Source organism: Rhea americana, unplaced genomic scaffold (assembly GCF_003343005.1).
Source record: "Rhea americana isolate MKP2758 unplaced genomic scaffold, rheAme1 scaffold_278, whole genome shotgun sequence".
NCBI classification, from domain to species: domain Eukaryota; kingdom Metazoa; phylum Chordata; class Aves; order Rheiformes; family Rheidae; genus Rhea; species Rhea americana.
Window position 1 is genome coordinate 443,834 of NW_028186399.1, and position 65,691 is coordinate 509,524.

General features: G+C 50.6%; 2 protein-coding genes across 4 annotated transcripts in view; one reads left to right on the forward strand and one right to left on the reverse strand.

Annotated features, from left to right (window-relative positions):
• FBN3 (fibrillin 3) overlaps nt 1-25,886 on the forward strand; it is a 109,824-nt gene extending 83,938 nt beyond the window's left edge. The window contains exons 28-65 of one of the 2 annotated variants that reach the window (XM_085308501.1): nt 118-243; nt 606-728; nt 1,038-1,163; nt 1,310-1,435; nt 1,880-2,002; nt 2,578-2,700; nt 3,116-3,241; nt 3,816-3,935; nt 4,517-4,642; nt 5,310-5,471; nt 5,873-5,941; nt 6,248-6,373; nt 6,715-6,840; nt 7,370-7,519; nt 8,205-8,276; nt 8,419-8,544; nt 9,007-9,132; nt 9,879-10,004; nt 10,239-10,355; nt 10,639-10,767; nt 11,444-11,563; nt 11,947-12,072; nt 12,487-12,639; nt 13,096-13,161; nt 13,468-13,593; nt 13,862-13,981; nt 14,719-14,841; nt 15,105-15,236; nt 15,812-15,937; nt 16,769-16,975; nt 17,236-17,361; nt 17,790-17,912; nt 18,740-18,856; nt 19,139-19,267; nt 19,914-20,033; nt 20,587-20,818; nt 22,349-22,517; nt 23,287-25,886. In XM_085308501.1, the coding sequence (XP_085164627.1) occupies nt 118-243; nt 606-728; nt 1,038-1,163; nt 1,310-1,435; nt 1,880-2,002; nt 2,578-2,700; nt 3,116-3,241; nt 3,816-3,935; nt 4,517-4,642; nt 5,310-5,471; nt 5,873-5,941; nt 6,248-6,373; nt 6,715-6,840; nt 7,370-7,519; nt 8,205-8,276; nt 8,419-8,544; nt 9,007-9,132; nt 9,879-10,004; nt 10,239-10,355; nt 10,639-10,767; nt 11,444-11,563; nt 11,947-12,072; nt 12,487-12,639; nt 13,096-13,161; nt 13,468-13,593; nt 13,862-13,981; nt 14,719-14,841; nt 15,105-15,236; nt 15,812-15,937; nt 16,769-16,975; nt 17,236-17,361; nt 17,790-17,912; nt 18,740-18,856; nt 19,139-19,267; nt 19,914-20,033; nt 20,587-20,818; nt 22,349-22,517; nt 23,287-23,661 (5,138 nt within the window). In that variant the 3' untranslated portion in view covers nt 23,662-25,886. The remainder of the gene's footprint in view (nt 1-117; nt 244-605; nt 729-1,037; nt 1,164-1,309; nt 1,436-1,879; nt 2,003-2,577; nt 2,701-3,115; nt 3,242-3,815; nt 3,936-4,516; nt 4,643-5,309; nt 5,472-5,872; nt 5,942-6,247; nt 6,374-6,714; nt 6,841-7,369; nt 7,520-8,204; nt 8,277-8,418; nt 8,545-9,006; nt 9,133-9,878; nt 10,005-10,238; nt 10,356-10,638; nt 10,768-11,443; nt 11,564-11,946; nt 12,073-12,486; nt 12,640-13,095; nt 13,162-13,467; nt 13,594-13,861; nt 13,982-14,718; nt 14,842-15,104; nt 15,237-15,811; nt 15,938-16,768; nt 16,976-17,235; nt 17,362-17,789; nt 17,913-18,739; nt 18,857-19,138; nt 19,268-19,913; nt 20,034-20,586; nt 20,819-22,348; nt 22,518-23,286) is intronic. The other variant, XM_085308502.1, reaches the window with a different exon arrangement.
• A 2,489-nt stretch (nt 25,887-28,375) lies between these two features.
• On the reverse strand, nt 28,376-50,552 carry CTXN1 (cortexin 1). 2 transcript variants are annotated; one of them, XM_085308558.1, is made up of 3 exons: nt 50,529-50,552; nt 30,436-30,555; nt 28,376-29,859 (listed from the first exon to the last, which is right to left on the reverse strand). In XM_085308558.1, exon 3 carries the CDS (start codon nt 29,635-29,637, stop codon nt 29,383-29,385), a length of 255 nt encoding a protein of 84 aa, XP_085164684.1. In that variant the 5' UTR covers nt 29,638-29,859; nt 30,436-30,555; nt 50,529-50,552; the 3' UTR covers nt 28,376-29,382. The 2 variants fall into 2 exon arrangements, with proteins under 2 accessions (XP_085164684.1, XP_085164685.1); XM_085308559.1 differs by lacking the exon at nt 50,529-50,552 and adding an exon at nt 36,399-36,453.
• Nucleotides 50,553-65,691: the final 15,139 nt, after the last annotated feature.

A 65,691-nucleotide genomic window follows, 5' to 3' on the forward strand; every position in this document is an offset into this window, starting at 1 on the left:
AAGGACAAAGCTAAGTTTGGAGACAGCAGTAGATGTGGGTACTCAGGAATGGGTACCGAAGGATGCTCAACATGACATCAGCATGACTAACTGCTCAAAATGCTCTCTCCACTACAGATATCAATGAATGCTCCCTTAGTGATAACCTGTGTCGCAACGGACGCTGTGTCAACGTCATTGGTACCTACCAGTGTGCATGTGACTCAGGCTTCCAGGCCACACCGGACAGACAGGGCTGTGTTGGTGAGTGTTTTCTTTTGCCAACTAGCCGTGCCAAGATTCAAGTATGCATCCAGGACCCTCTTAGTCTCATACCTCTTATAAAGCTCAGTGGGGTGCCTGAGTGTAGGCAAGGGTGGAGTCTCCTCAGGAGTGAGCTGCAGCTAGACCTGCACTGCTGGTCACCAGGGGTCACCAGCTGTGAATCTGCTGTAAGCTGTGAAGTGGCTGGCAGAGAAGGCAAAAGGTGCTTCCTTCTATCGGGRGGAGCTGTGATCCCTCTTCAGTGAGGCCACCACAAAAGCATATCTGCCACTTTCTCTCTGTGCTGGCATCCACTGTGTCCACAACTCAAACAGCTACCTGACCTCTTCCTTCTTCCCCAGACATTGATGAGTGCACCATCACCAATGGTGGCTGCGATACACACTGCTCCAACTCAGAGGGCAGCTACGAGTGCAGCTGCAGTGAAGGCTACGCGCTGATGCCAGACCAACGATCATGTGCAGGTGAGCGGCCAGCCTGGCTGTCACAGATGGCACCCCAGGGACCTCTGAGACGATTACCTGTCAACCATAGTGTTGGCTTTGGGGTAAGGGGGCCTCATTTTTTGCACACTTCCAGGAAAATGATTTCTCTGGACAAATGTTCCCTGCTTGCACTACTGTGAAAATCCAGACATTCGTTACAGGCACCAGAATCTTGTGGCTATATGGTTTGGACTGCAGACCGTCCTATGCCATCCCCCTTACTACTCCCTCAACACCCCAACCCCTGACTCTAACTTCTTTACCCAGACAATGATCTCCTCTTTCTAGATATTGATGAATGTGAAGACAATCCAGATATCTGCGATGGTGGGCAGTGCACTAACATCCCTGGGGAATATCGTTGCCTCTGCTTTGATGGCTTCATGGCATCCCTGGACATGAAAACCTGTATTGGTGAGAACAATGCTTTTCCCTGGACATGTACCATCACCGCAGCACCAGGCTGCCATTGGATGGATGGAAGGAGGGATGGAAAAGGCTGCCCCAGAGCCGGGACATGGTTGTTATGATGCTTAAAGTAGGTCCTTCTTCTCCTACAGATGTGAACGAATGTGATCTCAACCATAACATCTGTCTGCATGGYGAATGTGAAAATACTAAGGGATCCTTCATCTGTCACTGTCAGCTGGGCTACTTTGTCAAGAAGGGAACCACAGGCTGCACAGGTGGGAACACACRGGGCCTGGAGCCAGGGGTGCTGGTGGGAGCCCTTACAAACACCTACTGCATCTGCCCTGGAGGTCATGCCATCCCTCTACTGGGGGATGTTGTGGACACTTCATCCTCCCAGAAGCCCCTTCTAGGCAGGCAGAGATTACCAGGAAGGCAGGCTCCAGCCAGAAATTGAGACTGTCCTTGTTTATAGCCAAGCCATGGACCTGCCTTTCCTTTTGTCTTCATCTTCCAGTGGGCTGTGTTCATGCAGATCAGCAGTTCAGCTCACGGTTATCACTTCCAGGCAGCCTGTTCCCCACAGGAACTTGTTCCCTGGAGTTAAGCCTCCCAGGAGTCACTGGTGTCTGTATCAGAGAGCAGGCTGGTACTAAGCTGCTCTCTCCTCTCTTGGGGGACCTGAGCTGTGTCAGATTTGATGTCCTTCCTTCCTGCAGACATTGATGAATGTGAGATCGGGGCTCACAACTGTGACATGCATGCCTCCTGCATCAATGTGCCTGGGAGCTTCAAGTGCAAGTGTCGCTCAGGCTGGCTTGGAGATGGGCTCAAATGCAATGGTGAGTTCTCATTGCAGGAGAGGAGGATGTTGGTCTGTCCAAGTGCCCTGTGGGCACCTGTGAAAGTTGCACTGGGCTGGCATCTGCACTTTAAATGCTCTTGGGCAGCAGGAACCCTACATGAGGATTTACTGAGATGCAGGGAGTTGTRGGTATGTGATGGAGTGGGGCTGTAGACGTGGTTGTGTAGGTGTTTCACTGTCAATAAGCCATGTCCAGGAAGGATAGCAGTGGAGGTGGGATTGAGGGTGTATATATATATGCGAAGTGGAGTGTATGGGTRTGGTACAGAGATGTGTGTGGATGTGAGTGTCGTTGTCAGATTGTGTATCTGTGTGGTGGTATGTTGGGGCTTGGTGTAGCATGTATTCAGGGGTATATGGGTGTGGGAGGTGTGTAGGGATGTGCTGGTGTGTATATGGTGCATATGGATGCAGGAGATGTATGAGTACAGTGACTTGTCAGTGTGTGTGTGGTGCGTATGAAGGGAAGGGGTATGTGTGGGGAAGTGTGGGGGGGTGTTTGTGTAAGGCAAGACCAGTGGCACAACACTGACTGGGGGTCTCCCTGCCCAGATCTGGATGAGTGTGCAACCGAAGAGCACAAGTGCAACCTGAATGCCAACTGTGTGAACACACCAGGCTCCTACCGCTGTACCTGCCGAGAAGGCTTCAACGGGGATGGTTTCTCCTGCTCAGGTGAGGCCTGTATAGTCACCAAGCAGCAGGAATGTGGCTTGGGTGTCCTGAYGGGATAAAGTGTCATCCCCTCTCARCCATCAGTCTGGCTCAACACCTGGCTGCCTGWGTCTGGGATTTGCCAAACCAGATGTCCCCCCAAACCAGTACAGCCTGCCCTGCAGCACAGCCTGCTCAGATATTCTCGTTCTACCCAGCCTGCTCAGATGCCCTCAGCAGAGATCCCCCTTTCTCTCAGCAGATGTTTTGTCTGGACCAAGGCAATGAAAAATATTGCAGTCTCTCTTTACAGTCTCCCAACAGAGTGGTGGGAACAAGCTAACAGAAAAGACTTGTGGGATTCTCCTGGTCAAGGTGGGGGACGCTCCTATCTTTGGGTGAGCACTGCATSAGTCTCACACTTGATTCTCCCCAGATGTGGACGAGTGTGCGGATAATGTGAACCTGTGTGAGAATGGGCAGTGTCTCAATGCACCTGGGGGTTACCGCTGCGAGTGCGAGATGGGCTTCAATCCCACAGAGGACAGCAAGGCCTGCCAGGGTAAGTGCCTAGAGGTTTGAATGCTGCTACAGGGGATCCAGGGCCTGCCTTCTTTCTGGCCATAGCCTCTCTCRTACTGTCACCCGCTAATCTACTACCAAGCAAGGCACACCATCATCTGGTGGTGCAGAGCCCCTAGGTTATTCCAGGAAGCAGTCAGATCCCTGATTCATCAGTGCTGGGTGGCAAGTTGCCATGGTGAGCACCTCCCTGTATGCCACGTTGCTCTGGCTACAAGATGCTATCCTTGAGGCTATTGGCCCAGGTAAGACCAACCCCTGCAAAGGTGTCRTCTCTTCTTCTTACAAGAGTCAGTCCCCAACCTACTGAGAGCCTGGGCTAAGCCAAGGATACATGCAGGATGTGGGGGATTAGCGGAACAAAGGCGAGGGGAGAGAGTGTATACATAGCGTGCCTGGCTCACACTCACCTGGTGGTATCCGTTGGCATTAAAGCCAACATGAGGGGTTGGGTTACTGGGTTGGTAGCTGAAGCTATGACTCTGCTTTGTGATGGGTGCAGGAGAGGCTTATCCCTGCCATGGCCCRAGTATCCAGTTTTCTCTCTCTTGCAGACATTGATGAATGCACCTTCCAGAATATTTGTGTCTTTGGGACCTGCCAGAACCTGCCTGGRATGTTCCGCTGTGCCTGTGATGATGGCTATGAGCTGGACAGGAGTGGAGGCAATTGCACAGGYAAGGAATTTTCATGGAGCCATTAGATGAGGATCACTGCCCCATGATCTGCTGGTGTGAGCTGATCCCAGATGCAACAGGGAGAGGTCTAGCAGCCTGAAGTCAACTAAGCACCCCTGRGTGATGTTTATTTGCTCTTAGAAAGACCCAGATACTGCTGAATGGTATGCCTTCAGTAGGTAGAAGGGAAAGCTCCCTGTGGCTCTGCTCATTTCTTCTGAGTCTGGATACAGTCCTGTCTAACATGCTCTAGGTGRCCCTGCTTGAGCAGGGAGGTTGGACTAGATGATCTCCCGAGGTCYCTTCCAACCTTACCCATTCTGTGATTCTGTGAGCCTGGTCAAGATAGGTGAAGTAGGACAAGGCAAGGCAGGGTAGGKCAAGGCAGGTTTTGTTTGTAGGAGAATTCTGCCTGCTCTCTTATGAAGAACCTTAGAAAGACCAAGGCTATGGGCAGACAGCCCGCGTGTGTACAGAGCAACCCTGTGTGTACAAAGCAATCCTGTGTGTACAGGGTAGGGGTTATGGATTTTGTGGCAACCATACACAGGGCCTGAATCTTCATCTTTCCATCTTTTCAGACATCAACGAGTGTGCAGACCCTGTGAATTGCATCAATGGCCTGTGTGTCAACACCCCTGGCAGCTACCTCTGCAACTGTCCACAAGACTTTGAGTTGAATCCCACTGGCGTGGGCTGTGTGGGTGAGTGATGACCCACGTGGAAAGCACATCCTCCATCCCAGAGCTTGGTGGTCTTTCTTGTGGGACCCACACAACTAGAGCTGGCCACTGCCAGAGACAGAGGTGGCTGAATGCCACTGGCCCTCCCTAAGACTGGACTGTTCATGATAGGTTTAGCCCTGGAGCTTCAGGAGAAGAGCACCCAGCTCCTCTGAAGCCTGAGCCATAGAGGTAGTGAAGTGCTGGTGCAAATTAACACTTCAAGGAAAGAGAATTCATCAGTGGATATGGGATCATTAAGGGGTCCCTGGGCAATTCTAGAGCTAGTCTTAAGTCTTTGTTTCTTGAAAGGTTCTGGGTCACTGGAGGCAATTTTTGAGTCATGCTTCTTTGTCGCAGTGAAGACAGGGCACCATGCTATGTCCCCTACATGACATAGTGTGGCTTGTCCTGGGAAAGTTGGCCAAATATAATTCTTGAAGGAATTCCAAAGTCACATGCTGCAAGGACCGTCTGGATGTCATTTATTGCAATGCAGGTTTCCTGCAGATGACAGTGTGGACACACGGAGCAGGAATGGAGCCTTACCCCTCTCCTGGCTCCTTGGGAGAACTGTGCTGTTAATTCCTTCTGTGCCCATCAGTATCTGCTGGAGAAGCTTTGCTCACTCACTACTGTCTTTGTGCAGACACCCGTGTTGGGAACTGCTTTCTGGACACCCAGGATCGAGGAGATGGGGGGATCTCCTGCAGTGCAGAAATTGGAGTTGGGGTCACTCGAGCATCCTGCTGCTGCTCACTGGGTCGTGCATGGGGAAATCCTTGTGAGCTTTGTCCTCCAGCCAACACAAGTGAGTTGGGAAAGCATCTAAGCATCTAGGGTGAACTTGGGCATGGGCAACCCATGGGCAATGTAGAACAGAGGGAAGAGTAGGGGCCAAGTCCCAGGTAAGAGGAAAGGTGGGATGGGATGGGGGAGGGGGACACTCATTGTATCTGGGTGTCTAGGGTGAGATTCTTCATTCTCAGTTACAGTGGGCTGGGGGAGGGCATGAGATGATAGCCTTGTTCAGGGGTGGTTAAGTGGAGGTAAGGGGGCTAAGTTGGCTTAGGGTGTGACAGAAGTCAAGCTACAGCATCTGGAGCAGTGTCACTGCATCCATGGAGCATTTTTACTGGGTTTCTCCCTTATTGCCCTGTTTCATGGAAGCCCAGCATGGCTCAGGATCCYGCTGACTGACTCTTTCCACAGCCGAGTATAAGACCCTATGCCCTGGAGGAGAAGGTTTCCGGCCCAACCCTATCACTGTCATCCTGGAAGGTAAGGAGRGCTGGCTCCCCCATGCCTTGTCTCTAGGAACTCAAGTGCCAGGAGAGCCCAAACCCACCATCTGCCCTGGCACTGGGTTTGTTGGTCATGTCCAGAGCTGCTGCCCATGTTGTAGCACACAGTGAGTGTGTGCCCTCCTCTGACATGTTCTGGCCACCTGGCCAAGCAGCTCAGATGCTAACAGAGGCTGAAGATGGTGGGTTTGACATACCAGGTGAACTGGGGTGAGGCTGCTGCCTGGTCTTGTCTGCCAGGTCTCTGGGCAGTGGGCACTTCCCAGCCATTCTCCTTTCTCAGATATCGACGAGTGCCAGGAGCTGCCAGGCCTCTGCCAGGGGGGCAACTGTGTGAACACTTTCGGCAGCTTCCAGTGCGAGTGCCCACTTGGCTATTACCTCAATGAAGACACACGCATCTGTGAAGGTAGCTGCACTATGGTGCCTCTGTGTGTGCCTGTCCAGTGTGTGGAAGCCTCTGTGAGTGTTTGTGTGTGTGGTGTGTGTGTCCTAATACCTGTGCTTGTATCTGGGCTGGGTAGGGACTTTCCCTGGCCCAGGAGGAAGGACTTGGCAGAATCCCGTCTCTTTTCTCTTCTGGATTTCCCATGCTCATCAAGAATCCTATGCCTCCGTGCCTTCCCAATATCAGGGCAGCCTGGTCCCTATGCACCACTGTGTGTACCCTGTGCCAGATCATTTGACAAGTCTGCCCTCCACCTCATGTCAGGCCCAGTGCTTTGACCTATGTTTTCCTCTTTTTGGCAGATATTGATGAGTGCTCTGCTCACATCGGAATCTGCGGCCCTGGAACCTGCTACAACACCCTTGGCAACTACACTTGTGTGTGCCCACCTGAATACATGCAAGTCAACGGTGGAAATAACTGCATGGGTATGCCATTGTCCAAATCCAGGGTAGGGGGCCTGGCAGTGCCCTGGCTGTGCAGAGCCACCAGATCATACTGTGGGCAGCATGTTAAGGGCACTGTGGCTGAGTGGAAGAAGTGGGAAAAGTGATCCACCCAGCAGGAAGCTGGGAATCAAGGCTCCTGGGTTCACCAGGTAGCTCACTGCCTCCCTGCTCCTATGCTATGCAGTCTGCCTATGCCAGTGAGGCTCATGTTTGGCATGTCACCAGTTACAGGGAGAATGGCTGGAATGGGGTCGCAAGAGCATCCAGCGGAGCTTGTGTATTGCCGCTGCCTGCTATGGGCCAAGGTTGTCACTGGAGCAGGGCAACTGGGCTTCAGCCTGTATCTGCAGCCACTATTCTAGGCTTCCCTTGAAGGGCTTGTATGTTACCTACAGTCCTTGGGCACCAGGACAGGGCGGTCTGGCGTCTCCCAGGCAATGAACGTGTTGGAGCTGGCAGCTCCCATTCCCAGGGCTGACACAAGACAGTGTCTGGGCTGCCTTTGCAGACATGAGGAAGAGCGTGTGCTATCGCAACTACAACGACACGTGTGAGAACGAGCTCTCCTTCAACATGACGAAGAAGATGTGTTGCTGCTCCTACAACATTGGCAAGGCCTGGAACAAGCCGTGTGAGCCCTGCCCCACGCCAGCCAGCCGTAAGTCAACCMTCCTGGAAGGACATCTTGAGACCATAGCTGCCCCCTCAATTTTCTGGTCACTGTGTGCTTTGAGGCACAGGCACAGTAGGACCCACCCCACAACACAGTGGGGGTAAGGGGGGGATATCACATCCAGCAGGCAATTCCTGCGGGTGTGAATGCTACAGGGACATACAGCTTTGCACAGTGTCTTGTGCTGGAAGGACACAGGTGACTGGGTGAGTATCAGCAGAGGGTGTGCAATATTTGGCAAAGCTGCTTGTGGGCATGCAGTGAGTCTGGGCTTGTAGACAGGCTGAGCACAGGGTGGCGATGTTGTCTGTGTGCCTTTGATGCAGTGGGGAGCATGGTTTGTGTGCTCTTCGCAGTGTGGAGGAATGAATGAGTGCATACCTGCAGGAGAGGCATGCAGAGGTCATGTTTGCATGTCCTTTTCGATGTGTGTGTGTGTTTGTGTGTGTCTGTTGTAACACAGTGCATGCATGTGTACACTTAATGCACTASAGTGTATGTGTGGTCTGAAGTTCCCTGTACGTCCCCTGAGATACCTCACTGAACATAGTGCACATACCCTCCTGCCTACCTTGCTGGGTCCAGTCATAGCTGGCTCCTCTCCCTCTCATCCTTTGCTGCATCTCACTCTGCCTGCCTGCTAGGCATGACCTTGCTGTTCCCCTTCCAGCGGAGTACCAGATCCTRTGTGGGAACCAGGCGCCTGGGTTTATCATCGACATTCACACGGGGAAGCCGATTGGTGAGTACAGCTCGTCCCTCTGGGGGCCATTTCCTCGGACTTCTTTCTAGAGTTAGCCAAGACAGCAGTTGTCCAGCCATGGGGGATTCTTTCCTCCCTTCTCCCTTCCTGGGATGCTGACAGAGATGTTGTTTGTGCACAGATATTGATGAATGCAGTGAGATCCCTGCTATCTGCACGAACGGTGTCTGCATCAACCAAATTGGCAGTTTCCGGTGCGAGTGCCCCATTGGATTCAGCTACAACAACATCCTCCTCATCTGTGAAGGTAATGGGGAAGCCAAAGCAGTGCTGCCAAGGCGGGGGAATCTCAGCAAGGCACTCACACATCCTCAGCTCATGGGGCATCAGGGTCAGGGCTGCCAGTAGACAAGCACAGAGTCCACATGCTCTTAGCCTTCTTGAAAGTATCTTCATTTTCACCATCAAGGGATGGACAAATACTGCCGGTTTTCGTGAATGTTCCTGTCTGGTTTCCTTCTCCACTATTTTMTTTTTTATTAAAAGAAAAAATTAGCCGATTTGAATGTTTAAAAGATTTGAGTTGTACTTAAAATGCATCACTTTATTGTAAAACCATAGAAAAAATGATTAAAATTGACCCTAGTTAGAAYAAAACAACAGTTAAAATTGATTTGACTCCGGGGATCCGCTCCAGCCCTGTTAGCAGGGTACCTGGTGATTGCTTAACACACTGTGCAGTCAAGGTTTTGCTTCTCTTCTCCCACAGACATCGACGAATGCAGCAGCGGGGAGAACCTCTGCCAGCGCAATGCTGACTGCATCAACATCCCAGGCAGTTACAGGTGCGAATGCTCAACTGGATACAAGCTGTCGCCTAGTGGAGCCTGCGTGGGTAAGATGGCAGCTGTTCACTACCTATTCCAGAGACACATGTGGGAGGCGCTGACGGAAGAGCCTGCGTGGGCTCTTCAGCTGGTTTTGCAGACCACCCTGTGTGCACTCAAGGAAGGACAGGATGAAGGACATGCCAGTCCCCTATGTGGGTTCCTGGTCCTTTGCCAAGCTGGGGGACCGTGACATAGCTGGACTGTGCTTATGGGATACCTAAACTGACGGAACAATTCCCAGGGACTGTGGGCCCCTGAGAGATGAGAAAAGGTCACTGTGAAATGTAGCTTTAGTTTGACATCTAAAGGGCGCATCAATTTAAGTGTCAGAGGGTCTGTAGGATGAGTCTGTCCAGCTAATGTTTCTCCCTCAGTTAGGAACTCACAGTCCCTGAATCAGTCCTAGCAGAAACACACATCTGGTTAAAACRACAGATTAGAAAAGCAATTAATTTTAGCCCTATTTTATTTGAAGAAGGCAAACCAGGAAGCAAATGGAACTTTCTAGGGCCACACTCCCAGGCCATATTCTGCAGTGAAAGTTACTATTTTAGAAATGGGAGCTCATAAGTCCTCTTGCTTAGTTTGCATGAAACCATGTCTCGGAAAACTGAGAMCCTGTTCCTCTGTGCTGCTGCTCACAGACGCAGCTCCCTACTAGCAGRCAGGGGTCTAGAGGAGGCCAGTGCCTTGACTTTTCCCGTTTGGTCCATCTTTTCTGCTCACTAGTATCCTCCTTGCTTTGTTTTAGGTCGCAATGAATGCCAGGAGATCCCCAACGTCTGCAGCCATGGAGACTGTGTTGACACTGAGGGGAGCTACATCTGTATCTGCCACAACGGGTTCAAGGCCACAGGGGAGCAGACCATGTGCATGGGTGGGTATGACTGCCACAGCCTTGTGGTGCCCTGCWGAGTGAATCACCTGTCAGCATGGAYGTGAGCTCGCTCCCACACCTGCTGGCTRGTGCCAAGGGTAGCCAAGGGCAGGGCCGTTGTGCCCTCTTGGTCTAGACCGCTCTTGCCAGCTGCTTGGACCTTGTCTGCATGCCCAGAACAGTGGCACTCAGCACGTTCAGCCTCTCAGTCGGCTGTGATGATTTTCCCTGCAGATATTGATGAATGTGACCGACAGCCCTGTGGAAATGGGACCTGCAAGAACACRGTTGGCTCCTATAACTGCCTCTGCTTCCCTGGCTTTGAACTTACACACAATAATGACTGCATGGGTGAGTCACATGCATCCCGACCAYGCAGATAACTGCCTGGTGCTCTGACATGGCAACAGCCATGGGGCATTTACTGGGTGTCACACAGTGGCGTGCAAGGGGTGAGCACAGGGTGCCACGTGGCACCAGCTGTAGCAGTGACYGTTGGGTGTTACATGGCAGTGACTGTGGGGGGAGCTGTAGGTGTCACCAGTCAGGCGTGTAGGGGCTGTTAAGGCAGCACACGGTCCCTCATATGCTGTGCATGTCTCTTCCCACTGTGCTTATCATTTCCTTTCCACAGACATTGATGAGTGTTCGTCCCTGGTGGGGCAGGTGTGTCGAAACGGCCAGTGTATAAACAGCATCGGCTCCTTCCAGTGCCTGTGCCAAGAGGGGTATGACCGAACCCCTGATGGGAAGAACTGTGTAGGTGAGTGTCCGGGAAGCAGGGTGAGTCAAGGTGCATGTTGGTTAGCTGCCAATCTGGCAGTGTGCAAGGCCTGGTCCAAGGCTAATATTTCTAAAGATAACCCCACCAGAGACAGCTAAGCAATGGACTCTTCAGAGCCACTCACTGGTCCCCAAGCTCTGCAGAGCCAACACCTTGTCGTTTGGCTGCCTGTGGGTCCTCACCATGCCTACATCTCCCTTTACACAGTGCAAGGAACAGTCATGCCAGTTCCTTTCTATATGCTGAGACCTGCAGGCAGTGAGAACAGAGGTTGCCCTGTCTGTGTCCCTGAAGCATGCAGAATTGYATCAGGGATGCCTTGGTAACTGCCCTGCGGGCAGGATAGGCTCTTCTTGAAACAGTGCCCSTGCTGTGTGCAGCCTCTGGGGCTGCTGTGGCTGGCAGGCATGTTGTACCCAGATTACTTGTGTTCATCACACTGCCTCCTGCAGCACCAGGTCCTGCAAGGCTGAGTCCTTGTCCCTGTGGCCCATGAGGTAGGGCATTCTGGCAAATGTCTCATCTGCTTCACCTTGGGTCTCCTGGGCAAAGCAGTGTGCAATTCCCAGGTATGGCTTGATGTGGGAAGGCACCCTGCACCAAAGTCCTCAGAACACATCAGATACTTTCACTGGTGATTTCTGTTCCTCTGCAGACATCAACGAGTGTGTGAGCCTGCCTGGGACCTGCTCTCCGGGCACTTGCCAGAACCTGGAGGGCTCCTTCCGCTGTATCTGCCCGCCTGGGTACGAGGTGCAGAACGACAACTGTATTGGTAATGTTGGTTCTCTGCTTATTCCATTTCTAGCTCAGCATGTGCTTGGTCTATTCCCAGAACAACCACATTCTTCCTGGGTAKGATGGGGGATGTATTACCAACCCCAAAAGTCCTCTTGAAAGCAATTGCCCACAGAGCAATGGACAGCCTGCTCCCAGGACAGTGGAAACTCAGTGGTTTTGCTGATCCCTTGCTTCTTCGTTATCCCATTTGCCCCAGGGGTAGGTTAAGGGCTAAGGCCATACTTCCTGTTCCCCAGAGGGGTCACATCCTGCAGGCATCAAAGTTCACCAGGCATCACAAACTTAGTTGGCTTGATATAATGGAAAAAGGAGTGACCTTTGTCTGCTCCGCAAATAACACGTCTATGTTGCTCCTAGATATCAACGAGTGTGAAGAGGAGCCCAACATCTGCCTATTTGGAACATGCACCAACACCCCTGGCAGCTTTCAGTGTGTYTGCCCTCCTGGCTTCGTGCTGTCTGATAATGGCCGACGGTGCTTTGGTGAGTACGGCTCTRCCCACAGGCCTGTGGGGCAGTAGGGGCCATGGCAAAGCTAACCACTATGGAGGGAGCAGGAATTGGAGCTGACAACAGTACCACTGCTACCCGCTGCAACTCTCCTAAGGGTATGCCCAAGGCAGAGAGAGTGTCAGTGGGCCCAGGATGTTAAAATATCCTGGCTTTCCAGCAGATCCCTGCACTGCTCCAGGACAACTGGCATTTTTGTGCCAGAAAGCRGGAGTGGGTGGGCTGCTCCCTTCCTCTGGGCCAGTGTCACCTCCTTGCAGGGCTATGCAGGGCACAAGCCTCTAGAGGAGGAGGTGCCTTCCTCAAGCTGAAGGGTCATAGTGGGACAAGTGGGTGTCCACAACCATCCTGGATGGTTGCCTTGTGCATTTCTCCATCATCCCACAGATACTCGCCAGAGCTTCTGCTTCACTCGCTTTGACAATGGAAAGTGCTCTGTCCCCAAGGCTTTCAACACCACCAAGGCCCGGTGCTGCTGCAGCAAGATGCCAGGAGAAGGCTGGGGAGATCCCTGTGAGCTGTGCCCACAGGAAGGAAATGGTAGGTGTGCTGAGCCCCCAGCCCCGARGAGAAGATGGCTGTGTGTATGGCTCCAACATGGGACAGAGTGTAGGAAAGGCATGCAGCCATACAAGATGCCCAGCAAAATTGGCCTMTCCCTCTGGGGTTTATTTCCCTGAAACTTAGTGCCTCTCACTRGATTGCAGTAGCCCAGGGTCTCCAGCAACCTCGGACAACCTCTTGGGAAGCAAATTGATTAGTTCTGCTTTGGATCTGTTCTCAGTTCTCTGCAGGACTTTGGAAGGCAAAAACAYCTTGGTATCTCCAGATCTAAGAGAGGTGCAAGTGTTTCTCCCCAGCTGAGTTTTTGTGGACTCTCGAAGTGCAATGAGCTGTCAAGCTCTCAGTCTTGCCATAGAGGCCTCAAAAGCACATTTCAGCTGCTGGGAATGGAAGCACCTGTAAGCACATCACACTTCTCTTCTTTTTTTCCAGTTGCCTTCCAGGAGTTGTGCCCATATGGCCATGGGGCCATCCCAGGCCCAGGCGATACCCGAGAAGGTAAGATCTGATCTAAGGAAGAGGAGAAGTGTCCCCTGCAGGGAGGGTAGGGGTGGAGCATCAGCCTAGAAACAACGAAGCTCAAGCTCTCTGGATCATAAGGTTGAATCCCAGTTGCAGAAGAGGAGGGACGAAGGATTGGGTGCCCTCCCAGACTCTTTGTCCCCAGCTGCCCACCTCAGCCCTGGTTGAAGCCACCGATTCTAGACAGAGAGGCTCTGGGGTTGCAGGGCCTGTCCTGAGAGGACAGGGATCTCTGTGGCCATGTTCTCACGAGAGGTTTCATTGCCTTGGCTTCCCCTCTAGATGTGAATGAATGCTCAGAGAACCTGGGTGTCTGCATAAATGGGGCCTGCATTAATACCGACGGCTCCTTCCGCTGCGAGTGCCCTTTTGGGTACAACCTGGACTACACKGGTGTCAACTGTGTGGGTAAGGGTCTGCATGGTCAGCACCTGCTCTCCTTTGCTCCAACTGAGTTGATTTTCTCCTCCTTATGTCAAGGGCTATCACTCTGTGTGCATGTGTGTGAGAGGGAATTTTTGCTTGAATCTTCCTTCCTCTCTCCTATCCTCCCTCCCTTCCTCTCCCTGGCTCCAGGCTTTGCTAGGACTGTTTGAATTCCCCAGGTGCAATTAGAGACCAGGCTGCACCTTTCCTTTCTRACTCATGCCTCTGACATAGTATTGGCTTCCCCCAGATACAGACGAGTGCTCCATTGGCAACCCCTGTGGGAATGGGACCTGCACCAACGTGGTAGGAGGCTTCGAGTGTGCCTGTGATGAGGGCTTTGAGCCAGGTCCCATGATGACGTGTGAAGGTAATGCTACTGTAGGGCTACCCTTTCACTCCATCTCATGGTGATAACCAGGCAGCACCTTGGTGAGAGGTGGGAGAGACTGAGCAAACCCCTATCTGACTTCCTGTGTCTCCTTTGGCTTGGACAGTGCTCTCCCAGCTGGGTTGGAGTTCTGGATTCTTTCACTTACCAAGGCCATTTTTCATTGCTCCGGTCTGAAYTGGAGACTTCAAAAAGATCTGAAGAGTTTGGGCTGTTTGAGAGGAGCCCATGAGCTTTCTGCTCCAGTAGGCAGTGGTGGTCAGGCTATACAGGGGCTGTAAGAACCTGTATCCTGTTGTCACCATGGGCATGAGGGCTCCGAAACCCACACAATCCCTAGCTAATGGGTTTTACTCAGACCTTTAGTGYTGAACTGGCTGGACATCTAGGATGAAGTATCCCACTACCAGACTGGCAGGGACCACTGAAATGTTTTTTCCTTTTGTCACACAAGATGGGAATTCATCTAGGAAATCCTCAGCTAAAGCAGAGATCTGAGTGCTAGTGTCATGAGTTGTCTCAGTTCACCTGGGACACACTGCAACTGTGTCCCTCTGCAACCAAAGACCATGACAAGAGGGCTTGTTGGAACACACAAGACTTYCGTGAGATGGATGCTTACGGGGCAGTCTGTCCTGGGAGGTTCACCACCATTATTATCCAGTTAACACTGTTCAGAGCATGGAGTCAAACTCTTCCTCTCTCCTGCCTCCCAGATATCAATGAGTGTGCACTAAATCCCCTGCTCTGTGCCTTCCGCTGCATCAACACCTTTGGCTCCTATGAGTGCACCTGCCCATCCGGATACGCCCTCCGAGAAGATAGAAGAATGTGCAAAGGTAAAATCCCGCTTCTGCAGCTCCTACACCCTCCTCAGACCCTTGCAGTTAGCCGGTCCCTGGTGCTGTACAGAGAAAAGGTGAGAATTCTCAGCTGACATCTCTTAGTTTGTGCCCRCTCTTGCACCTGGTATCTATGGTGTGTGCCAGGCCAGCCTGTACCAAGGCAGTGGAGACTGGCAAATTAGTGCAGGTTTGAACCACTCTTACAGTAGTGCAGAGCTGGCAGGTTGAACTCAGTCTCATGAGGTTTTTGGTTGCAGATCTGGATGAATGTGCAGAGGGACTGCACGACTGTGAGTCTCGAGGAATGCTGTGCAAGAATCTCATTGGCACCTTCATGTGCATCTGCCCCCCAGGGATGCAACGCAGGCCRGATGGAGAGGGCTGCACAGGTACCAAGAATCAAGCTGGAAAGGGTTCCCAGTGGAGCTTGAGACCATGCTCTTCTAGGCATTGTCCATGTAGCTGGTTTTGTATGTCTTTCTGTCAAACAACAACTTTCTGGGGTTTCCTGTGGACCAGAATTTCCTGTGTGCTCCACTAGATGCCTGTACACCTTAAATATTGGTTCATTTCTGTGTTTTGGACCCACACAGTGCCAGCACAGAGTGACACTGTGTTATGCCACGTGTCCTTTCTTTGAGCTGCCTTTGAAAGGGGCATTTCTGGCCAGCCCAGACCTGCATGGTATTAAGCACAGAAGGAATGCAGAGCTGGCCCAGCTCCACTTGTAGCTTGGCTACTGGCATATGAACAGGGTGCAAACCTGGAAAGCCAGGCACTCAGCTACCCTGGCCAGCGGGAGGCCTGGAGCAGGTGGTTGGGTTTTACAGCTGTCTGAGTATGTGGAAGTATTTCTCCAGGGTAGTGTGAGGGTGTTTCAGACTCAGTGGAATCATGGGGACTTATGGAAAGGTGAATTTGTCCCATGCCTCACTGCAGCTCTTTGTGGCTCCTTCCTTCCTAGATGAGAATGAATGTCGTACCAAGCCTGGTATCTGCCCTAACGGCCGCTGCATCAACACAGTGGGAAGCTACCGCTGCGACTGCAATGAAGGTTTTGAAGTCAGCCCTTCTGGCACAGAGTGTATTGGTAATTATTAGCTCCTAGTAGGTCTCAAGCAGCCTCTCTTTAGCTGCAGGCAATGCTTGTCAGAGGTTCCTAGGTTTCTCAGGGGAGTTTGCCCAAGAGAGGATTTTGAAATGTTGAAACACAGGTTCACTGAGTTGTGGGACAGGAGAAAGGAGCAGAGAGGAGCAGAGCATGTTGGAGGCATGCAGTTCAAGGTTGCTATCATAGATAGCTTTGTTGATCATATTCAAACAAGGGGAGGCTTGTGTATGGAAGTGAAGTACACTGGAGTGCACTGGGGGACACTGAGCCTTGACCCAGCCATTTCTRTGCCATGAGAGCTAGAAGGGGAGAGACTGTCAGGGCAGTGCCTTGGAGAGCCCCAAGACCTAGCAGGCTTGGTGAAGAGGGGATGGGCCACAGCTGAGGCTCAGGGCATGGACACAACAGCATTCATCTGCTAATCAGAAATGTGCCATGTGAGTGAGGTATCCTCACTGAAAACAGGGACTTGATCCACCTCAGAGGATGGGAGCAGTCATCCGTGATCCAGGTCACAGTTGCTCTGTCCAATGTTCAAGCAGTGTCAGGGAGTGTTKCTGAGTATAGGAGATGAAGAGGCCTGTGGAAGGACACCTTGGAAGAATGGAGTCAGGAGCAGCCTGGAAGTCAAAGATCCAGCCTGTAAGGAGTGCCTGGATAGTCCCAGGAGATCAATGCAGACAGAACTGCTGGGACATCACCTTCAGCCTCAGTGCTGAAATGGGCACAGGTTGCACTGACTGCCTCATCATGCGTGGTGCTGGCACTGTCTCAGATCCTGAACTTTCTCCCCTCACTCTTTCTGTCCAGACACTCGCCAGGGATTCTGTTTCACTGAAGTACTGCAGACAATGTGCCAGATGTCCTCCACCAACCGTAACCTGGTCACCAAGTCTGAGTGCTGCTGCAACAGTGGGCGCAGCTGGGGCCCTCAGTGTGAGCTCTGCCCCCTTCCTGGAACCACCCAGTACAAGAAGATGTGTCCACATGGGCCAGGGTACTCCACTGATGGGCGAGGTGAGCTGGGCCACAAATCACCTTCAATGTAAAGGGAAGGAAGCAGACATGTGGGCAGAGATGGAAGTTGCCTGGGCACTGACAGTGACAGACCTACACAGTGCCTGGAGTAGGCAAAAAGCCTCTGGGACATGATCCTATAACTCCCTGAATCTAGTCCCTGGCACCCAGGGAGGATCTGAGCTGCCCTGCTACAGCATGGGGGAATGGGGGTAGGGGCAACACTGGTACTTACAGGTCCTTCCCTTCCTTCCCCGCAGATATCGACGAGTGCAAGGTACTGCCCAACCTCTGCAAGAATGGGCAGTGTATCAACAGCATTGGCTCCTTCCGCTGTCACTGCAGGCTGGGCTACACCGCAGATATCACAGGCACAGCCTGTGTTGGTGAGTCAGGAAGAATCCCATTTCTTTGTACAGCCCTGGCCTTGGTAGCAACCCACCTCCATCTGCCCGTACCTTTCAGCATGCAAAGAGAAGGTCTTGTGGCCCGTACCTGGGGCTGGCCCTCCACCTCTGTCCATACTGTCCTGCCCATTCATGGCAGGATTCTGAACATTTTGCCTACTAAAAGGCCTATGGTACATCAAAATCATCCTTCACTGCTATTTAACTCTTTAAACCCCAAAGCTCCTTGTCTTCTCCTCGCTGTGTCCTCGGTGACAGCTGCGTGACAGCTTGGATACATGGGGCTGTGAAACCTGGGTCATATTGTGTGCAGAAGTCCTTTGCTAGACTGAATGGTCCCATGGGAGGAAGTGGCCCAGCCTAGCAGCACAGCCTGTGAATGCTGTTGTGTTCTGTCTCGAGTCTAGATTTGGATGAGTGTAACCAGTCCCCCAAGCCATGTAACTTCATCTGCAAGAACACAGAGGGCAGCTACCAGTGCTCCTGCCCCCGAGGGTACATCCTGCAGGAAGACGGGAAGATCTGCAAAGGTATTCACCCAGGACAAAGAGGCAGCAGAGACCCTGCCTCATCTCTGACAACAGGGTCTGTGTGCTGTAGTGGGAACTGGGACACCTGATTAGCACGTGCCAGAAAAGCCAGGTCCTTGGACTMACTATCTCTACTCTTTTTTCAGCCACATGCCTAGGCTAAGCCTAAAGAAAGGTGCAATGCTGGACCTTTGTGGACTGATGTGCCAGAGTTTCATCCCTCTACTGACGCTTTAGACTATCTCATCAGAAAACAAAACAGAACAAACAAACAAACCAAAAAAAAAACAAAACCCCCCCTCAAAATGCTCCTGGCCCTTTCCTACACTCTGCACAGCATCTCCCAAGCCAAGCTGAACTCCAGGAGTCATTACCTTGAGCCAGCATGTCTCCTACATGTGGACTGGTCATGTCAGAGATGCTCTCACGGCTGCTGCTCCTGGTGCTGGCTCCTGCCTGGTAGTTGTCTGGCTGGGGAAGACTGGGATTTGCCGATCTCTCACGGTGCTTGTGTATTAGGATAGTAGTAGGCTGGCCTAGGAGTCTGGGAGAGTCTGGGATTAGTGTCTTGCAGGAAAGACAGATAAAAATCTCTGCATCTTCTAAATATGACTGCATATGATCAGCACATGAGGTGTGAGSAGGCTCCCTGGACTTGTGATTCTCATGCAAGAGATTCTCTTCACCTCACTTGTGGTGTTTTGGGGGCTGGTCCGGTCTGTTCCTGGTCTGCTCAGGATCACAGGTCTGCCCAGAGGTATCACAGATTGAGAGCACAAAGCCAGTAGGATAATCTGAGACACATATTCTTACTCTTGTTGCTTTAGATTTGGATGAATGTTCCACCAAGCAGCACAACTGCCAGTTCCTGTGTGTGAACATTATTGGAGGATTCAACTGTAAATGCCCGCCAGGGTTCACTCAGCACCACTCGTCCTGCATCGGTGAGTAGTGCTAGACAGCACCAGCAAGGTGCCCATGGATTAGCCTCAAAGCCAGCTGTCTTTTCAGCCTCTAGCTCTGGCTCTGGTATACAGCCATAGTTCTTAGCAGCTCCCCAGTGAGTTCTGCCTGCTCCTCTCCAGTCAGCCTGGAGCTGTGCACCTGACCCATCTGTCTACTACTCAAACTGTGCTAAGCACCATGCTGCAAGGTGGCTGTCTGCAAAGCTGCACACAGCCACATCCCCGGGGTTGGGCTTATAGCTGGCTGTCGATGTTTTGCAGACAATAATGAGTGCACAGCTCAACCGTCTCTGTGTGGAGCCAAAGGACAGTGTCTRAACACACCAGGCAGCTACAACTGTGAGTGCCAGAAAGGATTCTCCCTCGACAGCTCTGGTGTCAATTGTGAAGGTGGGTCTTCGTCTCTGGGGCTTTGACAGAAAGATAGTCCATGTGGAAAAGTTCCTAGTTCACTTACAATCTCTGTGGCAGCTCAGTCCAGCCAAGAAGGGATACATTGTGTGACACCAGAAACAGAAATGGGAAGCCTTATTGTGGAGGAGAGGTCAGTGGTGATTGCCCTGACCAGTCAAGAGACACACTGGCTCTTGGCCTAGTGTCAGCAAGCAGATGAGGGTCTTGGTGATGCATCCATGGCAGCCAAAGATGAGAAAAGAATGGGCCTGTGTCTCATCACAGGAGATCTCATGTCAGGACAAACCTATTGTGTGCTAGGCTAAAGAAAAGCTTGTGTTCAAGACAGTTTGAGGTAGAACAGATCTAATAATGATCCAAGTCAAACTGACAGGCCTTAAAGCAAAAAGCATCCAAGCAGGGCCTGCAGTAAGGTGTAGGTGGGCATTGGGGCTGAGGATATGATTCAAGTCCAAGCTGCAGAGCCATGTTTAGGTGGAAGAACTGCCACCCACAGGAGTACCTTGCCTTGTGGGTGTTAGACCCCAGGCATACAGCATGTGTATGTGGGCCCTGGGCACCTGGCTTTGCCTGCAGGACAGACAGAAGGTGCTTCACTGTTGTCTGGTTTATGTTGCTACAGATGTGGATGAATGTGATGGAAACCATCGCTGCCAGCATGGCTGCCAGAATGTGCTCGGAGGTTACCGCTGCGGCTGTCCACAGGGCTACGTGCAGCACTACCAGTGGAACCAGTGTGTGGGTGAGTGTGGGCTGGGACACAGGGAACTCTTGTATCCTATAGTTATATGTACAGGCAGTAGAGAACAGATAAGCCACTGAGTCCCTCTCCAGCCACCCCCAGCTATTCAGCACAGCCACCTCTGGGCACCGGGTYTTGGGGAGTTCATCTCCGCAAACCCAGCACTGCACTTCTTGCCCTGCCCCAGAGACAGCCTGGGCAGTGCCTGTGTCCAGAGGCAGTGCCCCTGCCATTTCCCACCCTCTGTGCTACTTAAACACCCACCAGCCAGACTCTGTGTGCAACAGGGACTGATGGAAGGCTGCTCTGCAAAGGGATGAGCTTCTACTGCTCCTGACACCACCTGGAAGTCAAGGCAGTCCTGCATGGGACAAGGCCCCCAAGTGTGTGGCCTCCCTTCCCTTCTGAACTGAGAGAGGGAAGCCTGCTGCCAGCGTTTAGCTCAGTGCTGGCTATAAGCTGATTTCCTTGGCCTTTCAGGGCAAGGAGAATCGGTGGCACAGAAACTCCCTTCCAGTAACTTTCTGACCCGTTCTGCTCTCTTTGGGTGCAGACGAAAATGAGTGTTCCAGCCCCAGTGCGTGTGGCTCTGCTTCCTGCTACAACACTCTGGGAAGCTTCAAGTGTGTCTGTCCATCTGGCTTCGACTTTGACCAGGCCTTTGGTGGATGCCAGGATGTAGACGAATGCTCAGCAGGTGGCAGCCCCTGCAGTTATGGCTGCTCCAACACAGACGGAGGCTATCTGTGTGGCTGTCCTGGAGGCTACTTCCGAGCAGGACAAGGGTGAGAGAAGCAACCAGTAAGGTCACTGTCTGCTACCTTTTGCATCAGAAAGATGGCAGGCAYACATCTGGAATGCATGTAGTATGGGCACGAACCCGTTCACGCCTGCTCTGATGGCAGCACCAAACCCAACTTTTCGTATCTGTATGCTTACACTTCCACAGGCACRCTAGGTCCCTACAGGCCTTCTCACGCTTGCAAAGCTGAGCGTATGTGCACACACATACTCCCAAACTAGTCTGTAGTCAGGCCTGGCCAGTCCCTACCTCACCCACAGGGGCTTAGGTTAATGTTAGGTGTTGGATTACCTTGGAGGATWATAGCAGGAGTGGAAAGAAAACAGGCAGGAGCACTGCCTCTTCTCTGTTGTGGCAGGGCCATTTCCATGAGAGTGGAGCCCCAGGGCCAACTCTCTGCTCCAGGGATTTCTCTTGTTTAAACAGCCCTGGATAAAGCACCTTTGAAACCTAGAGTTGSAGCCAGAGCCCAGGACTTGCCCACTCTCCCTCAGCATGACCAGAAGGAATGGAAACTGATTCTCACCCCAGCTCATCTCTATCCCAGTTCTTAGGGCAGTGAGATTCCTTCTGAGCAAGCACCTTAGCCACAAGGCAAATGCAGCTCCTTCCTCCAYCCTTACCTTTTCTGAGTGACGAATCTTCAGCACTGAGAGTCCTAAAATGCAGTCTTGCGTCAGGTGCTGTTCCAGCCCAGCCTGTGCTTCATCTTGAGTCTGTGCTCTCCCTTCCCAGCAGCAGGAGCAGGGCTCCCTGCAGGGTATTTGGGTGCTTTCCACTGCCAGAAGAAAGAAATCTAAGACTTCTCTCTAGTACTTCAACTCTCTTTTGAGAGATACCTGCTGTTCTCTGTGGAGTAGTCAGGAAGCCAGAGGCCAGGTGGTAGCATCCCAACTCCACCATAATTTGTAGCTGAGGCTCATGAGATGGGCAGAAGAACACAGCTCCCTTGACACATAGGTGCATGATGTGCACTTTGCACAGCTGAATTTCACACTGTGTCTCTTCCTGCAGTCCCACAGGCATCTGAATATTTCTGGGGGATATTCCTGGTTGCCCCTGTATGCATGGTTTCCCCATGCATGTTCCATGACTGCACTTCTATCTCTCGAAGTCACCAATACAATCTGAAGACCAGTTAGCTCCCATGCCCACGAGTCCTCAGCTTCTCCAGCRCCAGCCTATTCCTCCTCTACTGCAGAATTCTCATCCTAACGCCCATTTCCTCTTCCATTTCAGTAATCTAATGGTTAGTGGTGCTGCTAACATTGCAGCAGACTTAGGATTAATTGAAAGTCCAGGGTTCAGACAGATTAAACATACTGCCTTGTTAAACATGTGGCTTGATCTCCTCCAGGTAGGTCCTCTACACAAGCCACTCAGCACAAGCTCTGTCCTATATGGGAGCATGATTCTCCATGTGTTTCTTGGTATCATATGGGGAGCCTGTGAGGGCAATGCTAAGATTTCCCTCCTGAATCTGAGCTGTGTATCTCTGCTCTTCCGCTACCAGACATTGTATTTCTGGCCTGGGTTTTGGGAAAGGTTCCTACCTTCCTGCCCCTCAAGAAGAGGATGAAGACAACCTGCTCTCCCCTGAAACCTGCTATGAGTGTAAGATAAATGGCTACCCCAAGCGGGGTCGGCAGCGACGCAGTGTCAATGGGACAGAGATGCACCAGGTAAGAAAACCATGGCATCCTGGATGGGGTAGAGCAAGACAAGATTCAGTTCACTTGGGGGATGGCCTGCTATATGATTGCCTAACCCAAAGCAGACATAGCAGCTCACTCGGCACCTGCACACACTGAATGCTTGGATGTTTATGTAGGGCACTGAATCCAGGGGTCCTGTAGGAATGGAAGGTCTTTTTCAATAACTTAGAGCAGACCAAGGCACTCTAAGTGAGCCACACTTGTGTGGCTTGACCACAAAAGGTGGAGATATGTGCCATCTAGAAATAAGGCACATGTGTTTCCCTCTAAGGGCAGCTGACATGCGGAACAGCCTCCACAGGGCCATAGGGGACTGTCAGCCCTTACTGTTTGATTCCAGACTGGACCTGTCACTCTAAATACAGGTTCTCCCTTGGAAGGAAGCTCTGTCCTCAGTCCAGGGCTCCTCCAAGGAAGTCACAGGCGRGGCCTGGACAGGTTGACCTGGGAGGTCATTACAGACTCTTCAGGCTATGAGAGCAAATAGACAATGAATATATTCGTGATTCCCCTGAAGATGAGGGATTCAGTCACCTGCTGGCCAGGGCAGGACAAGGAGGGAATGAACTGCCACGTGATCTCAGAGGTTCCAACAAGGAACCAGGCAACACTTGAAGGACAACAGAGACCAGAGAAGTCATACTGCACTTCTCAGAGCTTCCTTGGAGTGGCCTTCTGCACCTGGCCATAGACTGTTCTTTGTGGCTGCCACTGACACACCTTGTTCCTTCCCTAGGACCACACTGTGAACTTGGCCAGCATGGATGTGGATGCTCCTCTGTCCATGATGCTGAACCTCTCTGACCTGGCTCACAAGAAGCACATCCTGGAACTCCTGCCAGCTGTGGAGCCCCTGGAGAATCGTGTGCGGTACCTCATCTCCCATGGGAACGAGGATGGCTACTTCCGCATCCACCAAAAAGAGGGGCTCAGCTACCTGCATCTTGGCCGCAAGAAAATAGTGCCTGGTACCTACCTGCTGGAAATTGTGAGTGTGCCCCTGTACCGGAAGAAGGAACTGCAGAAAATGGAGGCCAAGAACCACCTCAACTACTTAGCAGGGGAGCTGGGCCAGGCACTGAGGATGAAGCTCCAGCTCCAACTGTACTAACAGCCATGAGACCCACCCACCCAACTGACAGTACAGTCCTTAGCCTTGCCATCCACACCTGGAAATAACTGCCTCCTCTCCTGTTGCACCCCCTGCCACCACCTCCCCCACTGCGCTGTAAAACTGATGGGAAATGTCCCTCTGGGCTCAGTGCTCACCTGAGCCATGTGGGGATGCTCTGCTTCATGGGATATTTGGGATAGAACCAAGCCACACCACAAAACAGCTCATGAAAGCTTTACCAAAGGTTCAAACCCTGTTAGCAGGGACTCTCTCCCCGTGTTCAGCTCCTGGCCATTTCCCCTCAAATAGATACTGTTAGTCCAAGCTGGCAAGGGCTGTCCCACAGGGAAATTCCTTGTTCTTCAGAGCCACAGGCTGCACAACACCCCATAGCCCAGGAAAAGGAAGGGAGCCTGGGAATGGCTCTGGAAGGAGCTATGACATGGTGTGGTATTAGTGCGTTTCCCAACAGCTCTTCTTCTTGCTTTGCTTCTGCAWTGTCCTAATGGTGCTAGGGAAACCTTCTCTTACCTACACTGGCTGCTCTGTCTCTCTCTGTCCTCTCTGTGTCTTCCGGTCCTTTTGTAGAACAGAAAAAGTCACCACTGAGTGAACGGGTAGGTCAGATTTCTAACCTCATATTGTGAAGCAGCCAGGCAACAGGCTCTTGTAGGGCACCTAGGGCTTTCACACCACAAAATGTTGAGCACATGCACTTCCTCCAAAGGTTGGAGCTGGAAGGGCTTTTTCAGAGCTCCAGAAAGTCCAAGAGTTAATGTGTCCTGATATAAGTGAAGAGGAGCTCTAGGGGAGGATAAAAAAATGTGTTGCCGAATGTGATTGAACAAACTAAACTGGCAGGAAAAATGTCACAAGTGTGGTACAGAGCRGTTGGATCCTTCCCATGCTAAAGGGGATGGAGGGCTTGGCAGGACACGTCTGGCAAACTGCAGGGGTAAATTTGCTGACCACCACTGCTGGGAGTGTTTGAAAATCCTGGGAAAATTTTCCCACCAGCAAGAACAGGATGGGAAGGAGGGGGATGCTGCAGCCTCTCAGGGACATGAACATCTAGGCCTTAATTTGCAAAATAGTCCTTGATTCTGAACTACGTGTCTGCATGTCTCCAGTGCCTATGGCCACATTCCCCGTAGTTAGGAGCACTTCTGAAATTAAGGCAGCAAGTCACTCCTGTCTGGTTGTCACATTTGTCTTGATCAGTCCAAGATAACAACTGAAATAGTCTCTGGTTAATACAGACAAATGAAATGCCCTGAAAAGTGTCTGGAAAATATGAATTAAGTGAATTGAAGTCTCCCTGCTGCTTCCAGTAGCCTGTCCAGACCGTTCTGTCCAGATGGGCTTTTCTTCTTCACAAGAGGGTGTTCTTCACACAGCTGGTCTCTGCAATGCCTTTTCCTAGTTTTACATGAATCTGTTTTGGGTTCTGCATCAACACTGTGCATCACCAAAGGAAATAAAGGTGCTATTTCACTCTGGTAACACACAAGACTACCTGATAGACAAATCAACAAATCTAAAGGTGCTTTCAGCTTTCAGAAGCTGGTGCTGGTATTGAATTGTCGGCGTTAGTGCACTGTATCCATCCACTCTTTCGTATTTATGTATAACCACCAAAGTTATGATTGCTCACTGTTGTGAGGAGTGCATATTCCTGTAGCTGTTTTGGTAYTTTGGGGGAGAGTTGTTTTTTTCCTGGTACACTGCCACCGCATAGGGTGGGGGGAAGTGTTTGTATGCTGTATTTGGGCTAATATCAAACTTGAAAACTCTTTTGTATAATGCAGCTCCAGACTCTGGATTTTGCAAGAGTCCCAGAGCTCATAACAGGATGGGTGGCCTGATGTTTGGGTATTTTTTATTATTTTTGTTTTGTTTTGTTTTTCCAACAGGTGCTTTTTTTAAAAAAAAAATATTAATAATAATAAATTAGCAGAGGTGGGTTTGTGTGTGTGTGTTGAGCCAAAAGTGTCAAATGAAAAAGCTCAAGGTTTCCTTCATTCCTCTCTGGTGCGGTGGTTTTTATTTTATTTTTTTTTTGGTTTTGTTTTTTTTTATATTGACATTTCTTGCTGGTTGTTTTTGGGAAGCGTTGAAACCCGAAACCTGTGCCCCCTTGTCCCGCAGAGAGAGACAGCTCTTTGCGGAATTCCTTTTTTGTATCAGAAGCAACAGCAACAATAAAATTATTTTGGGTTAAATGGTTCTGCGTTTTCCTTCTAGTCTGGGCACGGTGGTGGCTGCCTGTGGCACTGTGCCAGTCAGCCCGGTGGCAAGGTGCAGCAGAGAGGTCAGATTCAGCAGGAGGGTGACAGAGGTCTGGCCCTAGCATATCTGAGCATTCCCTGGCCTCCCAGCCCTGCGCTCCTCTGAGCCATTCCTATGGTACATCACAGAGTCATTGAGGTTGGAAGRGACCTCTGCAGATCATCTAGTCCAACCCCCCTGCTGAAAACAAGCCAGTAGGGAAGCTGAGATGTGAAACACTAATCCCYCCTTACTCTGCTCTGTCTGATTACCTGAGTTTGGAAAACCCTGATGTACGAGGCAAAGTGAACAGTTCTTGGGCTCCCTAGCTTCTATCCTGGCCTAGGTCTCAGCCCCAATGTCTTCAAGAGAATGGCTTTGTGCCCAGAAAAGCTCATTCCCTCAGCYTGTGTCATTCTGCAACATCTCCAGGGCTAAGATAGAGGAATCTCCATCTTGAACCATACCAAAAAGTCCTGAAGCAGAATTTTGGAAGAAAAACTGTGTTTRGCCATGCTGTATTGCACTGAGAGGCAGTTCAAACGAGGAGCCTGATGAAAGTCAAGGTGACAATAAAAGACCATGGGTTCTTATGGGTGGAAGGCCACATTTCCACAGACCTGCTTGGCAACTGATGAGTACTGTCCTGGTTAAAAAAACAAACAAACAAACAAACAAAAAAACACTTGCAAGGGAAGGCACTGCAAAACTTGCTCCTCTTCTGAGATCTGCTCCCTCACATGCCAGGCCAGGCAGGTGCTGCTGGCTCCTTTCCTGTTCCTTGTAAGGCTGCAAATAGTAAATGACACTCCCCAGCCTCTGGGACAAGACCCAGTGTAGAACTTCAGGTCCTAGGTAAGACAGACCACAGCCCAAAGGAGAGGGATCCACTGGGCAAAAGGTAAATATCTCCTGCGCCCTTGATTCACCCAGCAGGCAAAGGAGACCTTATTAGTACAGTCAAGGGCCCCAGAACATGGTGGGTCACAGCTCAGTCTAAGGAAGGGACAAATAAGGCCCAAACTGGGCCAGTTGGGACCTGATTCATGTTCTCTGCAGAGGTTCTAGAAGAGCCCAGCATATCTAGCCAAGCAGGAGCCTGACAGTGGACAGTGAGCCAGCTCCCAGTTCAGGCTTTACAGGCAATAGCACAAGGCCAGCCTCTCSATGAGGTCACTCATCCCACCAGAGCACCAGATCACCCCTCTGAGTGATTGACCAAGCTGTCTCATATATGAAACATGCATATAATTAAAGCTATTGCTCTGGTAGCACCAGCAACACTGTCCACAACCTCATCCCCAATTTTACCTAYAAAATTGATATAGCTGGATCAGGTGTGGCTGATTTTAAACTGATCCTAATCCATTGTTGCTAAAATCAGCAATAGAGTCACCTGGATCAAGCTCATGCTGGGGTTTCTTATATCTGTGAGTGTTACTTTCTACTCACACACTCACCAGAATCATTTACAACAATCCTGCATGCACCCTGGAGATGATCATCCTGCAACATGCTTGCACAGCCTGGATGATGCTACAGTAAGTGCAGTGTGTTGGTAGTATTGTGCCATACACCATGATACAGTAWGAACGTGGCACATGCAAATGGATTGAAACTGGTGCAGCAGTCGCCATCAGTGTGCACTAATAGTCCATAATTTCCCTAACGAAGCTCACCRGGAAACACCAGGGAACAGGCCTTATTGTCCTGTTCACCCTGCTTGGGTGCTGTGGCCAGGGAAGGTGCTTTCCCTGCTGCGTCCTATGCCATGGTCACCCTTGAGTTCCAGCCCGTCTCCCTTGCTGCTTCCTGGCAGTTCTGCTGAGCAGTGGCCATGCAGGGCAGGGGCTGTCTAGATTGTGCAGTGAACGTAACGTGCAGTGTGTGCTATGATGAAGGTGCTTGCCTGCCTGTGCTTTGCCAGAGATCACGCCACGTGGTCCAGCTGGTTGCGTTCCACTTAGGCCCTTGCTCCAGGTCTCCATTCTCACATTTAGCGAGCTCTTCTTGGCCTGGTGCTCCAGATGCAAAGCTGGCACTGGACTGCCCAGTGGCTGAGCCCTGTGCCACAAGAGGGCAGACAGAGCCACAACATCCCTGCAACTGCAGAGATCCCACCACCTTCCTGGGTGGTGGAAGGGCAGGGATGGAGGGTGCAGGTGGAGTCTTGGCCCAGACTGAGGTGGTGAAGCCTGCCATAGCTTGGGGAGCAACTGGTACTTTTCTGAGTCCCTGATGGGATACACCAAAGAGCACAGGAAGAATTACGTGGGGTTAGCACAGTGCAGCTTTATTTCCATGGTGGGGGAGGAGGGTCTCCCCTAGGGGCTCAATCCCTTAGCACAAACCTTCCTACTGGCCTGCGGCCAGAAACCCCCAGGGCTCTCRCTAGCCCCGTGGCAAGCTGCAACTCCCCTGCAAGACCAGCACAGTTCCTGCACAAGGTGGGAAGCCAGCTTTATTTTCCCCTCAGCTTCTTACACAGCCTAACTGCTACCTAGGTACAGGATAGCTAGAGAAGGGCTGGCCAGCACCCCTAGACATGGAGAGGCCACCCAGCTCCCAGTGGAGCAAGGAATGGCTAGAGTGGGCTCCTGCTGTGAGGCTGCCAGGCCTGGGCCAGCTGAGGGGCATCTCCCAAATATCATGCAGGGCTTTAGATCCCTGCTGGCACGGCTGTGGACTCACAGGCTCTGCCATGAATGCAGAAGGGCTGCCCAGGTGCTTCTGCAGGTAGCTGCATGACTGCATCTTGCTCAGACCATTTGCACTAGCTGGGCAGGGAAGATCGCTATGGTGTAAAGCAGAGAACAGGCCACAGGACACGTTGCCAGAAGGGGGCTGTGCATGGGTTCTCCATCTCCCTCTCACATTTGGRGGGAACTGGGGCTGCCACACAGAGAAACAAAGCCAGCACTTGGGTCTGGTGCCTACAAGCCCTCTCACAGACACAGCTCAGCTACAAGGGCACGCACACATACGGGACCACAGTCAGCACTCCCCAGGGGACACGGACAAGGGCACCATGAGGGGCAGGAGGAGATGGGGATCAAAGCTCTGGCCTGGTAACAGGCAGACAGAGCCACCTGCACCTGGAGCCATGCAGGTTGTGGCTGGAGGCAGGTTCTGCCATGCCCTGCCCCATCGCCTCCTGCCCCTCACCTCAGCACGTGGCACTGTCCAGGGGGAGAGTGGGCAGAAGGGACCAGGCAGCCTCATTTCGTTCTTCCAGCATGTCTCCCCAAGGGTGCTGCAGACCAGGAAGAGAATCGAAAAGTGCTTAGAAAAGACAGAAACTCCTAGAAAACCCACCCTAGACAAGAGCCCCACCTTGCCTCCTTGCCCAGAGTATCCCTGCTGGCCCAGGGCAACACCACAGAGGAAGGGGGGGCCGGGGCTGGGGCCAGCTGGGGTGGGAGCCCAGCAGGCTTGCCCCATCCCTGCCGTCTACACCAAGGCGTAGTCAAACTGGCCCCTCTCCAACCCCTCCTTGTGGTCAGTCCAGGAGGAGGCGGGCATGCGGCTGTAGGGGTCCAGCAGGATGCGGAAGCAGCGCACCATCAGCATCACCAAGAAGACCAGGAGGAAGATGACAAAGGCAAAGACGGTTTTCTGCTCAGCATCCATGCCCGCGGCGCTGGCCGGGTGCTCGACCAAGGAAGGGGACAGCAGTTCATAATCCATTGTTGAAGCATCATTCATGGCAGAGGTGAGGCACGCCAGCAGCGCAGAGTGYGCGGGCAGGGCTCAGGGCACTCACAGGACAGCCATCTGGCCGCCCTGGTGCCCAGGCAGCCACCTTCAGCCTCCCGCTGTGCCCGCACACCCAGAGCGCTGCCTGCCCGTGGGTTACTCCATAGCCACTGGTGCTGCTATGCGGAGCTGGGGGGGCTTGGTGTTCACTGCTGCACAGGCCAAGCACTCCTGGAGGGGAAAGCAGAGCTAGTGAGGGAGGAGAAATGGGCCTCAGGATACTCCTAAATAACTGGGGGACTGGAAAGGGCAAGGAAGGGCTCTCTGTCACCAGAGCTGCAGTTATCTGCCTGCCGATATATGCAGACAAGCAGTCAGATGTCTGACAGAAAGACCAGAGGAGGACACTGAGATCATTCATTGCTAGGGGCTGATTCAAAATACAGTTTTAGCCAGGAAACTTAGGAAGATTTTTTTTTTATTAAATATTCTTAATTTGAAACTTTTGGAAACTTCTGGAGATGGTGCCTATCGGCCCACGACCAGTGCTATAGGAATCWTTTGTGCCAGTTGACTGGCATCATGTAATAATTCAGGTTAAAAAAAAGGACCTCAGCTCTGAGATCCTGGCTAGGAAACTACATCGCTGGTCTTGGAAAAACTCCAGATGCAGTCACAAGCCTAGTTTGCCCATTCCTACTGAGGGAGACGCATCCTGCTGCTGTATTTCCCCGACCCAGTGATTGCCTCTGTTTTTTCACAAGGCCTGAAAGGAGCTGATTCCCAGTGGTGAGGGAARGCACCTACCTCACTGCAGCCACACAGGGACACTAGCATTGCTATTACAGCAGACGGAGGAGAAAACTGTGTCCTGACAGCCACGTCGCTGAGGCGAGATCTCCAGGGTCAACATCCAGCTTTCTTGGGCTAGGGATGTAAAGGCAGAAGGACAGATAACAAAAGGAGTTAGAAGGACCTTAGTCACTATGAATCAAAGCAAAGAGCAGCAAGGCACCTCTGAAGTTAGCAGCTACTGCAAGTTCCCAGTGTCTCCTGTTGGACCAGCAATGGCTAGAGTTCACCTAGGGGAGCATTTGCAGCAAGCTCCCCTTGCACCATCCCAGAGCCTGAGTGCTCTTAGTGCTATGAAGACTCCAGTGAAGTGCCACACTGGCTGATAYCAGGAACAACTAAAGGCCTGCACTGACCTATCCTCACTGCCTTTCCAGGCAGCARTACTGATTGGGAACACGGATAAAGGAAAAGGCATAACCCTTTCTCAAGGCCAACGCACTCAGATATAAACACAGCATGTCCAGCACAGCTCTGACTCATGCYGAGGACCTGCTGACTTTTGTTTTGCTGCAGCTCCTGGGACACACGGAGAAACAGTGCTTGCGGGTTTTAAAAATAATTTCAGATCACAAAAACAGCTCAGTAAAAGGTGAGAGCAGCAGTAAGGTGAGAAAGACGGACATGTTCCTCATCTGCTTTCCTGACTCCCACRGGCTGGATGCTGCCCATTGCCAGATGCTATATGTTGTCCATTGCCAGACAGCAACCTAGTGCCCTACGATCTACACATAAACAAGCTATTCCTATTTCCAAGGAGCACAAATGCCAGTGTGAGTGGAAGGAGAGATGGCAGCAAAGAGGCCACCCAAAAGCAGTTGGTCTATCACAAGCCCGCAGCCTCCCCTTATACAAACAGAAGTGATCAGAGAGGTGCTAGCAATGGAATGGAGGCTGATCCTCATACACTGCATCCTTCAGTCTGGCATAGATTGCATTTAGGAGACCAGGGGCACTTTACTCCCTGTATGAGAATGTTCTTGCCCTTCTCTCTGCCCTTGCTCAGAGCCTGAAAAGGGCAAAGCAAGATTTGTTAGCAAAAAACCTGAATGTTTGCCCTGGTGCTCCAGATCTCGAGACCATGGCTGTTGGTACCACCACCAGAGTCTACAGGAAGAACTATGCCGGCAAAGGCAGAAATGGCTCAGGCAAACAGATTCTGGCCTGTGGTGCTTGCAGGCAGAGCTCCTGTGAAACAGAGACATAACCTCTGATTTAGGGAAATGGTGTGGAAGGGTCCCTGTAGCTGGGCACTGAGGCAGCTCCAGGACACAGCCATCTCCTGGAAGCTCTGTGTAGAAAGATTGTGGCTGCTGCAATGCTCAGCCAAGCAGAGTCATGGCTGGAGGGGAGCACTCCTCACACTTTCTCTGCCAGGTTGTGTGACATATTTATCATCATCCCCTTAATGAATAAGAATAGTAATTATTGAATTTGTCCAGCAGTTCCTGCCTTCCCTGACCTCTGTTGCCCTGACAGTGTGTCAAAGAAGGCTCCCTCAGTCCCACATTGCCAGCCCTCCAGCTCTCCATCACTCATTACCATGACACAGATTCCACCTCAGGAAGGTAGAGATGAGTGAARTGAGCTGGAGAAGCTTCCACCTCAGCAGGGAGCACTTGGGTATCCCTTTTCCAGCTGGCATCAGCCCAGAGAATGGCCTAGTCCAAGGCTTGGTGTCTTAAAGTGCTAACTTCCTTGCACATGGCAAGGGCAGTGAGATTTGCACAGACACCAGGGCCTCAGTATACCTGGGAGCCAGCATCTCAGGGTGCAAGAAGTGTGGCTGTGGGTCAGGGGAGCCAGCTGTCCTCCATCTCTGCCTGCAGCTGGCAGTAAAGAGGACAATGGGCTCAGTGGCCTGGAAATGGAAGTGGCCTACAGGATAGAGACAGCTTGGGGAGCATGATGTATCGCYGGGGCCTTGCAGAGACCTGCTTTCTAGGTTATTTGGCTCAGACTGATGCCATGCCCATGGAAAGCTGGTCCTCATGCATGAGGACTGCAAAGGAGCAGGTGATGACTGAGTGTGGCCCTGTCCATGGAAGGACTCCATCTCYTGTGTTAGCTTTCTGCTCAAGGAGGATCATAGCCAGGGTCACAGGGCAGAGCACCCTGCTCCTCTCCACAGAGCTCTTTGGGGACACACACAGTGCTGATGGTTAAGGGGATAAAACTCTCCACAGCCTCCTGTCTCCTTGCAGTGTTTCCTGTGTTGTGGAAGCCCTCAGGAATTTCCTGAGGTCTGAGAGCATTGCCATTGCCTGGGTACTGCTTTGTCTGCTCTGCACGCCTCTGTACTTGGAGAGGTGGTCATGGCTCATTTCGGTGTCTCTTCCCTGCCACTCTGAGCTCAGCAAGGCATGGGGGATACAGCATTGGCCCCAGAGAAGTTGTATTCCTTAGAAAGCTGTCTGGAGCAAGGAGAGCTGGAGCCACTCACACAGGCAGGGCTTTGCTTCCTCCACAAGCTCAGACTCATTGAATTCAGTGTCTGAACAGCCACATTTTCCTTGCAGAAGCCAGATGAAATATCATCTTAATGAATTCCTGTTTTCTGGACACGAGGCAAGCTGTAGACCCCCCTGAGAATAAACACTTAGTAGCTCCTGGATGCTGGAAGATGGGGTCTGGGAAGAGGTCTACTGCTTTGYACCTGCATCATCTCCTGACCTGAAGCAAGGCAAGCCTGGAGCATCACTACTGCTTGCACAGGCGCTGCCTCATCCTGCACTGAAGTGGGGATCTCAGGCAGGCATCCTCAGGCAGGGGACATTGACCTCACACTCCTCAGCTCTGGCCTGGAGCAGGGAGCTTTTCCTGGCACCAAGTGACAAGTGGAAAGCAGTGGATTGCACAGCTTGCTGCTTGGAAAATGGCTGTCCCTGAAGGGTTGCTATGGAAATGCACAGGCTAAGCGTGAAGGGACTAGCTCTAGCTGGAGAACTATCATCTCAGTATCTCATTCTTGCTGGRTGCCTGGGCCAGACATGGCAGGGCTATTTCTTGGATGGACAAGAGACACCTAGGGATAGCTTGGCTCAGACCATCTAGGTTAGGAATAATTCAGCCAAAGAAGTCAAGAGAAGTGTAAGTTACAGCAAGAGTTAGTGCTGGAGATCAGTTCTAAGAATCTTTCAGAGGTCTCCAAAGATCCCAGCCTGAAGGACCAGGAGCCAGGAAAGCTCATGCAGTTTTTGCCATTTAACTTTTCACAGCGCAATCAAGTTCCCAGCTAACATGTACACAGAAGTGAGAACCAGCTGATCCATGACAAACACTCAAGAACACTGTCCAAAATATTCACACATAGCCCAGGGCTTTTTTGATACCATCAGAATTTTTTGACTGCAATTCTCAGGTTTCAGTCCCTGGTGAGAAGAGCTCAGGAGTCAAATGGACGTGAAATGACCAGGATCCTTATCAGAGGCTCCTCCACTCCCTGCTACTGATCTCCTCCCARAGAGTATACTGTACAGGGTCAAAGCTTGCAATAGTCCCTGCAGAGAAGGCTCTTTCCATGCACTACTCACATATCTCAGCTTGCTGCTGGGACAGCTGGGCACCRTTCTAGCCTATTCCTTCGTAACTGCACAGAAACAGGACCTGGGAGTCTAACCCTGCATGAGGACTACCTATGYTATACGTTGCACAAACACCAGGAAGAGCACCAGCGACCTGTCATTGCAAGGAAAAACGCTCGAGTTTCCCCAGCAGCTGGAAATTGCTAAAGCAGAGAAACTCTAGCCAAGCTCCCTTCCCCAGCCACAACTCWCCACTAGAGACTGCAAGGGAGATGTCACGCTCCCCACCGAAACATCTGGGTAGAAAAGAAATCCTTCATGGCTCTTGGTGACAGCAATGTTCAGAGCAGGCCCTGCTGCAATGCATAGGGCCCAAACACAAATCATTTACCTGGAGGTGCCCAGATGACCTGTAACTCACGTTTAAAGAAGTGCCAGGAGGAACAGAGACATTAGGACAAAATACAAATTTTTCTGCTAAATAACAGTCCTGTATTCGTGATAAAGGATTTCCTTCACATTTGAGATGTATTGCTTTTTTATTGCTGTGTGAAGAATCAGATCTTAATTTCTAGGGAATTTTCTGCAGAGTAAAAAATGCTGATAAGACAGTTAAATGAATGCAGCTGTTATTTAAGGTCTATTTGATTGAGTTTTATTAAGATTCATGTTCCCTTAGTAACTGAAAAGAACACATCCATGAGCAAGGAAATTGCTTAATAGGGAGAGATCTCAGTTACAAAGGAAGAGGATCCCTGTCAACAATTTAGCAACACTATGGGGAGAATGTGGTCAGTATGAAACATGAATTAAAAGTTAATTGAAGAATGCCAAATATCTAACGAGACATTTATTTAAAAATAAGTATAGACCAATGTTAACCAATGCAGGATGACATCTGGTAAGAAGAGCTTACCYTCCCCACTGCAGACATGTCCAAGCTGAGAGTATGAGCCCATGAGTGGGCAGGGATCAGAAGTTATGGACTCTCAGCAAGGATGGGGCTGCACAGCACCGGCATGACTCAGCCTGCTCTTTGGACTGCACCCAGCCACTTCTGCTAGCACCAGCTTATTCCATCCTTCAAGTTCTTGCAGTTTTTTGACCAGAAGTCAAGACCCAGAGATAAGCACTAGATCATAAAGCACAAGAAGGATCCAAGGCAGCTGGAGAAACAGCCTTCTTCTTGTCACCAAGCAGCAATTTCTTGATGCTAACATTTCAGATATTGCTTGCTCTCAATTTACAGTGTCATAACCTTGCTCAAAAATCTCTCCCCCCTTCAAATAGTAGGTGAAGCTGTGAGCTTTGGTGTAGTTGTGCTTAGCTCTGCTTTAGTGGCCAATCCATTCTCTCTGCAGCTGATGTACAGGGGTCAGTGAAAGAGGAGCCCAGCTCTGGATCCAGAACCCAAATGATAAGGCAGCTGACCTAATCATTGGCAATTTTATCTCAGGGTGCTYGACGGTTAAGACAGCTTTGCAAGAGTGTGATTGATTGCCATTAAAGGAAACTGAACCTCACACGGAAAACTGCGCATTTCAGTAGCAGGAATTTACAAAGCCCAGTATTTRACATAGCAAAATAGAATTGCACCAGAAAGGTTGGCTCATGCAAAGAATGAAACTAGGAGATGAACACTATCCTAGGATATCAGTCACAGCGAAGCAGGGTTTAATTGTGCTGTGTGACTGATGCAGTCCAATAACTATGGAGTTACCTAGTTTACACACTTTTAAATATATTTAGTACTATCTTGTAACCAAAATAGATACTTACAATTATATAACAACAACAAATGATGTAAAAGGAGAGAGTGGAGCCAGTTTTGATGGAGAAGAGCTAGCAGGGGCTAAAATCCTTAAATTCAAATGAAACTTTCACCAAGACCAGAACAAAATAGCTGCACACAGAATAAGAACTGGAGCAAATTCATTATGATCAGACTAAAATAACCTTGCTTTGAAAGGCACAAACCCAGTGTTGCTCCCTGTGCATATCTATTTGAGACATCTTGGAGAAAAATCTAAAAGATAGATGCATCTAAGGTCCTAGGGATGTCTAACAAATACAGTTAAAAAAAAAAAAAAAAAAAAAGAGCTGTGTGGTATACACAGTGCTGCTCTTCAGGACCCTGCCAAGAGCTGCGAGAACATCTGCTGCTCCATGGGAGTCAGGGTCTCACAGGACCTGGCTCCATGTGCTCCCCCTTGTTAATATTCAATTCTGTCACTGCACGCAGTGTGCAGCCTCCTGTTGCAACCAGAGAGCAAATGTGATCGCCAGGTGAAAGCAAACACCCCCTCTGTGAGGTTGCAGGCAAACAAGTTTTTACTTAAGCAGAAGAATTTCCAGGGCCTGAGAAAGCACCTTAGATATAGGAAAAGACCTTACTTGCAAGTGCAGCAGGGGTACAAAACTCACTGGGGCTTTCCACTTCTGCATTCTCAAACTAAGGGGTCTGTCTGATGCTTTTACACTCACTCCTGCTGGGAAGGAGACAACTGGACATGTTCTGGGAAGCACACTTCTGTGCCYGGCACCACTAAATGAAGTTGGAATAGGGCTCACAAAGCAGTTGAAATCTTTGCAGAATTTACATTGCTTTTTCCAGTAAATATTGCTGCTGATTCAAATGAACAAATCCCACTGGCTTACTGTGCAGCTGCCAGCACAAACACAGCCACAGTCATGCCAGGGCCTGCACTTCCAGAGACGACTGGAGAGATCCATAGCCTGCTCAAGGGTGGAGGTAAGAAGAGTTACCACCTCTCTTAACTCCTTTCCAAACACTTCATTGCATCCAGGCAGCATTTCACACAGCCGTTTGTGCAGATTACGCCATACAAAGCTAAAGAGCCCAGCTTAGAAAAGAGAAAAGAGGTGCAGATTGAGAGCCAGCCTGTGCTCCGGCAGAGCACTTCGTCATGGAGTCTCTCTGGGAAGGTCTGTTCACCCTGAGCACAAGCCAATAACAGAGAAGTCTGGAGACAGTTTGTCTTCAGATGCCCAGGGAAGACCCTCAAGTCCCAGTAGGATCCTCTTAGTGCAGCAGGGGACCAGTTACCATCTTCTCTAAAGCCTGGTCTCAACACCTCTCACAAGCACCTTCCACCACAAGGGACAGGACTCATGTCCCATGGCTACACAGGCAGGGAGGGCTGAGGGTAAGGGCTCCTTCCTCATCACCCACTCCCCTACCAAGCCTGGTACGCAGGTAGACAACAGGACAGGGGCTGGGAGAGACCAACATGCCCCCAACATAAGGAACCAGGCAGAAGGGCATCTGTCTACAGTCAGCTCAGCCTGRGAGGCAGTACGACACCGGGCATGGACTTTCTGCCCACTGGGTGCTGAATTCTTTTCAGAGCAAGGAGGGCCCAGGGACRCCAGACCAGACTAATTCCTCTGCTACATCCGTGCCCCAAACCCTGACTTAAGAACTTGGCCAGCCTTGTGTTAAACAAGCCTGGGGTTATTGGGGAGGCCAGAATACCACTGCTTCTCCAATCATCTCATGCAGATACTTCAGAGGAGCTCCCCCAGCAAGATGGCTCTACTGAGCAGGAYTGCAGCCAAGCCAACAGCAGAGGAAAACGAGCAAGGCCAGGACATGGACAGGAGAACGGAGYTGACCGGGCCAGGGCAGGAACGAAGTAACAACTGACTCCAAAATGCTCCTGGCCCCCAGAAGGAGCAGGGATAGCGCAGGGGCTCCAGGGTCTTTGGCTGCACCATCATCATACATCTTGTCCCATTGCTGCTTGCGTCTCAGACTGACACCTAGCTATACCCACATCAGCCCCACTGGCACAGCACTGGTTGCAGTGCTCCACTCACCTAGCCCTGTCCCTTCCGCTGCCTATTTTCCAGGTCTGTGATGGCATGTCCTGGTCTCTTGGGCTAGTCAAGCCTTTGATGTCAGTAGAGAGGGTGACCCTTCAGCCAAGGAGGAGCTTCACCCCTTCCAGAGCTAAGCAGAGATGCTTGTTCAAAGCCTGGGCTTTGTGATCCCTGGTCCCCCTCATGGGTGCAAGAAGTTCTGTCAAGTGCAAGGTTCTGCACCACACCCTACACACGCTTCCTCTGCTCTGCCRTCCTGGCACACATAGAAATGCCACCACTATTAAACCAAGGCACCCACCCAGCTGTTAACCCCCCAGGAAAGTTGACTTCTCCCTGTCCCACCCCAAAACCTAGGGTTCTACTCTCTAARGCCAGACTTGAGAACTCCCATCAGAAGATATACGGGGCCATCTCCTGAGCCCAGCATTGCAAGTAGTGGGGGGGTGGGGGAGCCTGAAAATTGAGTGCAGAGGGAACTCCCCTCATTGCATTCCCAATTCCTGCAATCCCCTGTCCTCCCCACAGCATGAGCACCTGCAAGGAGATGGGATCATGGACAGTACCTGGCTGGCATGGGCCGGGGGGCCCAGCCACTTAGCCGCTTCCAGCTCCACCGCTTGCCATCTCGTGGGAAGGAGCAGCCGCCTCTCCTGGAGAGCACGCAGGGAAGGCAGCTGCTCCTCACTCGCGCTGGAGCGGGTTCCTATGGCGATGCAGAATCAATTATAATAAAAGGTGGAGCACAGCAATTGGATCTGAGAGAAGTTTCGTGAGCTGCCTGGGAGAGCGAGGCTGTGGGAAAGTGCAAGGCTGAGAGCTGAGCCTGCCAGTCCCCTGAGCTACAACTCCAAGATCCCAGTGCTCTCTGTGGTCACTTCAGGTGTTCCCAGGCCAGCACACAAAGGTGTCCACCCGCCAGTCCCACTGTTCTTACCTGAACTTTCCACCAAGCTGTCTAAAGCTGCGGGAGGAGTATGGATGACCTAACTGCAAATCTGTTCGGCACAGGCCTGTGCACCCTGAGTCTTCCCACCGTCCACATCAAACATGGAGGGGGCAAACCTAGCGTGACAGATTTTGTGCAGGTGCAGGATAGGCAGCTCTGCCTCTTCCAGATGCTGCAGTGACACAACCTTCCCTCTGCATCACCCACCAAAGCCCCCAGAGCAACACGTCTGCACCACTACCATGCGGAGAGGCATCCAGGGCCTCTCCCACTCCTCAGTGTGCCCACTGCTGTCCCAGACCCATGGGGCATTCCTGGGAGCCTGAGACGTCTTGGAGCAAGCGCAGCCTCTCTACTTGGCAGACACACCCCTGCCACGCACGCTCTGCTCCCACTGACAGAGCCAGAGCCGAGCACGGCAGACAAAGAACCAAATGACAGATGTGGGCAGTGAGACCCAGCCTCACTGCCTGCTGCACCCAAGGCAGGGGACTGAACCTCCAAGGTGCAATTTAAGCAAGGGATGCTGGGGGCACAGCTGACTATGAGTGTTCAGGTGCTGAAGGAACATGGTACTGTAAAATCTCACTACAACTYTGTGTGCATCTTCCCACCCCAGGCTCAAGGAATGATTCAGCTTTTAGTGACTGGAATACAAAGAGCTTCAGGAGCTGAACAGTGTCACACCCAGCTCATAGGGAAACATGCCCAGGTCTCCAGGAGCTCTCCAGGAACCTGAATACATGTCTGGACCTGAACCAAAAAAACCCCAAACAACCTTGCCATCTGGCAGTCTTGCACAAGCTCCCTGAGGACAAGTCTGAGTGACCCACTCTGCCCACCTCTGTCTCCCACCTGCGTGCCTTCCCCACCTCAGCATGCCAGACCTGTATGAAAAAAAAAATTGAGGGCTGCATCTTCATTTCTGGAAAGAAGCAATGGGCGCCTTGGAGCCTGGGCTAATGAGATGCAATTTGGAAGAAGAACTAGCAGGAGGTGCGCAAGGAAAGGTGAGCCAAAGTGGTAGGGCTGGCAACTACAGCCAGGAGAGACTGCCTGTAGCAGTGACCATGAAGGCATGACCCTCACCCAACTTTGAGGGACACCCAGAGCCRGAAGGTCTTCCTCCTGATCCTGAATCACGAACCGAAAGATGTGGCAATAACAAGTTCCTATCCTCACTAAGAGGAGGTTAGCAAGTGAAGAACATCCTGCAAATACATGCACACGGACCCCGAACTTCTAGCACGATACAGTATGAACACCCCTCAGAGCCCTGGGAAACTGGATTTTACCATTCCCAGACACTCCAGGAGCATTCTCGGGTGAGAAGGAAAATCGAGCCCTGGAAACAGGACACCACTTTGAGTGGGGTTTCCCCCAGAAGCCGTCACCACTTCAGCCGCCTGTGGTTCCTGGCATCCAATGAACAGCAGAGCGTAGCAAATATAAATTCCCATGGAACACAGCACAAAACAGAGCTCTGGTCTTGGCCCACAGGGCCCAGAGGTGTTTCAGGAGCCTATAGACCTTTATGTCAGGAAATAAGGACAGTCACTGCTGCCTCCGCTGGAGGGAAAGGGACTCATCCCTCCCTCCCCATCCAGGCAATCAAGAGGGGGCAGAGTGGACCTCTGTCTGTCCACTGGGTACTGGAAACACCTGGAAGTGTGGATTAGGTGCTAAAGCTGYCTATAGCTGGCAAGACCTGATATATTGCCTCCCCATGTTCCTTTCTTTTTAAAGTTTCCATTATTTTCCCAGGAAAATATTCATCCTGCAAAAACTAATCACCAAGCCATCAAGCAAACTTCTTTACGCTTAACAGTATCACAGGAGCATAACTGTGATCCAAAGCCCCTTCAGCACAGTGCAGCATTCCCTCTTCCTACAACAAGGTGATTCATTGTAAATATCTGGAAATAACCACGCTATATTTCCTGTGCAATTCATCTTAGCTGCTAATTGAAATGGTTTTCCCGAAAGGTGCCTGTGGAGAGCATTCTTACACTTAATCAGTGCAGAGACACTGCTCGCTGCCTAGGGCAAAGGGGAGACAGGCCACATTAGGGGCCTCTCTGCAAAATTAATATTGCTTTGCTAATTGTCTGCCCTTTGGCACGAGTGGGAATGTGTGAATGTAGAGAAACTGGAACAGTTCCTAAAGGCCTTCTTCACATCTGCTCATGGAAGTCCCACAGGAGCCTTTAGCTTTTGTGGTTGCAGCATCCATCAGAGAGCAGACCCACAGGACCTTCTCACATAGAGAATACTGTAAGCCCCTCTTCAGTCCAGTCCAGCCAAATCCAGCTCAGTCCACCCATCCCTTTGGGCCTGCAGCTGTGATTTGCATGTGGCCATCCACCATGGTTAGTCACATGTAACCTTACTGCATCTTCCCCCAACATGTGAACATCACAGTCCTTGGCCAGAATGAGGCCCCTGAGTTGATTACACACCAGCACAGTATCCAAACTCTCAGCAGCAGATGGTGTGTGAAATGATGGCAAGAGTTTTCACAGCTTCCAGCTGTTGCCTGTTTTTCACATCCAGACTCCTCTAGGCTGGTCTGCGGCTCATTTGCTCACTGCGCTGTCTCTCCTCGAGTGATTGTGTCTTYCCCTGTCTTCCTTTGCTTCAGATTGAAGGGTTACGAACACAAGGGACAGCAAAGCAATCCCTTTCCAAATGCCCTGACAGAGGGGGAAATTTGGGTGCTTTCTGTGAGGAAGCCTACTGGAGACTTTGCTACCATTTCTGAGCCCGAACTGTGGAGAGAAATACGGGATACCTCTTTCAGCCATTCTCCCTCAGAAGGTATCTGGGAGCAGTGCAAAGAGCTGCCGTGGAAAGCCATGTCGTAGCCAGCAATGCTGCACCAGYGCAGAAAGGACCATTCACTGTCCCAGGGCATCTGGCAGAACTGAGCCTAGCTTCTGCCGCTCCTCCTCTGTGCCAGATCCCAGCAGCTGCTCCGTGGCGGAGCCTGTGGCTGCATTTCAGTATGCTCCTGCTGATTTTGTCTCCTTTAAACTGTTGAGGATTGGTTTGTGCAAACACAATTACTTCAGCCAAGGGCTCTCCATGAGCCACGTTATGGGTCGGGCAGGATTTCTCTTGCTGGGACTGTCTCCAGCAGAGCAGGCTGCATCTGGGACACCGACTGGTGTCTTTGCCCTGAGTGCAGTGCAGCTGCCAGGAGCAGGAAGAGTGGTGGGCATGCGGGTGTGCAGATCCATTTCCCTCAGGGAACTGCCAGGAGGATGGCCAGGGCATAGCTTCAGCAACTCCATGTGGTGCTCCCTAAGGTCACTGATTCTGGACAAGTCACCAAGCATCCCTTTAGAGTCRAGGGAAGCTAGAGGATACCTGTAAGGAACCCATCACTGCATCCAACACAGTTATCTGAAACAGACAGGAGTCTGGAGCCCTGGGCATGATTCTTTCTCTCTAGGGACAGGGGACCCTGCAGTGATGCCAATCTASGTGGCTTATGCTGCACATGTCTATTGGTAGGTAGGTGAATTGCTCCTGTTTGGCTTGCCGTTTGATTTGTTTCAAGAGCGCCTGTCACCCTGGCAACCAGGCATTTAACTAACAGCGATTAGATACCAGGCACAGACCGTTCATCCCATGCTTGTTGCCAGAGCAGGTCAGGCGTGTTCAGATAATCCAGTCTCCAGGCCTGGAGGAGGAGAACTGGTCCAGGGGAGAAGGCGGGGAAGGACCATGGAGGTAGCACCAGCAAGCGTGGCCTGTCCTGTCTGCAGTGCTCAGCTCTCCCATCTCCAGGCCAGGGGCAGAGCTGCATGTGGTGCATCTGTGCTGTGGTCAGTAGAGAGAACCATTGTGGTGGGCGTGCARGATAAAGGCCCAGAGGCACCGCAGTCCTGGTGCATACTGGTCCTGACTTCAAGAGGAGTTTGGCACCCCTGTTCCTTCAGGGTTCTAAAACAAGGCTGTGAGACAGAGCTGGGCAGCTCTGGAAGCAGAGTAGCCCCACGAAAGACAGCATCCAGCAGTGGCAAGGCCAGCCTGGCTGTTCTCCACAAAAGCCAACTGCAGCTATGGACAACATAAATTAGGCTCTGTTTCTGGTTCCAAAAAGTAGTAGTACACCAAGTCATCTCCTCCATCCATTCTCAGCAGCCCAGCTAGAATATAGCCATTCCCAGCTCTGTATACTCTTCCTCAGYCCTTGAGAAGGCAAAGAGGAGCCACATCCAGGCTGGAAGCCTAACTCCAACTGCTCTAACGTTTTTGTCTTGATTTTCCCCTCCTTAAGTCTCTGTTATAAAGTACATGCCTGCAGGAGCTACTATGTAGGGCATTTCCCAAACTGCYCTCACTTCTTACAAGGGTTTCAGATTGGAAGGGTAACCTCCTGACATAGATTTCATTTGCTACTGCAAACAAAGTTGCATAAGTCCCGGGGAAACACAGGACACAAGTTCTCAGAAGCACATGGCAGACTCCAGCATTTAGAAATATTGACCCTACCAGCACTTCAGAGCACTGATTTAATACTGCACCACAGCCTGCACAGTCACTGCCCCAGCTAGACACCTCAAGGGGTGGTTCAGGCTTTAGATTATGCTGACCTAATTGTACCATGGAGGCAGCAAGGCAGTTTGTTCTACGTGGACTTAAAGGTCTTAATAATTAAATGGAGTTCAGCCTTTGCATTATCGCAGAACTCGGCAAAGCACTTTTGAAAGAAATAGCAGAGTGTTTCTCTAATCAAAAATCTATTCACCTATGAAATGCAATAAATCTCAAAAAGGGATCTAAGCACTTTTTTTTAGTGCTGACACAGTGATATTGTGAAATATTGCGGTGGTTGCACTGGATAAAACCCTGTGGCATGAAATGTTTTTGCCTTTGAAGACAGTGACTGCAAATGCATATTTGGATGCTTTAGTTCAAAGCAAACACAGTCACCCATGTAAGATGAAAATCATTCTTTATTCATGCAGTTTTCACCAATTAAAGATTTTAATATATCTGCCAATGGCAGTTAACTTTATGAAAATAAACTTCTGACTTTACTTATTGTGAGATTGGATTACAGTGAGCATAGCTGCTGCTTCAGAAGGACTGGAAGATTTAGGCAAGTTTCTAATCTCTCGGGCAATCTGGAGGGCAACGGTCTGGACTGTTGTGGGATGCCAAGAAGTGAAGAAGTAAGAAGTGAGCCAGTTCAAATGCACTGACTTTCCTTCTTCATCCTCTAATACTAGCTGGGCTCATGGCACATGCCCRTCATCTTTCCTGGAAAGTGTTCAGCACTGACCTGAACCTTCCTGCTGAAGGCTGAGGCCACCTTTCTCAACGTGCTTGGGTGACAATGAGGGAAGAGAGTGTACTTKCCATGGCTAATCCAGAGCACTTGGGAGCAGCTGACTCCTTCATAATGTCACCTGATGAAGCAGAGAATTACACCTCATTACTCTTTGCTGTGAGCTGAGTTCAGCTTTGCAACGCTATTATGGATAACATGAATGGTGCTTTACAGTTGACCTGTTCTTTGATATCTGTAAGTATTAAAAACTCTCCACAAAGYCTTCAGGCCCCAGCAGCTACCAAGAGCTCCCTTAACCATTTCACAGATGGTGAATAGATGATACTGAGTATTCTGCTGCACCAGAACCTCATTGTTCCCCAACACCTCCACCTTCTAGAGCATAATGCTCTGCCAGGAGCGACTTTGTCGCCTTCTGAAGTGGACCCTCCTTTGGCAAAAAGATCCATCAGACTCAGCACAATCAAAGYTGAAGGAGACTTTCCTGCAACCCTCGGAGGGTGGTGGGACCCCTAGAGAGGCAGAGAAGTGACTTTGCTCTCCTTTGCACTGAGCAGCAATGCCAAGATGTGGGCAGGTCCTTGGCAGCTGCTGGATGAAGACCCCCAAATCCACAGCTAAGGAGTGTTACTGATGTTGCCAGATCAAGCACTTGGAAGCCAAGATTTGCCAGACAGAAGGTTGCCTCAGCCACTTTATTTAGGCTCCCTTCTGCAATTGCATTATGATACAGCAATTAATGGCAYAGTCACTATTTCTTGCCATGCCTGGGCAGCTGTTCAACGTCTCTCCTTATCTTCTTTATTTAGTATTTGGCTGCCTCATGCTCCATCCAAACCTGCTTCGAATATAACACTGTGAAACTCCTTGCCATTTCTATGCTGGATTCAAGCTCCAGGAGTATTGATGAATCACTGTCCCAGACCCACAGGAGACTAAAGGGATTCTGAGTTCCCCAGACAGGCATGAAAGCTAAGCTGAAAGACAAAACTGACATTTGCACAAGAAGCCACAAAGAATTGCAGATACTTTGGCTGAGTTTGAGTGCCTGGGTGCGAGGACTCAGCACCAATGAATGAATGTCTGCCCAGGACAGAGCATGAAGACAGCAAACAAGTTTTCGGGGAAGTTTGTTGCTGACTTCAGCCTCATCTTATCAGATGTATTAGTTAATATTTTCTCACCATAAACAAATGTGGGCCAATTAAAAGGCAATCATCCCTGTGTTTCAGGTTCTATTTATGACACAGGGGTTCTGTTTGCAACAAGAAGGAAAGAATTATKTTTCCTCCCATTTCATTTAAGTCAAAATTTTCCTTCCAGAAAATTCACTGTGTGGTAGACACACAGCAAGATCTGGTAAACAGGTAGACCAGGGCTGAGTGACAAGCAGTCAAAATGTGATTTTTAAAATGAAGACAATTGGGCAGCACTAGGTCTACAAGAGCCAGGGGAATGAGAAGAGATCTGACCTTTTTACCCCAAATCAAGGGCATCTTCTTCCTTCCCTCCACTCCCTCTCTACCCCCTACTCCCTCACCCTGCAATGGTCAAAAACCTTCTCACTTTCAGGTCAGTTTTATCATTACAAGTTCCCCAGATGGATGCTCAAACTTGGTGGTGACAAAGGACCTTTCTTTCCTTCAAGGCACAAGCATGTGGCCTCAGGCAGGATGGGGAACTGGGCTGACCCCATCTGACCCACAGCCTGCAGAAAGCACACGGACCTCAGCAATGATTCAGTTTCCCCAGGGGAGTGGCAAAGGTAGAGGACTGTGAATTACCCCAGTGTTGCCAGGGCTCTGCTGTCAGTCCAGAGTCCTGCTAGGATCTTACTCATAGGGGTAGACCTCCATTATGGATGTTCCTGAATGGGTCTTGCAGACATGGTCTAGCTTTGCTCCTCCTCACAAGGCCCTGGAGGTGGTACAGACCTCCGCTGAAATCARGAGCAATTGCTCAAAACATTTGGCCACATATACGAGATATCTGTGGAAATGATGGRGTCTAGTGGTGTTGGGGAAACAGAGTTTAGGAGCATCACATCTTGGCTTTGGGTCATTTCATGGTTTTGCTTTTGTTGTGGGAAAACACATCGTCAAGGTGAGCCCTTCGTTCCCCTCAGCGACCCTATGTTCTAGAGGYTTATTTACTGTGAGAATTGTCACAGGCCCTTGGGACCCAGTAACTGCCAGGACCATCATACTAGGAGCTCTCTRCAGCCAGCAGAGACAGTCCCGCCAGAAGACCATCCAGGCAGTGAGACAAACTCCTAGGGCTTGGCCCAAACACTGGATCAGGGATTCTGAGCTCCAAAAATCTGCAAAAAGCAGCCCAGTTTTTAAGTGGCTCTCACATAACATCTCTCAGTGTCACCTCTGCAAGCAGGCAAGCCCCAAGGAAACAGGCCTTGCATGAAAGGCTTGGTTACTTACCACTGTGTTGCAGGGCAGAGAGGGTGCTTGCTTGCCCCAAGTTAATTAGTGTGAATCATTAAATAAAGTGTCCCCTTCCTGACTTCAGCCTGTGTTAGTGAAATAGCTCTATCAAAGAAGCCTTGTCAGGAGGCRAGATGTGTCTTTCTGCTGGGATTATGTAGCTGTGGAATTATCCCTTGCATTTGACAAGATCAATTAATTACTTCAAAGTCATTTGCAGTAATAAATTAACTTCTCTTCTTTCCTCCCTGTTGAGCCAGAGTGTAGCTACTGAGTAAATAGAAGGCAGACACACAGCACCCAGCTTGTGACCCCAATGGCCAGAATCTGAGACAGTTGAAGGGTGGAGTTTGCTCCCTGRAGGTCTCTGCTGGAGCCTCTCTGCTCACAGTTCAGTTAGCCGAGTCTCATGCTGTAGGTGTGCAATTGCAGTCTAGACATATAGGAAGTTGGGCCCTTCGTGACCRAAGTCTTGGGGCTCCCTGTCCACTGTCCCTCACTGTTACAGCTGAGAAGGAGGTCCTGTAGCAATAGCTTCCAAGGGTCAGGTAGCATAAACAAACACAGGGAGTGTTCTTTTTTTGCCATAGGTCTCACAGGCAGACCTCGTGTCAAGGCTGAGAGAGTTGTGTCCTTGATCCATCCTCAAAGGTGCTCTGCACTTAGTGAGATACATCTGTCTGGCTCTGAAAATGGTTCTCTCAAACCCAGGCCCAGATACTTGCRGAGGGTGCAGCATCCAAAAAGTAACATGAATTTCAGCACATACATTCAAATGACTTGTCAGTTTGGGTGACATGGAGGCTCAGGATCAYAAATTGTGTTGACACCTTCACCAGGACACATTAATCTGGTCATGCACAACTCATGTAGAGAGTCTAGTGATAAAGAGAAGCATTCCCTGAGCAAGCTTTTTCTGAAAGAATTTGTCACCATCGATCAATTGCTGTTAGAGTTATTTCCTAAAACTGCATCATCCCTAAAACTGCACAAAAGTAATGTGTTTTCTTCAAACTCTTTAACATGCTGTTCTCCTTGATTTAAAGTCTGTTGGACTATATTTTCTTAGAACATTATTAATTCAGATTCTGGCTCTGACGTGAAGGAGTGAGATGCCTCTAGAGCCTGTTATTTGGGAATGAAAGAAGGAAAGGGGAGATAGAAGGGCTTAGGCAGCAAAAAGTATCTCAGCATAACTCCATGCTGGGAATAAGCAAAGGTTATCTGCATCTTGCACATTTCCTACACTCTTCTTCACACCTACATCTTTTGACCATTCCAGGATAATCCAACTCCAGTGCTCCCCAGAGATCTTCCACCCAAGACTATATAAATGTATTTTACTCTCTTCAACTGTCTGACTTGCAAWTTGGGCTCTGGGGCCAGGGCAGTATCCCTCTGAAACTTCACTAAGCTCAATTGCTGGCACACTGGACAGCAGCCATCTCCAGCCCCTCAGGAAATCTTGCCAGCCCTTGTAAACACCTAATGGTTAAACGAACCTTTCCTTCACAGCAGCACCTCGGAGCTCCATGGTGAGGAAGCTTATGCTTTTAGCCAGGCTTCGTGCCATGAGCTGTGGTAACATCTCACCAGAGTCTCCAGCTCCAGCATCCATGTCTGCTGAGCATAGAGGTGTATGAATGAAAGCCTGGGGGAGGAGCTGGGTCCAGTGCTGGAACTGGTATACGAGCTGCTCACCTCATTCACCATGACTGGGCAGGAGCTGTGCCAGAGGCCTGACACTGCTACAGAATCAGACTAGCCTCCTCTGCAAGCACTGTCTAGTCCTATCCTGGGTCAGTGCTGCTAGCCACCATTTATCAGCGTCCTGTAGACGAGAACATGCAAGGAGATGCATGTTTCAACCCACACTCTGCCACAAGAAGGTGGAGCTGATCACTGCAGAGCCTGACCAAATCACTAAGGCAATGCYCTCAAGGCCTTTTAGGCATGAAAGGTTCATCATGTCCGACCAGCTGCCCTAGGATCCTCACTGCTACTTTGTTAATGTGCTAACTGGTCAGCTTGAACAGCAACAGGAGTTTCTCAAACTGCAGGTGGGAAGACCTAGCTATATAAAGTGCCCCTTTCACTGCCATGGAAAGGAAAAGACCAGCCCTTGAAATCACCAGGTCCTCRCTGTCACATCTCCCATTGTGAGAAGAGGAAACCCTAACAGGGCTTGATAAAACCTCACCAGCATAACAGGGACCCTTCAGCATCCCACAGGCTTGCAGAAAGGGGGGTGAGAGACTCCCTGGTGAGAACAAAATGAGACAAGGTGTCTTTTGAACAGCAGTTTTCAGAAAGCAAAAGGCTGATCTGTAACAGGGTTCATAGCATGAGTCTAAATTCTGATCAGTCAAACCGTGAGTCAAGGCACACTGTACCCCTTGCTGTTGCCCATCCCACTAGCCCTGTAGTCCCATTTAGAGCATCTGCAGCTGGCAGCACACTTGGATGTTCCTACCTTGAGCTAATTCTGGATTATCCCATTCCAACATTTGAGACCAATCTGCACTCCAAACACTTGTCAGCAAGTCTAAGGCACTTGGGAGCATAAAACAGATGCTGACAACTTAGCTGACAACATTGYAGCACTGAAACTGCAAATGGAGATGGTCACAGGGGAAAAGAAACCACCCTGCTTTTGTTCCAGGGCTGAATATACAAAGCACTAGGAAAAACACCTTGTCCAGAAGAAGTCACGTCTCTCCCAAGGGTCTGCCAGTACTACAGCAGCATTGTGTTCTTCAACGGCTGCACCTCTGCTGAGAGAATGCAGCTGCACGTGCAAGTGCAGGGTGGGTCAGTACAAGATGCACCAGCCGTGACCAAGGACTCCAGAGCAGGAGGACTTCAAACACAGCAGCAAACTGCTGGCCCCGTGCTGTCTGGCTCTCACAAACCTTGCCCTCACCCTTGTGCCCTCCCCACCTGGGTTTTCAGCTCTCTTCCCATGTGGTTAGTGGCAGGTGAAGGAGGGCAACAAATATCCTGCTCTCTGGCCTGATAGGTGAGTTGCTGCTGTGCACACTCCGTATGTTCCAGCAAAGTGGCTTGGACAGTAGCCAGAATGGAGAAGATAAGAAGCAGATGTAACCTCAGCAGAATGGGAACCAGGGACACAATTAGAATGAGTATCTCAATAATTAAACTCCCCCTAATGAGTGTGCTGTCAAGGAAGGTCTCTGCCACTACAGCGCAGGTGAGGAACTGATGCAATACTCTTACCACAGAGCTGAACTTTACTTTCTGTGCTCCCAGGAGCTCTCTAAAGCAATTCCTTTGACAGAGCTTCCAAGACACGAGCTTACAGTGCAGGACTCAGCCCTTCAGGTTACAATCCCAGCTGGCCTACAGCAGTCRTAGCTCTTGGGAGGAGAGTGAGAGATGGCTCCATTTCAAAGGAACACCTTGAACACAAGAGCAAGAACGATGCATACTCAAAGCACTGTGGGGAAACTGGCTTCCCCACAGCAGCAATRAGATGTTCCCTCAGCTGGCCCTCTTTGAGTGAGGGAGGATATGAGGACAAGGGGGAAGTAAGACCAGATCCAGTGAACTTAGCAGGTGAGTGCATCCAAAGACAGGAACAGAACTAGGTTCTGCTCAGTCTCTGGCAGAATACAGCCAAAATACAGATGGAGAAAAGAGCTCCTTTGGAAGGTGAAATGAGAGAGCAGCAGAAAAAGCAAAGACACRGTGCCAGAGCTGAAGGGCTGTGTGATCTCTAGATGGAGTTAGTAGGGAAAAGTCTGGGCTGAGAGCTGCTGGGAAGTAGATCAGAGCTGTGAGAGAAAAACTGTTCATCAGCTGCAAGGGTCCTGCTGTGTTCAGAACCAGGACTGTGCACACAGCTTGTAAGTGATGAGGACTTCATTGCAGAAACACCAACATGTAAGTGATTTTATCTCTTAAAGAAAATGGTCCGCCACCCACCTCCCCCAGCAACTTAGTTATAAGGGATAGCAGTCCGTAAGACTAACCTGGTTATGACTTTCAACACAGTCTCCAAGAACTCAGACAATCAGTGAAAGCCTCCAGAAGTGCCACTGCTGTGGGACAAAGTGCAGCAGCACTGTGATCAGGACCAACTTTCCTGCCCCTTTCGAAATTCACAGCCACTTCTTTGCTGACAGTCCAAGAGGGTGGAAAGCAAACTGCCTCATGCAAAAATTGCTGCATACAGCACTTAAAAGACAGTCATTATCCCAGAGCTCTGATTATCACTTAATGTAAGGAAATGACACAGCTGAACAGAAACTGGCAGGCTAAYATGAACAATTAGCTGATTCCTTTACTAAACTGGAACCTCAGTCAGCAAAAAGCCCCTTCCAGGCCCCTTTCTGGGCTACAGGTMCCCATATTTTCCACTGTAAACCACTTTCTGAATCTGGGAGGGGATGTAAGGACAGGACAAGAGTACATATGGGGATAGGGCTGCTATCCTGAGACACCCCATTGATCTGAAATATGTTTCAGCCTGATGGCAGGCAAGCATTTCCACATGTACATTCTCCAAATGAAACACTCCTATTGTTAACAGGAACAAAACATTTAATTTCAGCACTAAACATTTCAATAAAATGTATTAAGCAGACTCCTGCCATTTTAATTAACATTTGAAATGGATTGTTTTCATCTGGGAATGAAAACAGCATTTTTTTTCTCAATATGAACATTTTCCCATGGAAAATAGTGACCAAAACACTAGCTTCTACCAGTTACACTAACAACATAAGGCAGCCTGGACAGCCGGCTCAGCCGCAGACACCCAGTCTCCTGCCGTGTTCCTTTGGGTCTGCCTTGCCGCACATCTAACTGCACCACAAGTTCTTTGGGACTGGGACTGCTGCTCACAACAAGCTTAAGCAAACCCCATCACATCAGTTCCAATCTCAGCTGGGGCTGCTGGACAGGCTTGTTCTAGAGCTAGAGGTGAACTCACCTTCACCATGGAAGTCCTGAGTTGTTTGAGGTCAGACGGGTGATTCTGAGTGGGGCACAGAGTAGACAGACATGCTGGCACTACATCACTTCCACGGCCTGTCACCAGGCTGGCAGTGGTTGCACACGATATACCCAGTCCTGGCAACATGATAAATGGCTGCCCATGGAATAGTAAGGCATTGGCCTGGAGATCATCACCCCAAAGGCTACCACTTGCTTGAAAAGGTCTACGCTAGCATCTCAAAGGGAGCAAAGGCCACCTTTTCCCACAGCGCGGGGACACACGTGACTCATAGACCTCAGAGAGGGGACACAGCAAGTTTGCCCTGCAGAGCCCCAGCCTTGCTTCGGCCTTGTGAAAGCGGCCTGTCTCCCTCCTAGTCTCAAAAGCTAGGAGTGAATCATTTGAAGAAGCTGTGTATTGAACTAACACCGAGTGAGGATGCGTGACTAGGAAYGTGCAACTCCTTAGGAACATTTATTGACAAGTCAAAAGAAGCAAGACCTGTGCATGTCCCTTAAGTTCCCTTAAGAAGAGCTGGAAAACAGTTGTTATTTCTTGGAGTTCGTGTGCATTCCCCTTTCCACACACGCATATTCCCTTCCTTTTCCAATATAAAAATCTCCCATCGTGTCTCATTGCCTCCTGAGGGATCCTTCCCATCAAATCCAGATCTAAGGGGGAGGGAAATGACCTTCTGCCCTCTTTGTTACTCCCAACTTGGAAACATCTTTTTGGGTGCTGTRTACCACTTTTCTCCCCAGGACATGTGAAGCCCTGTCCTTGTGCTGTGCACTACATGCAGTCCAAGACCRTATGCAGTGAGCAAGCATGTAAATGCAGGTGCAGCAAAGGTTGGCACGCTGGGCGCCTTCTGCAGGGAAATGCAAGGAGGAACATGGTGAACAAAGCCAGGCATTCTCCACAGAGACCCTCCGCATGTACTCTGTGCTGCTTAATTTTTCTGGAATTAGCATTTTTCCTTTTGTTTCTAATAGCCATTAAACGAAAGTGGGGAACATGCCTTCCATCAGCACAAACGTAGGGATAAAAGTTTACAAAATAACTGCTGAAAGAGGGCAGGACTGCTTATGTGTTATGCAAACAATACACAGAAATGCTGACTAATTCTTATAAGATGGCATGTAATTGTATTATGTTTAATTAGCAATTAAATGACTTGGTAATTTCTCGCATTTAAATAGTAATATAAGTACAAACAATGCAAAGCAAATCAGGCCTTTAACATTTAATTACCAGGCATTCCTATGAATTATTTAGTGACTAGGCAAATATACTACTTGAAAGAAAACCATGGGAGCTATTAGGAGATTTTAAATCATCCCTTGGACCGKATTGCTGCCCTACCTGGCATTGTGCATGTGGAACGGTACGCGCGGCAGTGCCTGGGCATTTCTGTGGATGAYGGAGCTGAATTTTCCAGAATAACTATGCAGTTTGCCTGTAAACACGCCAGTGCTCTGTTAGCCACCCTACAGCCTGCCCTCTATGAGGGTTACGCTGAGCTCAGCTTCCTTGCTGTCTTCCACCTACGTGGCTCTGGAAGGCATCATGTCTGCAGCTAGCATCACCAATTACACAAGCTACCCTAGAGCTATCTGAAATGGAGAGGCAATTTTCAGGAAGGTTTTAAATGAGGAACACCCTGGACTCATGAAATCACAGGGACCTCTGGGAACCATTCAGCCCCAGCACTCAAATAAGTCCAAGGATGCTCAGACCAGTCAATTACTTTGTTAAAACACAGATGAAGGGGATTTTCCCAGAACTCCTTTTCTTTTTTTTCTTTTTTTTTTTTTTTTTGCTAGTGAGTATCTCACTCATACCTAACCTAAATCTCATTGTCTCCAAATTAAACTGATCTCATTAAACTTCTCATCCCGTCCCAGCAGATGCAAAGAACAATTGATCATTTTATAATGCCTCCGTGTGCTGGGAAAAGCTCCACTCCCTCCCTTTGCTGATCTAACTCAGCTTGTTCTTTCAGCCCTCCTTGTCCTTCCTAACTCTCTCAAGCGCTACTGCTCCCTCCAGTGAAGCGGGAGCAGTGTTGAGAACACGTGTGGCTTTGCAGGGAGATCACAGAGAGCTACATTTTGGGCCAGGGAACCACAGTCAGCCAGCAGAAGCTCYTCTAGGGCTTCCTGCTCCCACCCTTCAACATGGCTTCTTAGGTTAGAYGCAGAGCATATTGATGAGGTCTACACTAGGGTGAGACAACCAAGAGAAGCATCCCAACACATACCAGTCTGTGCAGAGCCTGCTGGCTGGAAGGGAGGCTGGCTCTGCTCTGCCTGGGATACAGCCAGGCCAGGCTGGAGTGTGCTGCCTWGTGCAGTAGGAGAGACAATTTGTGTTTAGGTCAGTCAGAGGGGGAAGAAGTGGAGCCTGGCAGGGTCTGTCCTGGGGTTGAAACTGGATCATTTCTAGACAAGCCTTTTGCTTATATAGTAGCATCAGCACCAAACCTGAGTGCCTGCCAGGCAGTGTGGTCGGCAGCAGCTCCAATTTCAGAGGGAAATGGAGAATATTAACCACACACAGAGGCAGACTTAAATTAATGTGTTTTCCCTTGGGTAGTACCCTCCGCCTTGTCCATAGATGCATGTCTCCACATTGGCCAACATTTTCCTGAGCACTTGAATTACTCAAGCCTGGCTGGCAAGGTAGCCCAAAGGCTGCTTTACCCCAGGCTGTTCCACATATCTGACCCAGCACCGGCAACACACGAAACCATCACCTTTTGCTGCTCTCGACTTCCCGCCTGCCAGTAGGCAGGACAGTGGCTTAATGCCCATGCAGGAGAGGAACAGGGAGGAACTGCACAAACTGCCTTTCCTAGCAAGGACTGTGCCTTCCCACACCTCATTCAAGGCAACGCTAAACAAGGGCTGTGACAGAGCCAGTTCCAGGGAGTTTCYGTGCTCAGTGACAAGGAACCTGGGACTGGAAGGGACCCAAGAACCAGCCAGTCTGGCCTGATGCAATCAAAGGTTGTACAAACCCTTCCAGAAACACATCACACTCTGTCAAACCCATCTCAACCTCTTTTCCCCAAGGCTGTTCCAAAACCCTATGGTTGGATGGGCTGGTTTCCAGCCATAAGATATTCATGGCTAGGATATGATACTTGCTCTTCTGTCAACACCAGCCCTTGCCTACAATCCCAGCTTATACCCCTGCACATTTTAGATGGGGATCTGAGCCCCTCTTTGCCCTTATTTCACTAAGCAAAATAGCTTTAGCATCTTCTGTCCTGAGCCTGGCTCTCCTCTGTTCTTTTTCCTCAGGCCCTTCTATCTCCCAGCTCCATGGTCCCAAATTACTCTGCATTTCATTTTAACATCCACAGCTACACCAAGCCTGCATGAGGCAGAGCTGGCTCCAAGAGTCAAATTTCCAGGAGCCAGGCCACCATTCCAGCCCAGGGCTGCTGCTGACCCTTCTGCCACTTGCTGTGTCCCACATATCAGGTGGGCTCCAGATAGAGCCACTGTGGCCTTGAGCACAAGGACATGTGCTAAGTGAGCCCCACCAGTGCCTGTTCCCTGCTTCCTGCAGAGCATAGCTTGGAAGTCCATGTCATCCACTGGCATCRCTGATATCCACATAACATCTAAAATATCACTTGGGACTCCTATCAGCTAGCAGAATCTGGAATGGCAGGCACCCAAGGCCATTTCTCCTCCTACCCATACCAGGTCCGGGTGCTGGCAGCCCACAACTGCTCYTGGCCATGCTGGGATATGAACATCCACAGCTCAGGACACGGCTGCATTCCACCCTCAACTGGCCAAGGCCCTGAGCGACCTGATCTGACTTTGAAGCCAGTCCTGTTCTGAGCAGGAGRTTGGATTAGAGACTTGAGAGGTCCCTCCTAACCTGCCACTTTCAATGAAGTGCCACCACTTTCCCCTGGAGACAGAGCAGAGATGCCAGATTRAACCCAGGACTCCAGGTATTAAATTCACAAAGTTGCTGCTGTCCAAATGAGAAGGACTAGCGCTGGCTCACAGACCTGCTCAGGCCTCTCTGTTGGGGAGGACACTCCCAGTTATTCCAGTGGAGACAGTTCTGTTTTCAACTCAGCTCCTGCTAAACCCAGAAAGGACAAACGGAGACGAAAGGAATAGCACCACACAGGGGACAAACTGCACAGCAGGATATACCTAGAGAGAGGCAAATTGATGGAATAGCATCCAAGAAGATGAGAGCTTCCTTTGCCAAGGGACTGACACTACTTTCAAACCCAGTCTCCCCATAGAGTAATAAATCTGAAGGAAGAATGAAGTTTTCAAATGTCAGACTGGGCTAATTGTTCTCATCAAGTGTGATCAAAGGAGGAATAGCAAACACCTTGCCTTTGTAAGCTGAATACTCCAGGATTTATCTCTCCCCAGAGAGAAGAAGCAAGAGACAGAGAGGGGAAAACTGAAGTTACAGACAACCTTGCTGGAATCAGTCTGCCTAAGGCACCTACCCTGGCCTCTCCCATAAAGCACCACAACAGTTAACAGACCTGTAAATTTTGGAGACAAGGGCTGCCCAGTCAAACTTCAGCCCCTTTGGAGGCTCTTAATTGAAAGACTATCCCTCCATATCTTTACAGGCTAATGCACGACTTTGCAGGACCCTACAGAGGAGCTGAGGAACTCAAGCAGGCAACAAAAGCAGTCCCAGAACAGACCTCTTGTGCAGCAGTGACAAAACATCTCCCGTCAGCTGAAATAGGCTGATAAAAATGCAGATCAATTCCAGGGCCAGGTCTCCAGCTCGTGTAAATCAATGCTGTTCCCGTGACTGAAGCAGTTGCTACTAACTCAAACTAATGTTATCTAACATCAACACCAGGAGACACAAAGCTGCAGGAAGCCAGGGTATCCTATTTCTGCTCCCCTCAGGGAAGCTGCAAATCAAAACTCATTTCCATCACAGTTCTCAGCATCTGAGGCACTCCTCCATCCCAAACCAGATTTCAACAAGCAACAAACTAGGCATGTAGACTCAAGAACTGGGAGTTACTGGTGGATTGAGGTGGCTGCTCCRGGATAGTTGAGCCTGCTGTATCTAACAAGCGGCTCCAGAGCCTGCTGTGCCTGCATGAGAACCTAGCTGCAAGAAGAACAGAGCCAGAGGCTCGTAATTCTGTGATTCTGTGRAGGAAYATCTCCAGAACTTGAGCCTCAAACAACAGAGATGGCCCAAATCCTTTCAGTCCATGGGGAGCCACACACACACTTCTGCCTCTCCACATCCAATGTGTCAGCCATGCTACATAACAAGTCAGTTCAGGTCACAGACCTGGCAGAAAGCTATCAATTGCTGTCCTCCAGCCTARTGAACAGCAGAGCAACAGGCAGGACCAGCAAAGGGAGTTAAAACTGCCCATCTGCTGCAACAAGCCGTTAGATCTGTATAGYGGGGAAGGAGCCACATTCAGTGGAGACCTGTGACTTGCCTTGGGCAACAGCTAGCTCAGTTCTCACTGAGCAAGGCTCCAGCACAGTGCCAGGTATATAAGCTCATGGGGCAGCGCTGGTCCCGCAGCCACCTGCCAGACTCCTTTTGCTAATTGCACAAGGTCTCCTGTGCCAGGACTCTCTGTGCCTTCCCAGTGCCAAGCACTCATCACTGTTTCTTTTGCTGAGTTTACTTCCCTAGTCACGTAACAGCTGAGAAATGCATCTCCATGCTTATTCCTGGAAGTATGTCAGCATACCAGGAAAGGTGGCTGATCTGAGTGCTCTGAGACTGTTCTGTCTGGAAAAGAGAGTCACAGCCTAGAGCCATGTGGTYCCTACCCCAAACACTAGCACCTCCATTAAAAGGACTTGGCTGATGGGGATAAAGTGCTCTGCCCTRTGATCAGCTGAGCTCTGGAGAGCATTACTGACTCCAGCTCTCATCTACACTGCTCCTAAGTAGCTCTGATGTGCACTGTCAGCTCCAAGRTACCTTCACTCAGTCATAGGACATATCCCTGGTACTGGGTAGACTCTCGGCTCCAACGAGCCCAAAGCTGCAAGAAGAGCAGCTCAGCTCATGAATGTCYGCTATCATCTATGCCAGCCTCACCAAGCAAAAAAAGGCTGGAAGAAAGGTCTGCTGGTGTGACTGCATCCACAGTAGCAGCTCTCAGTCGTGACCCACCTCACCCATTGATTTGTTGTGGGAGCTGACACTTTCCCCCAGTCTCGACAGGTGACTCCATGCACTCCTGCCCTGGAATGAGGATGATCTTATGGCTGGACGCTGAGAATGGCTGCCTGCTCCATATCTCTCCCCAGCAGAGCGCAGGCTGTCAGAGATTGTCCTTTGCAGCAGTCCTTGTTCCCCACATGAGACAGAGCTGCACTGATTGCTCTTTCCTCTCCCAGGAACACGGCCAGCCCTGGAGAACCTCTTCACTTCTGCTGGAGGAGAGGTGCTCCAAGCTACTGAGGTGCACTAGAGGAACCAGGGAGAAGAGAACACCTAATATACTGCTGGCCAAAGTTAGAAGCACACGAACGAATCTGGGTCCTGCCCAAGCAGGAGTTAAACACTGCATTGCATTCTTTAAGAACGGTTACAGAACACAGGGGAGTCTGCTCCCGATAAAAACCAGCTCTGTGATCGGTTGCCACTCCAAGCAGATCTTTTCCCAGACTGCAGAATCAGAGAGAGGCAATGAAGTGGTGACCCCTGCTCTGCCCTTCTGGTGGTGATCAGCAGGCATTACCTTCCATCTGGCTTATGGCCAGGGAGCTCCCTCCCTTCAGTGCTGCATTACAAGGAAGTCCTTACCCATCTCATATCAACAGAGTCCAGCTCACACCACAAACACCCTGTACGGACAAAGCAAGAGCCAGCAGGGATGTTGCCTCCAATACAGTCCTATTAGAGGCAGGGAAGATAATATAGGATACGCCAAACAGTCTCCAACCTTTTTAATCACGTTGTTCCTCTAACTGATGTTCCTCTGTAGGGGTGCAAGGTAAACACTTTCTCTTGTGCTTGCCTTTGCCCACCGCACAGCCACTGCAAGTCATACGCTGCTTCTTCCCTGCCACAGGTACATTGACCTCAGTGACACAGTGCCCGTGTGTTAGGCAAAGAGGCCTGGTGACCCTCTGCCAGTGGCGAGGGAAGGAAAGATCAGTTGGTTGCTGTGGGAAGGAGGCCTGAGGCAAGCAGTGGATCAGCATGTGGATTAGCAGTGGGAGCCTGCTCCAGGCAGAGGGAGAGAAGGATGGGGGAGGGGGAGAGGGAAAATGCAATAAAAGGGAAGACTTTGAAACAGGAAAGGAAAAGTTACCCTGCATTGCTCACCTTCCTGGGCCTTAATCCCTTCATTAATACACAAGCCTAATACAATTAAAGACAAGCTCTCCCAAACCTGCAGTGCAGACTGTCTGCACCAACAAAGGATCCCATGAATTCMTCTCTGCATTTACCAGTATCTCCCAAGCTGAGAAGTATTTCCCATGTGCTGCAGTTCAGTGGGGCTGTTTCCAAGCAGCTGCCCCCCGCAATCAGGGACTGAGTGCTGAGAAGAGGTCCCTGCATCGAGGAGGCTCAGCTACAAGAGGTCTCCGGGGCAAGCAAGGCTGGAGTTCGCTATACACAAGCAGCAGGAGCAAGGGCACAGGCAATGCAGAAGGAGTCACCAATGCCAGGAGAGAGCATGCCATGGGAATGGGCCAGGACAAATGAAGGAGGTTGTGAGGAGCGGGCTGTCTTATCTCTGCCTGCATCCTACATCTTCCCCAGTGGAACCCTGCACTGTTACCGGGACTCTAAACATCACTGCAACACAACCAGCAAAAAGCAGCATATTACGGCAGAGGAACAGCTCTTTGGGACAGCCCTACCCAGCCTTGTGGGCCCAGTGACACTGCAAGATCTGGCACAATTTACTGGAAGGCTTATCCCAGCCCAAAGCCAGCACYCTTGACTCTTGTCGAAATACCTTCCCCCAGTCCCTGCTTCTTGCCGGGAGGGGGATTGTTTCACGCCCCTCCTTACAAAAACATCACATATTCAGCAAGCACAATTCCCAGTAACTTAGGCAACGGCCTTCCTCAGCTGACGGTTGACTGTGCCAACAACTCTGCCGCTTCTAGAATTTGTACAAAACACCAGCAGTCTCTAGGCTCTTGCCCTGCCCAAAGAGTGCAAGCCTCCCTGTCCCTCCCAGCTGCATGGACACAGCTGGCCAAGTCCATTGATGTTGTCAGGGGCTATAAACAAGACACTGCTGAGTATTTACAGACCATAGGCAGTGCTGAGATTGTGAGTTTGCAGCAACAAGTGTGGTTCTGTAGTCACCCCCACACATAAGCAGAGAGCAGCATRAACCAGACCTGTGATGTATAAACGAGACTGCAGGAAAGGGAGAGATGCAACAAGATCTGCAAGACAGTGAAGTGTTGTGGACTTCCCCGTTTTCACCTTAACTCCATGAGCATGGYGAACTTGGGGGCCAGCGTCACCCCAAGATCTCATACCCTGTGGTTAGAGCCTTCATCCTGCRGCCCCTTGGGGTGGGGGTCCACGCAGGGGCTCAACAGCACAGCAAAGCTTGAGACGATGAGGAGGGGATAACTGCCTCTGGATACGCTGCTGAGCTGGATGCAACCATGCATGTACGCACTGCCACAAACGCATACGCACGTCCTTACGGGCGTGCATATCTGTCTGCGTGCCTTGCCTGCCCCTGCTCATATGTGCACCGAAGAGCAGTGAATGTCTCTGCTTCTCCCTGAAGGCTGTTTATCCATTTATTATTGCTGTTCTTGGCCTATCACTTTCTGGTTTATTATCCCCTTGGATTTATTTCTTTATTTTATTTAATGCACTGAAGAATTGATATGCTCAGAGCATCGGCACATAGAGACGCTTTCAGAGCCACCTTGCCAGCTCATTGTGCTGGCTGCAGTGGCAGGTCTGGCTTGCTGTTGCTGCCTGGAGCAGGCAGCCGGGGTAGGAGAGCTGCTGTGATGGGGACAGGCCGTCACTGTCATGAGAAGCAGCCACATCCAGCCACCCACCCTCAGTGACAGGGCTACAGGGATGATGCCTGTTGTGGAGGCAGTCAGACACCATGGAGATGAGGACTGTGAGGGATATAACCTATGGTGAGAAACACCTCCAGTCTCCTTTCTTAGMGAAACAGCTTGTGAAGTAACTGCTCTTTGCAGAGGACCGAAAGGCTTGGAGATGAAACGAGGCAGTTAGTCCAAGTTTACAAACCAAAGCTGATACCACCACAGATCTTGGGAAGAAAATCAGACRAGTAGGTCCCATAGGTTCCACAGGTGAGTGAAATAAGCCATCTTAGGATCTCTTACAGCATTAAGTCCTATGTCTCTGTGGGTCCCCAGAGATCTGTGCTCACTTCCATCGCTTCACTCCTCCCTTCTGGGGGGAGTCCACCTCTGAACTCAGATCAGTCTGGGAGAATCTTACGTTAAGCAGAGGACTGCCTCAGTCTCAGATGTACCAAGAGTCACCTGGATCCACCACCACCYCCGCACCCTCCCCCCTCCGGCCAACTCTTGCACCAGGAAAACCAGAACAACTGCAGAGACAGGGTGAGGCAAGGCTTAGCCCTTTATGGCAACAGCAGGACCATAAAGCAGAAGGTGTGGGCTCCCTTGGCTCATGCTTCTGGCACAGACAACAGCCAACCTGCTGCTTCTGCCAGTTCCCAGGAACTGTAAAAGCTGGTGCTTTAGTAGCAGTACTGTCTCCAGGTAGTAGGAATATCAGCTCTCATAACGAAAGGGAGGATTTCATGCTTGGGGCAAAAAGCGTGATCCCAGCAGCCTCAAGTTGCAGGCCCTGCTTGGACTGCTTCGGTGGACAAAAAGATTTTTAAGCATACCTCAGGATTTCTAGACTAGTGATATTTGATCCTTGGGTTTGGTCATGTTGCAACCCTGACTCCCATCAGCACTCACACTCTCTACCTTCCCATGGTGATGTCTCTGATCAGGGATGGACAACATGGTCAGCCTAATGGAGGCATGCACGCCCTCACAAGCAACCTGCCAATCAGTGTACCCAGACATGGTGTCTGGAACCAAAGTTCAGAAGGCACCACAARACTAACACAGCCAGCCCAGGACTGCCAGTTCTGACTCTTTGTGCGTCCAGATCCCTGCTCTCCTACCCTGTTCCCCACACACCATGGAGGAAAAGTTCCTCCAGGCAAAGGGCTCTGACCACGTGGAAGCTTACATTATGGAGCACATTATGGCAAGAAAAGCTGACAGCAATGTGCTGCAGCTAGAGCCAGAGCCTGCCTGTCCCCCAGGAGGTGGGCACAGCCTACAAGCCCATATCCAAGAACCCTAGCTCTGATCAAAGGCTAGGCCAGGTGTCAGTCAGGATGCACAAACTGCCACAGAGGCAAGGCTCAYGGTGAGGTGCGGGTGCTAGGACACCTTCAGTCCTGTCCATGGAGTAAATCACTCTCCAGGTGTGAGATTAGGAATATGGAACTGGAAGGGGTCTCTGGCCACCTGTCACCATGCCTTGTAATCCGTCCTGGAAGCAGCATGCTTCAGTCATTAAGTAGTCAACAGCCACTCTGACTGGAGGCTGCTCRAGTCTCACTGAAGAACCTGAATATGGGACAAGCAGCATGGCTACTATGCAGACATGGTAGAGGCAGGCTGGCATCTCCGATATCTCTGGATCCTAGAGATACAACAACTGCTAACAAGGGTCTGGGTACTTTAGCAAATGGATCTAGCAGCCAGAAGAGAGTCAAGTCTGAACCCAGCCCTCACCCCACTYCCCAGATGCTGTGGGGCCAAAGAAGGGGCTTCCTGTCCTGAGACAGCAACAAAACCATGGAGCCAGGCTGCAGGAGGGAGATACGGGGAGAGACTGCCAGGAGAGGCAGTGCTTGGAGAAGGTGTATCATTGCTAGCCCACTCTCCCGTTCTCCTRGAAGGCTGCAAGGCTAAATGGCCAGCAGCAAATCCATGGGGTAGGAGCATGTTTCAGCTTTAGYAGGGGAAGCACAAAAAAGAATTGGCCCAGTGTCAACATGCAGCAAAGGATCAAAGTGGACAATAAACATGCCTGAAGCTCAGCAAAGCTCTCTGCTTTAATATCAGTGAAATGGCAATCAGTTGAGAAGGGAAAAGGACCAGACAGCAGTTTGAGTAGCCAGAGCACAGGCTGAAAGGAGATKACCAGTCAGTTGGGGTGGGACACGCCAGAACAGAGAAGGGTTGCRCCAGTCCCTGGTGTTCACTGCTTTCCTGGCACACACAGACCCTAAGACTTGCCCAAGAATTTGGTCTGCTTCTCTCCACAGTGTGGTCAAAAGRACCTCAGGGCAAAGGTGGGCAGCAGGCCTGAGACTGATCTTCTCCTGAAAAGAGCCCACAGGCTTGAGAGCCATGAGCAGGGCACTGCGGACAGCAAGAGATCCCAGCCCAGCACCAGGAGAGCTGGGAACAGCCTGGCCAGGGGAGATCAGGGATGCAGATCSCTGGAGGCTCAACCATTTCAGACCCAGGTTACAGGCCAGGTTACCACAGCTCCTTTCTGGAAGGCAGCAGCTCCTTACATACGTGCTCCTGCCGTAGGCTGCTCAATAGCCTCCTTAGACTGCTCTCTGGAGTCTCTGGTTCTGGTGCCTGGTTCTGTCTCCTGGCCCCATGCCCTGAGAGCAGCCAGCCCCCTGCTACCCTCTATCCATCTGTGAGCCCTCTTCATTTGTCTTCACGCCTTTAATGTGTTAGTTAAAGGAAGCAGCTCTGCACTCAAAGCTGGAAGGAAACAACCTAATGGCCATTAAGTTTCCTTTCAGAATATTAGATTACAGATCCATCAATTTTACTTTGCAGGAATATTTGCAGTAAAATCAGAGCAGCTCCTGGGTGCCTGACAGCCCAACAATGTTTTCTTCCTAGGAGCAGCTGTTTCAAAAACACTTTGACTCAGGATTTACTGACAGTTGGCAACGTGAAGTAGTTCAAAGCCATGAGACAAAGGATGTCACCCATTTCTGTCACCCATATCAGCTTCCATGTGGCTTCAGTCACAAAGCCAATAGCACAGGCCTGCTGGTATGCCCCTCTGGCTTTCCAGCATCTGCCCACAGCCTGCTGTTATTCCAGCTCTCTCCTCTCCATGCTCACTGAGGAAGCCCTGGTCTCTGGTATACAGCCCACTCCATCCTGTCCAAGGACCAAGGACTGGGAAGCAGAGCTGGTCAAGCACTGGAGAAATAAACATCTTTCTCTGGCAGAACCACAGTGAGCAAGGCAGAGAGATTTGCCTGCACTGCCCTGTCAAGGCCACCTTCAACAGGTGAATGGCAAGTTGATGAGCGCAGCCCAAGYCACTACCAGGATGACCAGGCCTGGAGAACTGGTGAGCAGGCAGGCAGCAAGGCAGAGGCTGAACATCTCCAGAGCAGTACCACACTCCTTTCAGGCAGACCTGCAAGTTGGACCTTTTATCAAAGAAATGTGCTTACAGATAGCCAAATCAGCTATCTGTAGCTCTGACTCTGAGCYAGGAATCTGGCTCTTCCTTCTTATCCTCTAAGCAGAGCCACGGGGAACAGTTCTGGGCACATGTCCCACAGGGCTAGGGCTCAGGGAAGARCACAGACCTGCCCAGAGACTTGCATATCTCCTGCCAGCTAGGAGCAAGCCAAAGCWGAGCTGCTGAAGGCAAGACCAGAGGTACGACACAACAGAACCTACTTCCATCTAGTCCACCTATCAGGACAACCTGCTGGCACCCAGGGCTGCACGTATCTTCCCCATCACCCAGCCACTTTTTCCAGTTCYGTGTACTAACCTCACCACAGCACTGCCAGAACCAATCATGAAGTAAAATAAGATGATGTTTGCAACCGTGCCACCTCCTGGATGCAGRAGCAGCAGGTTCTTAGTGATATTAAGAAAGACCACTACCAGGCTGCTTTTTTATCCTGCAGTGTCTTGCCCACCTAGCCCCAAACTGAGTGTTTCTCAGACAAGTTCCTGCTGGGTGCAGTGCACAGTTCTGGTTCTGCTTTGGCACAGTTCAAGATTTGTGCCTCAAACTGACAGATATTGAACTGGGCAAAGCGAGCAGATGCTGGGCTTTGGGTGCCCTGTCACAGCACCACAGCCTGCGTTTGGGGTCACAAGGTGCTTGCAACGCACAGGGATGGGACCTGTCAAGCAGACAGAACCAAAGCCATTCTTTTCCAAATACTGCAAATAGGTCTGCTCTGCCCTCCTAAGGAGCTAAAAAGCTTTTGGACAGATTTATTGGAAACAATAACAGCTGCGAGTATGCAGTACCTCTCCAGGAATGGTAGAAAGTTGAAGCTAGGAGTCAAGCGCTGGGAAGCCTGTAGCTCTCAGAGATCCACCCTTGCCTTACAGCAGCTTTTCTCTCCATATTTAACTCGAGACTCTGCACCAAAAACTGCCTGTGGCAAGCCCAGTCTTCCCACTTGCCTTCCCAGGAGTTGGGAGAGCTGAATTGCACCTGCYGTAAGCAGGGCTTCACTGACACTGCTGCTGGAGAGGTCCCACAGCTCTGACTCTTCCCATGGGGGCTGCGGTTTAAACTTCACCAGCTCCTTCCTGGGGATGGCTGTTTGGCTTCTTGCTTTACTCTAAGGCTCTGTGCCGTTCTCCCCCGCTTCCACAGAAACCCAGAGCTTCCAAGGCAGAAATCAAGCCAATTTAATTCAAAAGTTTCTCGAATTCACATAGCCTTTCCAGACACAGAGGGCAGGCATTTTCCAAGGCCCTTCAGTACAAGGGTCTCTTTCACAGACCCCTGTCACTTCCCACTATGAGAACTCTAAAATCATCAGCTCCTCAGCAGCTGCAGAATYTCCCCATTTCCATTTTTTTTCCCTTCCCAAAATGCCTATACAAATTGCCTAATTTAGCAGCGGGGTTTCTTCCAAACATCGATTTTTCCCTCCCCTGCCCCGAACCATCACAGACCTCGGGGAGAGCCGGCACCCCCAGAGACCCTCCCACACACACACACACACGCTTCCTCGGGGCCCCCTCTCTGCAGGGCGCCCGGGAGGTGGCCGATGCCGCCGGGAGACGCAGCCGGCGGCGGAGGCGGCTCAGCCCGCAGCGGCGAGCGGGGCTCGGGCTCGGGCTCCTCGGGGGAGAGCGCGGATCGCGCCCGCCCCGCCCGGCCGCGGG

What these genes read in the sequence shown, in the direction of transcription:
- CTXN1 (XM_085308558.1), bottom strand. Translation starts at nt 29,637, where the DNA reads ATGAATGATGCTTCAACAATGGATTATGAACTGCTGTCCCCTTCCTTG.